The sequence below is a fragment of the Phascolarctos cinereus genome, unplaced genomic scaffold (genome assembly GCF_003287225.1).
Source record: "Phascolarctos cinereus isolate Bilbo 61053 unplaced genomic scaffold, phaCin_HiC Scaffold_726;HRSCAF=1367, whole genome shotgun sequence".
NCBI classification, from domain to species: Eukaryota; Metazoa; Chordata; class Mammalia; order Diprotodontia; family Phascolarctidae; genus Phascolarctos; species Phascolarctos cinereus.
In genome coordinates this window covers 102,767,309-102,836,257 of record NW_027556098.1, presented here as the reverse complement: position 1 = coordinate 102,836,257, position 68,949 = coordinate 102,767,309, and the positions used below count along the sequence as shown (strand labels likewise).

The window sequence follows — 68,949 nt, the reverse complement described above, 5'->3', positions numbered from 1 at the left end:
GAATGCCTGTGATCAGAGAAATGTTATAAAAAGCATGACAGAAAGAAATGTTTTGGTGAAGCATTGTCTGTTTTTAATTTGTTTAGGTACACCCATAACCATGAAGGCTTGTAAAATATGATTGATTACATGTTTAATCGTTCCACTTGTTTGTAAAGTGGCAAAAATAAAAGAAGAAAAAATATCAACTATAACATGAATATAAGAAAGCTTTTCTAAAGAAGGCACATGAGTTATATTCATTTGCTAAATATGTTTGGGAGAAAAGCCTCTGGGATTAATGGCAAAAGAAAGAGGGCTAATAAAAGTGATACATTTGAAACAGCCTTTTTTTAAAAAAAATATTTTTTATACTATGTTTCTAATACTGCAGGAGTTGATGTATTCAAAAATAGTCACAAAATATTATCCTTCCTACAATTAAGGTTGCTGCATTGGTACAGTATAGTTAATAAAAGGCTCAATAAAAGCTTAATAAAAAGTTAAGTGTTAGCATTTTGGTGAAACTGGGAATGAGAATTAGTAACTTGTATGGTAGGGGTTAAAAGTGTTGGATAGAATTGTAGTTGAGAATCAATATGGTATTACTTTCAGTAAGAGGTCTGGACAAATTAAAATGTGCTCTTATGTTGGTAATATAGATGGGGTGATAACATGGATGAAGTAAGGTTTGAAGTCATTGAAAAGGAGTATATAAGTGTGCATTAGTATATATTTTAACTTTGTAGTCTCTATATTTTGAGAGACATAGACAGAGTATTTGCTATCAGAAACAACACTAATAGGCTCAGTAAAATCCTGAAGTAATAATATAAGAGCTGCTAATTCAGCCTTTTGTGCAGAACAGTAAGGTGTTTGAGTTGGCAAGATATAATATCCTTCCATATCTGTACTTGACCCATCAGTGAACGCAGTCAATGCTGAAGGAAAGGGGTTAGATCTAAAAATCTTTGGAAATACCCATGAACAATTAATAAAAAAGGTTAATATCTTGAGAGATGGTAAGTGATCATCAATACGATCAGAAAAAATAGTAATAGCAATTTGCCAATCCTCTGAAGAGGAAACAAGAGTGTCTATTTGTTTTTCATTATAAGGTTGATGAATAACTGAAAGTAATTTCCTGTAAGTTGAAGATATCTTTTATGAAGTTTTATTATTAGATAAGCTACCATTGTAGGATAAGGAGTTATAAAATTGGGGGATTGATGAGGGAGGTGAATCCATTCTAAGACTCCAGAAGATTGAAATAAAACTCCTGTAAAGGACACTGGAGTACTAAGAATAGCATACCTCTTTTTAAAGAAATACAGGTAAGTTGAGTTTCAGAAATTTTCTGTTCGACTAATTGAAGTTCCTTTTTTGCTTCAGGAGTTAATGTCCTAGGGGAATTTAGATCAGGATCTCCTCTAAGTGTAAAAAAGAGATTAGCCAATTGTTCTGTAGTAATTTGGAGTGCTAGTCAAAGCCAATTAATATCCCCTAAGAGTTTTTGAAAATCATTAAGTGTTTTTAAAGAATTAAGGCGCAAGTGTACTTTTTGTCGCTTCACTGTTGTTTCAGTGACAATATGACCTAGGTAGGAAAATGGAGATATTTCTTGAACTTTTACTGGGGCTATAATAAGCCCATATTCCTGTAAAACTAATTAAAGTTGAGGTAATAAATGTGTGAGTTCATTTTTAGTGGAACAGCTACAAAATATGCCGTCCAGGTAGTGTATTATTTTTGTGTTGGGAAATTTTTTCCTATTGGTTGTATAGCTTTATGAACAAAATTTTGGCACGTGGTGGGAAACATCCCTTCTTAAAGGAACACAATAGGGAAATTTCAAATACTGATTTAATGGAGACAACTATACCCAAATTCAAACTCAAAATAAAATTAGTTATAGTCCTAAGAGTCTCTTACCTCAAACAGCAAATTTCACTAATCACACCTTAAAGCCAGATACAATTAATTTTATTCTCATGGAGTTGTAATAAGTAATAAAGATTTAGTAGGACTCACATATATAAGAGATTTCACTTAACATCCTTTTTTCTCAAATTTAAACTTGTCCTGGCATGAAAGCCAATTATTAGAAATCATTTCTATCTATTGTACATAAAGTTGCAACTTCTCAGTAAGCCAAATTAATTGTTTAGGAACTCTATAATGCAGACAAGTTCTTTTCTCAGGGCAGAATGACCTTGCCCAAACAGATGGTTGCTAGGAGTCTTTGGCAAGCTTACAAAATAAAGGGAATTGTCTTGTGTCCCTCCTTTTCACTCATAAGTAATTAAAAATTCTAGGTTTTAACATTAAAACAGCAACTCCAAATAACTTAATTAACAATCTGGTAATTTTCATAAGTGATAGTCAAATTGTTTTAACTATAAGTTAAAACTATAAGTTTTTTAATTACAGGTAAAGAGGGAAATACCTGATTTTCTAATTGACAGTCATAAAACATTATAAGACAAGATTAGCAGGGCTTGATAAAATAATTTAACTGGTTTTACAAAATTATCCCACTATCCTTCAGTTTCTTTTATTTCACATTTTAATAACATCCAAATTATGAAAAACTGCTTGACATAAGAATACAAAAGTTTACTAACTGGAAAAAATACTAGATTTTTAAAACTTGAAACAAACACATTACCAATTAGAATGAACTAAAGTATCTTTTTGTTGTGTTCCAATACATAAAAACTTTCTTTTTAATCTGAGGAGAAAAAATTCACACTCCTTTCCTCTATCTCTTTCTTTCTCCCGCACCCCAGCACCAGCCAAGTTGGGTGCCACAACCTGGCCAAAGCTGAGGGGAAGAAAAAATTTTCCAACAACTTATCTTTCTTATCTCTCACTTCACACTCAAAAACTTTGCCAGAGCTTAGAATGTAAAGTGAGAGAAAAAAAATTTTCCAGCAGTTCTTTAAAAGTTCCCAAATCTTTTACTCCCAAACTCTCTTTTCACACTGTTCATGCAAACAGATTATGCTTTTCTTTCTACCCTTACTTCTCTCATTCATGCATGCTTAAACTTTCTTGTCTTTTACCAGTCTTATAATAAAGTATTTTTCTCTCCTTCTCCCTCCCATCCACCCGCTCCTGTGAGGTGGCTGGCATTAGGGAGGGAGAAAGGGAGAAAGAAAACGGCATTCCCTGAAATGCTATTCTTGCTACTTAATTGCAAAGGTTATCAGATTACACATGTGGACACATCAATCATACCACACAGACAAACACAGAACAAATACAGAAAAAAATATGACAGGGAAAATCCAAAAGCTCAGAGGGGTTTGCTAGAAATTCCTTGTACAAATCAAATAATATTCATTTTTATTTTTATTTTTTCTTTTCATGGTTTTCAGATGTTATGAAAAAACAGGCAAAATCTTCCTTAAGATCTTGGAGAATGAATTTTCTCCAGGGAGAACATACTTTAACCAAATGAGAGGAAAGAAAGCTTGAAGGTGTTGCTCTCTATTTTAAAATTGAATCTGACTCATTTTAAAGGAAGCAGAGAAATCCCCGAATAAGCCTAGTGTTGTATTTCTTTCAACATGACTAAATCCCCTTACCTCTTCCCGTAGTTGTAGTGGAGCTCCAATTTGGTAAGGTGCCGCTGTGTCTCTCTTAACTTCTTCTACTCCCTCAGGGTCTAAAACTTTCCCATCCAAGGATTGCGAGCCAACTGCCAGCAGCCGGCTTGATGTGTGACAGAGTGGTGAAGAAAAAAGGGGAAGGGCAACTGGAGAAAGAAAAGTCGGGCTAGGCGAGTCTGAGACTGGTTTATTTTCAGAGGTTACAAGATTATATAGAAAACAGCTTTGTACCATGATAAATTATCTACAAGTGCTAATTGATAACATAAACAATCTAAGCAGCTAAAGATCCTCATTATCTCGTGAGAAAGTAGTTTCAATGCCAAATTTCATATCTCTTGTTTTCCTGCCCAGTTCTTAGTATTGTCTACCCGAGTCAGGCACCTAGTCTCAAGGCTGGGCATGAGTAAGAACTTAGAATCAACAAACCATAACAAACAGAACTAGGGCAAGAGTCATGGGAGTGTTTATCCCAAGGCAAGCCTCTATACATACTGACCCCTAAAGTCTATAAGGACTTAGAGATTTTCCATAAGGACTCAGCCTCCCACAGGTAGGAGTCTGTTTCCAGTGTGGAGAATGTATTGTCCCAAGCTTCAGGGGTTTTGTGCAGCTGTTTTCAGAGATACTTCTAGGGAGCTGTAAATTTTCAGTTCTTCCAAGGTGTTATGCTCAAGGGCAAGGTGTTTACTCCTTTCTTGGCCTGTGCTCTGGTCTATGAGCACTCTTTTCTGTCTTGAAACTGTGAGGAGGATTTCCTCTTTATAGCTACTACAAGCTCCATGACACCAGCACTCCTTCTTGCCCCAGGACTGCCACTCAGAACTGTGACCCAGATCCAGGCATGGGCAGCAAGAGAATCCTGCACCAGCAGAGAGATCCCTGCAATCCCCCTTTGATCAGCCACTGGATTCCCCCTCAGTCTGTGGGCTGGAAGCTCAGGAAACAGCCACCACCCTGGGGCCAAGCTCAGGGAATGGGGCTGGGACCCCACCTTGCTCCTCTCTCACCACCACAGAAACAGACTCTTCCCACTGATCTTCTAAGTTATCTTTGGTATTCATGGGTTAAGAAGTCTGGAAACCACCACAGCTGCCCTCAATTCAGTCCTCTGAGGCCTGCTCCAGGTTTGCTGCAGCCTGTATACCTAAGCCAAACTGTGTTCCTCTCCCAGCCTGGTGCGATATACCTTTCACATCAACCATCCAGGTTATCTTGGGCTGGAAATTTGTTTCACTCTGTCTTTTTGTAGATTCTGCCACTTGAATTTGTTTACAGCCATTTTTTTAATAGGTATTTGGAGGGGTTTGGGGAGAGCTCAAGCAAGTCACTGCTTTTACTCCACCATCTTGGCTCCACCCCCCAGTAGTTGGAATCTTCAGCATTTAACTGTAAGCTTACTCTGTCCCTCCTGTTATGTGTATCTCCAGGATTAGAGGAGAAATTTGGTGAAGGAAGAGGAAGGACTTGTCAAGCTCCTGCTGCCTTCCTGAGGTTCCCATAGAAGTTGCTTGCCATTCCCATCCCTGCCTTGGCTAGACTACTTTATCTGTGGTCTCTATTGTCTCACCTTCTCAGAGAATGGGCTGATGTTTCCGTCTATGAGATTAATGATTTGACCCCCATAGGAAAACTCTCTTGTTTTCCTATACCTACTTTTTTTTCATTCAAAGTCATGTACAAGAGGCTGAGGATCAAAGTACAAAGAATGAAACAATCCTTTCTTTCAAGGAACCTATATTTTGTGAACTTCTTGACCCACCTTTCTTTCTTTGTCTCTAATTTGGTGTTTCATGACATAGTGAATCACAAATGTCTCTCTGGGGTGTGGCTCATAGCATGCTTACACCTGGCCTTAGAGCAAGGTCCCTAGGGGTTCTTAATCTGGGATCCATAAACCCCACAAAAATTTATAACTATATTTCAACATGTAAGATGTGTGTATGCCGTGTTGTTCAAATAGATTACATGTGGTCATGCGGATCTGCCTAGAAGAAGCTCACAGAGAAGCATGGATATTTCTAGAGTTCTCTCTGCAGATCCTTCTTCAAGGAAAACTTTGATTGCCTACCATGAGGGAAAACAAGAGACTGCTGCTGGAGGCTGGCACTCTGCTCTCCTCAGAGAAAGGGGGTATTGGGCTAGAATTATATCTCTCTGCCCTACCACATGTTCTCTATTCTAGGGGAAATAACTTTAAAGTTCAAGTTATGCTCCTGATCACTATCTTTTACTGAAGAAAGAATGCCCTAAGACTTGACTTCTTCCCTACCAAATGCCAGTTACACAAAGACCATACATAGTGAGTAGAAAATAGACCCATTTATCCAAGCTGATAGGAAACAGAAATCAGAGAAGCTACACAGATGATAATACACCAGACAATACCCAGAATGAATGAACTTTCTGGGAGCAAGGTATCTTAACTCAAGTAAGAGACTCCCAGATCTCACCCAAGGGGAAATTCCCCAAAGCTTCTGGTGTGGTAAACTCAGGATAGGGACATGATTGAGGTATTGGCTCCTCTACCTGTTAGCTTCTTCCCAGAGTCTTTCTCTCCCTTTAGGGACCTCTCCCTAAAGAGAATCTTTTCTCTCAAATTGAGAGGCTAGAAGACTAAGATCTCTCCTCTCTCAAGTTCTGGTCAATTTTTCCTGTCACATAGCCTCAGGATATTGAATAATCAATCTCCACTAATAAGGAGAATCTTAGGCAAATAGGTTCTGAGCCCCTGGTTACAAATAGAATTGTTTTCCTTTGTGATCCTATCTATTTTATGCACTTATAATAATTATTCTGAGGAGTCTATAGACTTCACTAGACTGCCAAAAAGGGTCCTTGATTGAAAAAAGGTGAAGAACATCTGTTTTGAAGCTAAGTCATAGAATCACAGTTGGTAGGGTCCTCTGGATGGTTGATGGGAAAGGTCTATTGATCAGGCTGGGAGAGAAATGCAGTTTATTGTGGTCGTGTACACAAAGACCAGACGAATCTAGAGCAGGCCTCAGAAGACTGAATCACAGGCAGCTGTGGTGGTTTCCAGATTTCTCAACCCACAAACACCAAAGACAACTTAGAAGGTCAGTAGGAAAAGTCTGTGACTGTGGTAAAAGAGAAGCTCAGTCCCCCCAGTCCTGGCACAGCCCCTGGGCAGCAGCTGCTTTCAGAGCTTCTGGCCAACAGACTGAGGGGGAATCTCTTTGCTGGTGCTGAGGCAGGAATCTCTTGCTTTGCCTGTGCTTGGATCTGGGTCACAGTCCTGGGTGGTGATCCTGGGGCAAGGAGAAGTGTTGGCATGGTGGAGCTTGTGTCTTGGTGCAGAGGAATCCTCCTCACAGTTCCAAGGCAGAAAAGAGTGCTTGTGGTCACTCATAGACCAGAGCAGAGGCCAAGAAAGGAGTAAACACCTCACCCTTGATCATACCATCTTGGAAGAACTGAAAACTTACAGGTCCCTAGAAGTATCTCTGAAAACAGCTACACAAAATCCCTGAAGCTTGAGACAGTACATTCTCCACACTGGAAGTAGACCCTTACCTTAACAAAGAGTTTAAAACTCAAGTAATTGGCTGAGATCATGGGCAAACAGCACAAAAAAAGGCAGACCATGGAATCTTTCTTTGGTGACAAAGAAGATCAAAACATACAACCAGAAGAAGACAACAAAGTCAAAGCTCCCCACATCCAAAGCTTCCAAGAAAAATATGAATCAATTCCAGGCCATGGAAGAGCTCAAAAAGGATTTTGAGAAGCAAGTAAGAGAAGTAGAGGAAAAACTGGGAAGAGAAATGAGAGTGATGCAAGAAAATCATGAAAAACTAGTCAACAGCTTGCTAAAGGAGACCCAAAAAAAACCACTGAAGAAAATAATGCCTTAAAAAATAGCCTAATCCAAATGGCAGAAGAGGTCCAAAAAGCCAATGAGGAGAAGAATGCCTTCAAAAGCAGAATTGGCCAAATGGAAAAAGAAGTCCAAAAGTTCACTGAAGAAAATACTTCCTTAAAAATTAGAATGGAACAATTGGAAGCTAGTGAGTTTATGAGAAATCAAGATGTAGAACAAAACCTAAAGAGTAAATAAATAGAAGACAATGTGAAATATCTCATTGGAAAAACAACTGACCTGGAAAATAGATCCAGGAGAGAGAATTTAAAAATTATTGGACTATCTGAAAGCCATGACTAAAAAAAAAGGGCCTAGATGTCATCTTTCAAGAAATTATCAAGGAAAACTGCCATGATATTCTAGAACTGGAGGGTAAAATAGAAATTGAAAGAATCCACTAATCACCTCCTGAAAGAGGTCCCCAAAGAAAAACTCTTTAGGAATATTGTAGCCAAATTCCAGAGTTCCCAGGTCAAGGAGAAAATATTGCAAGCAGCCAGAAACACACAATTCAAATATTGTAGAAACACAATCAGGATAACATAGGACTTAGCAGCTTCTACATTAAGGGACCAGAGGTCTTGGAATATGATATTCTGGAGGGCAAAGGAGATAGGATTACAGCCAAGAATCACCTACCCAGCAAAACTGAGTATAATCCTTCAAGGGGAAAATGGACATTCAGTGAAATACAGGACTTTCAAACATTCTTGATGAAAAGGCCAGAGCTGAACAGAAAATTTGGCTTTCAAATACAAGATTCAAGAGAAGCATGAAGAGGTAAACAGGAAAGAGAAATCATGAGGGACTTATTAAGGTTGAACTGTTTAAGTTCCTACATGGAAAGATGATATTTATAACTCATGAGACCTTTGCCACTATTAGAGTAGTTGGAGGGAAAAAAATTATATGTATAGATAGATTGAAAGAGGGCACAGGGTGAGTTGAAGATGAATGGGTGATAACTGGAGAATAAAATTCAGGGGTAAGAGAGGATTATACTGGGAGAAGGGGAAAGGGAGAGGTAGAATGAGGTAAATGATCTCACATAAAACAGACAAGAAAAGACTTTTACAGTGGAGGGGAAGTGGGGGAAGGTGAGAGGGAATGAGTGAATCTTATTCTCATAGGATTTGGCTTAAGGAGGGAATAACATACACACTCAGTTGGATATGGAAAGCTATCTTACCCTACAGGAAAATAGGGGGGAAGGGGATAAGAGAGTGGGGGGGGATGAAAGAGGGGAGGGCAGATTCGGGGAGAAGGCAATGAGAAGCAAACACTTCTGAGGAGGGACAGGGTTAAAAGAGAGAATGAATAAATGGGGGCCAGGATAGGATGAAGGGAAATATACTTAGTTTTTCACAACATGACTACTATGGAAGTGTTTTGCATGATTACACAAGTATAACCTGTATTGAGTTGCTTAACTTCTCAATGAGGGTGGGTGGGGAGGGAGGGAGGGAGCAAATTTGGAACCCAAAGTTTTAAAAACAAATGTTAAAAAATTGTTTTCACATGCAACTGGGAAATAAGATATACAGGCAATGGGGTATAGAAATCTATCCTGCCCTACATGAAAATAGAAGAGTAAGTAAATAAGAGAAGAGGGGTGAGATAAAAGGGAGGGCAGATTAGGGGAAAGGGTGTTCAGAATGCATGCTGTCTTGGGGTGGGGGAGGGAGTAGATGTGGAGAAAATTTGGAACTCAAAATCTTGTGGAAGTGAATGTTGAAAACTAAAAATAAATTAACGAATCTAAAAAAAAAAAGAAAACCGCAGTCAACATTATCTATGTTTTATTATATCTTCATTTATTTTGTTAAATATTTCTGAATTATATGTGTATGTTTCTCAATTTAATGCCTTGCTGCAGCAATGGGTTAATTGGACACCTTTGCTCTAAATATAGCCCTCTCAATAAGTCGTCATAAGGCCTTTGCTTGAAGACTTCAGTGAGAGAACCTACCAACTCTAACTGATATCTCTTTTTGTGTTTTGTTTTAATGGTTACTGTAGGTAGTATGGAGAAAAAACTATCAGACTGTGTGTTTGGCCAAACTACCTCCCATTGTGCTATAGATTGAATAATAAAACATGACTCAGCTACCTCCATCCTTCTGAGGCAATGACTCTTTACTCCTCCCTCACTCTTGAGCTATCTTCAACCCACAAATGTTGCACCCAATATTCAACATGAACATTCCAGGCCAGCTTTCCTATATGGACAGACTATATGCCATTGGTCTATTCAAGCAGCACAGAATGCTGCTGATTGGCTATATAATCTAAACAGGCTTGGAAAAGCTGTCTAAATTGTACCTTAGGAAGCTGAGGCTGCTACCAGCCAGAACAATCTTCCTTAGCATGCTAATAAAGATTTCTCTTTTCAATTTTGCCCCTCAAGTTGTTTGATTACCAGTCAGGGGATCCTGCTGATGGGTGAAATTTTCCCTGGGCTAAGAACCCAGGCTGAGAAAAGTCCTACAAAAGTAGCTTTTCCTTTGGCCTGTATTAATCCACTTTGCAGTCTCAAGGAACAGAAACACAGCTGTATTTTCCCTTAGTTCCCTCCCTCTGTGATTACCCCCATTTATCCAGTATATATATTGTTTGTGCTTTACTATTGTTTGCATGTTTTCTCCCTCAATATACCGTGGGCTCCTTGAGATCACGGACTGTTTTTATTTTGGGGGTGGGGCATTTCTTTGCATCCCCAGTGCTTAGCACAATGCTTGACACCTAGCAGACACTTAAATGCTAGTTAACCGACTGACTCTAAACTAACAACAAGGCTTATTAATAGCATATAAGCCACCAGTGGATACTTACTTGTACAAAAAGAATACAGGGGGACCTCTCATCTATCTGTGGGTCTCAATGTTAGTCTGATTACAGGAAATGAGGCCTCACACCAGCATGATACAGGAAATTGCCAATCCATACTATAAAACATTCAACCTGACCCTAAGCTGTTAGTGTTGTGTGGATTTATGCTGAGGTCTAAAATAGTTTTTTTTTTAAAAATAGTATTTTATCCCCCCCTCCCAATTACAGGTCAAAACAATTTTAAACATTCATTTCTTAAAATTTTGAGTTCCAAATTCTTTCCCTCCTTTCTCCTTCCCGTCCCTTAATCCTCCCTGAAAAGGTAAGCAATCTGACATAGGTTATACATGTGCAATTATGTAAAACACTTCCGTAGTAGTCATTTTGTGAAAGAAAACTCAAACAAAAACAACAAAAAGAACGAAAGTGAAAAATAATATGATTTGGTCTGCATTCATCATCCAATATTTCTGTTGTTGTATACCTGTTTCTGTTTACTTCATTTTGCATCTTTTCAAATAGAAAGAGGGCTGCTAAAAACTACATAAAATCCCTGCTAGTCTATGCTGACCAAGTTTTTAAATCTTTCCAGGTTTTTCTGAAATCATCTTGCTCATAATTTCTTACAGCACAATAGTATTCCATCACAATCATATACCACAACTTGTTCAGCCATTCCCCAACTAATAGACATCCCCTCAATTTCTCCTCCTCCTCCTCCTTCTTCATGCTCAGGGTTAAGTGACTTGCCCAGGGTTACATAGCTAGTAAGTGTCTGAGGCTGAATTTCAACTCAGACCCTCCTGACTTCAGGGCTAGTATTCTATCCACTTCACCACCTAATTGCCCCTTGCATCCACTCAATTCCCAATTCTTTTCCACCACAAAAAAGAGCTAATAAAACATTTTTCTACAAATAGGTCCTTTTGATAAAAGTTTTTAGAGCCTTTTTGCACAATGCTTGGCACACAGAAGATGCTTAATAAATGTTAATCGAATTGAATCAGATAAGACCACAAGTACTTCTGAACCCACCACCCATGGATAGGATAGGTAAGGATAAACATCAGATGGCAGGGTTTCCTTTTTGTCAGAGCTTACACTCAAGTATTCATCAATCATTCTAGCTGATTGTGTCTAGTGTACTCCTCCTCTTCCATCCAGGGCAGGAATTCTTAAGTGTGTGTGTGTGTGTGGTGTGTGTGTGTGTGTGTGTGTGTGCCAAACACCCCTTTGGCAGTTTGGTGGAGCCTCTGGACCCCTTCTCAGAAGAATATTTATGAATAATTGAAGGAAATATTAAATTTCAGTTAGAGATTAGTGAAAATAAATTAAATTACAGGTTAAGAACACCTGCTTTAGGGGATGGGGTCTAGTTTCACCAGCCTATATTTGCATTTTTGTAACTTTCACCAATTTTTCTCTGTTCTTCCCTCAGGGGCCTACTAGAAATTTAAGTCTTTTTTCACATGAAAGCCTTTCAAATACTTGAAGACAGCTATCATGCCCCTTTTTAAGTTTTCTCTCCTCTAAGCTAAACATCTTTAGCTCTTTCAAGAAACAAAGGTCATAGGAGGTCTAGGATTTGCAGCTGGAAGGGATCTGAGAGAATATTAATCCAACCTCCAAGTTTGTAGCTAAGGAATCTGAGGCACAGTCAGGTGAAATGATTGCTCAGGGTCGCATAACTAAACTAAGTCTCAGACCAAGATTTTCCAACTCAAAATCCAGTATTCCTCCCATCACACTATGAGTTAAATGAAGTAAATCCACTTATTGAAAACCATATTGTTTTCATGAGACTAGGCAAGAATCTTTAGTTTCTAAACTGAGCTCTGTGATAAAAGGTAATTTTTGCTTAAAGCCAAGGGCAGAAACTGGAAGCTGTGGTTGCCAAGTCTGACCACTAATTCCCTTGTCTATGTCTCTCCCTTCAGAAATTTTCCTTTCTGGGTTTTGATGTTTTTGGCTTGTATTTATATTTCCTGCAGGGGAAGTGATGTTCAGAGTTAGTGACTTTCCTAAGAGAAACACATTTTTTATGTCATCTGGTGGAAACAGGTATCTCCATGTGCACCGATGTATCAATTTTTCCCTCTATGCCCCATTTACCTGAAGGATACACTGTGGAATCTTCAGCCCATGGACCTAGCAGTTCAGCCCTGGATGAGGAGCAGACCCATCTGTACTCCATTAACTTTAATATCACCACAGCTGGTAATGTATTTCCTGATGCAGCAGCTAAAGCTGAAAGATGGAAGCATAAGGTCATTGGAACAAAAAAAAAACTGGCTGAACTCAAAAGCGAGATAGGTTGTCTAAGGACCCACATCATTGAGTGTTGTGTGTGTGTGTGTAACAGATACAAATATCAAAACATCCCTTTGTATGACGTTTTGTCTTATGTCAAATCCATTCCTGTGGCACACACATATTGCTTCATGAGACAGGGTGAAATTCAGGACAGCAGTGGTTCTTTGTGAGTCAGATGCATTTAGATGTTGAGGGGAGAACAAGGGTTATTGGTCTATTAAGATGATCAGGTCATGCAGGGTTAGCCTCCCCTCAAATCCTTCTTGCTCTAAAGCAGGGGTTTTTTTAAAACTTTTTTTTTGAGGGGGTCATTAACCCTTTCGGCAGTCCAAGGGGACCTATGGATCCTTTCAAAATATTTTTAGATATTTCAAATAAAATACATAGTTACACAGGAAACTATTTATTCTGATCGGTCATCAAAATGAAAAAACAATCATAGACCTCCCAGATTAAACACCCCATTAGAGTCTAAAGAGAAGGATACTATGAGTTAGACACACTTTTCAACGGAAGTTCTCTTCTAGAAATTAAAAATACTTTCTTTTTTAACTGAGGAGATAGTGAAGGCTAAAGTCACCCCCTAATCTCTGCTACCAAGGGCCCTGGTTTTAGATAACATATTCCCTGCATCTTGGGGAGAAACCAATGTTACCTCCTCACTCTAGAGGTACTAGATGAGATACTTAGGTTGATTTCTGAAGCTGGCTCTAATGGTTTTAGTATGATACACGCTCTATACATGATTGTCTTTTATCACCAGATTAGGGATAGGGAACAGAGACTAGACCTGTAATTTTATCAGTACAGGGAAATTCCAGGTGAGGGACCTCCCTTTAGCAAAGCAGGGTGCCATCTTCTTTGCAACTTATAATTTAAGAGAGCTGCCTAGAGCACTGAGAGGTGAATGTGAAGGGTCCAGGATTACTTAGAAAGACAGTATGTGTCTTGGGCAGAATTTGAACCCAGGTCTTCCTGGCTTTGAGGCTGATTCTTCCTACACAAAAGTGCACTGAGGTAGAATAGCTAATTCTGGGATTTAGTCTCATATTTATCTATCTCAGAGTATTAATGTTTCTTGTTACAAATGGGAAATATTAGAAATAGAAGTGTTAATTATTAGGAATCACCTTAAAATAAGGTAACTATGGATGAAATTGGCATGTGGATATTTTTTAAATGATTTTTTAATTATTTTTATGTCTACTTGACTCTTCAGTGTCTGTACAGGTAGACCAAGACTGTCTTCTCCTGCTATACTTACTCAATGAAGAATCTTATAATGGCAATATGGAAAACATTTCCCAAAGACAAAATTCTCTGTCTCATGGCCTACAGATTAGATAAGAATGAAACCAAGGAAATAAACTGCTCTAATGAGAGGATAACCTGGGAATCTAGACCTGATCAGAATCTTGCCCTTCAGATAGACCAAGTGACCATTGAAGATGATGGTTATTACACGTGCATTGTTGTAACACCTGATGGGAATTTCCAGTCTGGCCATCAGCTCAGTGTATTAGGTAAGGAACAGTTTCTGTTAGTCTGTTATTGATAAATAGATCCAGGAAAAAAATGACAAGTAGCCATTTCAATCTACCACCCCTCTCTTATGCTAAGAAAAAAAAATATATATATATATATATATTCCATCTCATCCTCTGCAGTGCCTCCTGAGATATCCTTGTCTGTGGATGGGAACAGGACTGCCACTTGTGAAGCTTCTGCTGGGAAGCTGGCTGCCCAGATCTCTTGGGTCCCAGAGGGATATTGCTTCAGTGTGAATGAAACTCATGGCAGCAGGACAGTGACTGTGAAAAGTATATGTCACTGGAATGGACTCAATGAAACTAAGGTGACCTGCTCCATTTCCCATTTGACTGGGAACAAGTCCGTCCATAGAACTTCTACCCAGTTGTAAGTAGCTCTTCTCTCTTATAGTTCTTGCTTTGATCCTCAATATTTTATCCCAGAAGGAAGACAATAAGGAAAAGCCTTGGGCAGATCAGAGAATTTAATAACTTGTCATTCCATGATTATCCTAAAACACACATAAGAAACTCTAAGACATTTTGCCTATGTCTGAAATATGAAATGACTCTCCTCCCTCCCTCTACTCCAGTCTGTTTTAAGAGAATGTTCTGATTTCTCCACCCACCCCCAGCCCTAGTGGAGCACTGGTTAAATGCTATACATTTTCTGTCTTATTTTCACATTTTTTTTCTTCATGGAAATATTTGTAATTGTGCTTTAAGGGAAATTTTACCATAAGAGCCTAAAAATTATGAATAATAATAATCACTAGCATTTATATAGCACTCACTATAGGCCAGAATTATTATCTCATTTGATTCTTACAACCATCCTGAAGGTAGGTGCTATTATTATCTCTATTATTATTCCTTTCATCTCTGATCACCTTATATGTTTCTTGGATCTCTTATATGAATGATATTATCTAAAATAAGAGGAACATCCTATATACTAGAATTGTGACTGTATCAGGAGACATTAAAAACATCCTTGTGTTCATATTTCAAGGTATCAACCATTTCACAACATTGTCACTCTACATCAGCCTCTGTGTTCTCTTGAGCATAATGACCATCATGGGATTCATCCTTATTTGGAAGGCTTTTTGCCACAGGTTGGTTGTTTAATATGGATTATGGGCCCCCAAATGATCTATTACTCTGGAAAATTAATAGTTGTCAAGTCTGTCATCTAGAGGAGGTTAGGTTTTCCCAAGTCCTGGTGACATAGACCTACTGGTGGAAACCCACTTGCCTGCTTTTCCAGATTGACCATATGACTCCTGTTCATAGTGAACCATTTATTGATTGGAATACAAACAGCTGAGTTTCTCAATTCTCCCCTCATTTTGAGATTTCATTAACTCTTATTTACTTTAGTTAGGCAAAGGAAAAGGAATGTTGGAGCTTTACAATAATTGTTGTTGTTGTTCAGTTGTTCAGTTTTGTCTGGCTTTGTGACCCCATGGACTTGGGTTTTCTTGGCAAAGTTACTGGACTGCTTTGCCACTTTGTTCTCCAGTGTGTCCCATTTTACAGATGAGGAACTGAGGCCAAATAGAGGTGAAATGTTTCAGTGGTGTGATCGTTTTTACTTTCTGCATAGGGAACATTTTAAAAAAACTTTCTTCTGCAAGGACAACATCCAGAGACAATGGAAGAAATGAGTAATCATAAAATCTTGGGAGGGACATTTTTTAGAGGTCACCTGGATCGGCCTCCCACCCAAAGCCACAATCTTCCTCCAAGCATCCCTGGCAGATAGTGTTCTAGCCTCTTCTCGAGCACTTCCAGTGACATGGAGCTCATTATTTTTGAAATTTAGCATGCTGGGCACTCCCCTCAGAACAGCTACCCCAAGTTTGATGCACCCAGAACATCTGCATTTGTTCAAAATGACAGCTTGCAAGCATCTACTGATTTGTTTAATTTTTCTCTCTAATCAGTCACAGGACACAATATTTCAAATCAAAAGCATTTAATAAAATAACATAGTAAGAAGACTTACAGTAGAACCTTTTCTTCATAAGTCTAGAGTGCATTTTCCCCAAAATATACATGTCATCAGTGGGGATAATGAGCATGCATAAAGATCATATGATGTGTGAAAAAAGAATATTTCTCTCATATTTCACAACTAATTATTGTATTAGGACCAAAGTTTTTCCTCTTTTCTACTTCCTTATTCAGAAACCAATCAGTGTGGGAAATCTCTCTTAGAAATTTACCCAGGCCAAGATCTAATCAGACAGCAAAAAAATTCTAATTTTAGGCCAATGGGTGCATTCCTGCTCATTGTGTTTGCTCAGACAAGTCTGGGGAAAGGTTGAGATTTCCTATTATCAAGACAGGTGATATGGAAATTGTGTCTCTTTGACTAAGAATTGAGTGACTTAAATTGAGTGACATACCCCAAGAGAGCCCACCTTCCATTGTGTTAATCAATTAGAGTTGAGTAGGCACCCCTCGGGAACACCTCCTCTTCTGAGGGCATATAAACTGTGACCCCACTAGCATTAGGAGTCTTTGGTCTGAGAGAGATGGCCAAATGACCATCCTTTTATTAATAACCTGCTGGCCTTATTAATAAAATGATTAAATTACCCAGAAACTATGTCCCTCAAACCTTTTTAAACATCACACATGTATGAAGGGTCCACACATGAGGAATATGTATGGAGGAACAATTCATACTCCCAATGCTACAGGATTCCTAATGTCTTTGAGTGATATCACCATTCTGCTTTTACTGTGCCTGGTCTCATCTGTCTCTTGGGCCTTGCCACTACCTTCTGGGCTCATTTTTTTCAGGTCTAGCCAAGACATCTCAGATTTAGTCTTGTAGGTCATAGTGTCTAGAACCCTGACATAAAGGCCCAAAGGCCCTACCCTGTGCAAACTAGTTAGTTTTTCCTTAACAGATATTGAAACCATCCTTGGGCCAGGGGATTAACACTCAAACCATACATGTAGCTTCCTGGTGTCTTAAGAACAAAAGCCAATACACAAGAAGTCAGGAGCTCCTCACCCAGGCTTCTGATCAGTAGACCAGCATGGGAGAGTAAGGGAAGCTGTCCTTCTTTAGCTGAGGAAATCTCCTTTTGCTAACTCTTAGATGATTTACAAGTGTCTTATTTTGTTCCAATCTGCCCCTTAAAAGTTGACCAGAAAGTTGACCAGATTCAGGCCTAACCTACAGTAGGTGGACTGATAGGTCTTCAGTGTTGACTACCCAACTAACAAAAATCAGGCAGCATGTTGCCAGGCTAAAATTACATCTTTCCTTTTCCTTTTTTAATCTCTGGGATCTCCAAGCTGTCTATTAAAAATAACTTTCTAGTTTAGACTAAGATGCTCAGACGTTCCCAAGGTAATCGCTGGTTTAGCATCCAAAGGAATTTTAATCAGGATAAAAGGTAGGCTAAAGAATCCAGGTCGCTGGTCTCTACTCATATAGTCTACATTCCTGTATTTATCAGACATGTCTTCCACTGGCAAAGCCCTATTGTGTTAATGCTATTATTTTTGTCAAAACAATAAAAAACCTCATGCTGCTCATTCCATTTTTGAATGGTAAAAAGTTCTTGCTTTTATTTCACTGCTTTCCTGAATGTAGAGTGTTACCCTCTATTATTATCATCACGACTATCTGCAATACCAATGAAGAAATGGGTTTTGTATTCTCCCCTCTTTAAATCACTTTTCATTGTCTTTTTTTTTTTTGGCAGAAACTGTGAGTCCCAAAGGACAAGGTCTACTCCAAATGTTAATATGGTAAGATAAAGAGAGGGATGATTGTTGTCAAAATCAGAGTGTGTGCCTTCTAGGTTTTTGTCAATTTGGGCTGTGATTTAGTGTTTGTGCAACATTATTGCCCTGGCTGACACTGCCTGAAGGCCAGTCCCTCCTGCAGGATTCTCCAATACCCCTGACCCCCAAGGGGATTCAGGGTCACCCAGTCTCTGTTATTGGTTCCAGCAGATTGTACTCCCTCAATTTTAGAGGGTTCCCTGCTTTCCAGTTCCATTTATCTTGGCAGCTAGTTGGAACAATAGATAGAGCACTGGGCCTGGAGTCAGGAAGAACTGAGTTTAAATCCAACCTCAGCCAATTAATAGCTGTATGACACTGGGCAAGTCATTAAAACTATTTGCGTCAACTTCCTCAAGTGTTAAATGAAGATAATAAGTAGGTGCTATATAAAAGCAAGATATTATTTAACCATTTAATTTAAGTCACATTAGCTTTTACAATGGAATATTTACTTCATTGGTATAATAAGAACAAATATACAAACATCCCTCCAACACATGGGAGGCATAATTCCCTTCCTACACTGCCTCTGTCTCTGGGGAGGGCAGGAGGTCAGTTCATGGTATAACTCAGTTCCTACGCAGCGTTGTCTCAAAAAATTCCAAATGTAAAACCCTTCTTGGGTTTGAATACTAGGATCTCTGGTTTCTCAGGGCTTCTGAATGTCCTGATAGCATCATGTAACTTGGAGTCTTGTTTCCAAGGTTGTTATGATTTGGATCTGGGATCTCCATGTCTTAGAACTGAAAAGAACAAATAAAAGACCATACCAAAACCCCAAGCCCATTTCTTTTTTTAAAATTTTATTGATTTATTTTGATTTTTCAATAATCACTTCCATATGCTTTTGAGTTAAAAATTTTTCTTCCCCTTCCTCCCTACCACCCTCCCCAAGACAATGCACAATCTGATATAGGCTATACATTTACATTCCTATTAAACATTTTTTCACATTAGTGGTGTTATAAGTAAAAATTAAAACCAATAGGAGGAACTATCAGAAAGAGGAAACAAAACTCAACTGAAGAGAAAAAAATAGCAATTCAACTTTCATAGTTCTTTCTTTGGATGTGGATAGCATTTTCCATCAAGAGGCCTCTGGAGATTTCTTGGATCCTTGTATTGCTGGGAAGGGTTAAGTTTATCAATATTAGTCATCACACAACATGACTGTTACTGTGTATAATGTTCTCTTGGTTCTGCTCATTTCACTCAGCATCAGACCAAACAACTCTTTCCAGGTTTTTCTGAAGTCAGCCTGTTCATCATTTCTTATAGCACAAGAGTATTCCATCACATTCATATACCACAACTTGCTCAGCCATTCCCCGATTTATGGGCATCCTCTCAATTTCCAATTCTTTGCCACCACAAAAAGAGCTGCCAAGTCCATTTCTTAAGGCCACAGGGGTTAAAAGGGTGGAAGGAAAGGTTGGGGAAAGTAATCCTTTGCTTCACTCAGCTCAATTCAGGCTGCTTGTGCTGTGAGTGAACAGGACTTTCACCTCACCTTGAACACTGTCAGAAAGAGAGAAATTCTCACAGTCTGGTAGTTTTAAAGACACAGCTTATTCCAACTACATGGTCAATAGGGAGAGGCTGTTGCCATCCACATGGTAGGAGAACAAATAAGGTCATCTTCTAGAAGCATATCCATGGTGTCTCCCAGTGGGTACCTCCATGTTAGGCAGAGGGTTATGCAGTGTGGGCATTAACAAAGTAATGTACTGTTATGCTTATTTCTTATGGGGTTAAGTTGCACGAGGCCAATATTTTGCCAGATGATAATAAGCCTGAGTCCTTTATTCAAGACTGAAGCTTGGGATCTACAGTGTCCATAAGGGGCAGCAACACTGACAAAACACTTTCCCTCTCAGATAGAGCTACATTTGCCTAAAATGCAAGGTTCTCTTTGTACAAAATCATACCTATGTAACTTTTGGCTGACCAGTCTTACATTTGTCTACATAGCAATTATTTGAAGAAAGGGAAACTTGAGAGAGGGAGGTCACTGATCAGTCATTGGAAAGGGGGGCTTTGAATATTTGATATGATTTCTTGTTTCTCATGATCATGTTTTTTCCTTTGATTTACCTGGATGGAAGGAAGAGGAACCTTATGCAAATTACATGAAGATTGTATACTGTGGAAATGAAAGTAAAAATTGACTTTGAGGATACCACATGAAGACCTGAATCCTGATCACTCTTTCTTTAATCCTGTCAGCTAACTGAACAAGGATTTGGGGAGGAAAGAGTGGTATTGACAGTAATATTTCCAAATTGTCCAGAATTCTCCTTCCTACCTCCTTGCACCTCCCTAAGCAGAGTGATGTAATTTTGAATTCATTCCACTGTGCATTATTTGCTTCATGGACTCTGAGTGGTAGAGAATTTGTGATAATTAACTGGCATCTTTCTTGAGTATCTAAAGTGGAACCCTAAAGCTTATAGTATTAATCAGTGTTTGTTGTGCATTTAATCATTTAACATTCTGCTTGTGCTCTGGCTAACCAATATGTACAGTAATTAAATTTTGATAGCTCATATCTTAGGGTTTGGGGGCTAGCTTTTTTTTTCTCTTCCCTACTTATTTATTCTATCTTTTTTTTTTTAACTGGGATAATTGACTTTTTTGTCCCATGTAGTTTCATTTATGGTTTCTTGAAATAGAGCCTTATAAAACCAGGCTTTGATAAAACCCATTGGGATTCAAATGGAACTACTTGACCATGCCTTAAACCTAAATCACTCTGGCTCTCACTGATTGGCCAATAACAGGTCACAGCTTAAGCTTCACTTAGTCATTGTTTGCATTCTGATGGCTAAGAGCAAGCTAAATAGCAACTGTTTCTGCTCTGGCCAGAAACACTGAGGGTCTTCTCCTTTCAAGTTTTTTTTTTCTTGAGTAGGTAAACTAGGTCATCTTTTGCCTCATTTCTTACCTAGCCTTAAATCACTAAATGGGTGTTACCTCAGGCAAACTGAGACCTTGCAAAGATCTTAGCTTAAAAATGTCAAGGTCTCCCACTGTAACTGAGGTCATCTCCAGTCCTCCTGACCTATGTTTTGCTACTGGATGCTGGAGGAGAAAGTGAGGCTGATGACTTTGCACAGCCCTGCTTCACTTAAATTCAATTCACTCAAAAGTCATGAAATCACCTTCCCTGATATCATAGTCCTCTTCAAGAATGAAGGACAAACAATAACAATAACAATGACAGATCATAGTTATCTTTCCTTGTTTTGACCATGCTAGGCAGGAACACCTCAGAAAGCAATTTTATCAGTTTTTGAGGGTGGCCAAAGCATTTTGTACTTTGAGATACATTAGAATACAAAAGTCATCTGCAACCATTCACAAGTCTGCCTAGGGTACAAACAACTATAAAGATCTTTTTTTTTTTTAGCATCTTTGTGGAATTATATCAGAGAAGTCATGGGTCATGTTTACTGTAAATATTTTTTCCTTTTAGACTAAATACATGTTTGAACTCTTCCACTGAATAGTTCAAGGATTATTCATATTTTCTTTCTATGTCTAGTATGTATATATGTATATCGTTCATTCTTTCTAGGGTTTTCATCTTCTGCTATTCTGAGGAAGGTTTTTTTTTTTCTCTTCAAAATGACCTTCCTAAGGATTCTGTCAGGTTTGGTTGCAATATTATCAGTTTCTCCTGTGGGAATACCTTTTTACCAACATTTAGTTTTTGAACTGTGGGCTATAATTATGCTGGGGTAGCTGGAGTTTTTCCCCAGGGCACCAAATTTTAGAAGGTGCTGACAACACTTGTCTCTATCAGCATATAGAAATGACTTAGCTTAATATCTAGTAAATAAACACAATCATTTTTAAAAGGAAAGGAGCTAGACAGTAAGAGAAATTGATGTTATACTATTATGTTAACTAATTATTAATTTGTGATCCACCCTTTTCTGCCTATTTCTGTTAAGACCCAATTCCTGAAAAGGTCAATCAGGGTGTGGCTGAGTGATGAGATTACTTCAAACCCTGAATGCCACCCCCCACACACACACATGCTTGTTAACAAGAGAACCTTTTATCTTCCAGTCCTGTGATCTTCAGGATCAGTTGGCCAGACCCATAGGCACTACCCAAGAATTAGTATAAATGAACATCTTCTCTGCCTGATCCTTCAAGGATCTTTCGAATGCTAGCTATAGGGTTTAGCTCCCTGGAAGGACTTGCCAGGACCCCAATTCTGTAGGGTCTTCTCTATTACCAGATTAGTGGCTACTAAAATCCAGTTGTGTATTCCTCTTTCAAAGGGAATAGAGTCATTGTCAAATCAGGCAAATTGGTGTTCATTAGGAGGCAGATCTGTACAGGTGTGGGTCTCTTGGGCCATCAGAAGAGGCAGTTATAAGGTTTGGACTAGAAGCCTCAGCTTCTGGTGAGATTACCATTAATACAATTTTAATTTATTTTCAGGGCCACATTTTCTACCTCCTACCTCTTCCCCCCCCTTTTTTTTGGCTAGGCATTGGGGTTAAGTGACTTGCCCAGGGTCACACAGCTAGGAAGTGTTATGTGTCTGAGGCCACATTTGAACTCAGGTCCTCCTGAATTCAGGGCTGGTGCTCTATCCACTATGCCACCTAGCTGCCCCTCTTTTTTTTTTTAGGCAATTGGGGTTAAGTGACTTGCCCAGGGTCACACAGCTAGTAAGTGTCAAGTGTTTGGTCTGAGGCCGGATTTGAACTCAGGTCCTCCTGACTTCAGGGCTGATGCTCAATCCACTGTGCCACCTAGCTTCCCCAATCTTGATTCTGTTTTTTTTAACTAGGCAACGGGGTTAAGTGACTTGCCCAGGGTCACACAGCTAGTAAGTGTTATGTGGCAGCTATTGAGACAGCAAGAAAAACAAAACCTGTGTTGCAAAATGTATTGTCAAGCAAGATAAATTCCCATTTTACCACCCATTTGTAAGAGGCATTAACACAGGAGAGACCTGATAAAGTGTGATTTTGATGCACCACATCCATTTAGCAAAAAAGGCCTCTTGTGTTCTGCCCATCTTGTTAGAAGGACCAGCTTGCATCAACCAACTCATAATAGATAGCTCTGGAGAAAAGGCAATTTTCTGACCCATCATCTGTTCAGTAGCAACTATGGTTCACATACAGGCAAGCAACTGATTTTCAAGAGTGCTGTAATAAGTAGCTGCTTTGGGGAGCTTGGAGCTCCAGAAACTTGTTGGTTGTTTATTCTGGCTACTTCATGGTACCCACTAAAGGCTCCACTCAACCTTGTCTTTATGGACAGAGACTTTCAGAAACATTGGCCTTGCAGGATCATAAGGGCCCAAGAGGAGAGACTGTTGGACAGTCTGCTTTATATTTTCCAGGGTTGTAGTCTGTTCTGTCTGCCTCTCCCTTTAAAAGGAGCAGACAAAAGTGTGACTCGGTAAATGGGCTCCATCAGGTTACCCAAGTGGGGGACGTGGGCTCTCTAAAACCTGCAGCTCTACTTGATCTCAACTCCACAGATCAAGATGTGCCTCTCGGGGATAAGCTTATCTCTAAAACTCAGCACCTTCCCACCTCCCACACCATTCTGATTGGAGGACTGGAGAGAAGAGCATTTAACTCCACCCAAAGCCTTCCTTTATAGAGGGCAGAACCTGGACTTTGCAGCCCACTACATTTTTCCATCTGCAGCTCAACCTCTGCTGGTCTCAGATCCATGGAATGAGATGCCCTTGTGTTGAGTACTCCCTTGAGTCCTTCTCCCCTTCTCTCCCTTTCCAGTTTCCTTTTTTGTGTTGTCTTCTCCCAATAGAATGTAAGCTCCCTGAGGATAGGGATTGTCTTTCTTTTTCTTATTTGCATCCCCAGCATTTTGCACAGTGCCTGGCACATAGTAGGTACTTAATAAATGTTAATTGTGTTGTGTTGTATTGTATTCTCTTGGGTTCCTTCTTAGATTGTGAGGAAATCAGTATCATATTCTGGACTATGCCCGAATCCATATTTGACTGAGTGAGCTGGACACTAAATTTTCTTAGGGCTAATTTCCCACCCCTTATCTTTCACATAGGCCTTTGTGTAGGCTTTGAGAGAAATGATTATTTCTCTCTCTAATTAATAATAAATTATTGTATTAGGACCAGGATTTTTTTCAGAAGCTTGGAGGTTGTTTAGTCTCTGAATGACATTGCTGATAATGAGATTTAATTAACTTTCTTAACAATTTTAAGTCACCCCAACCAGGTGGGGAAGCCCATTGTGTTCTACTCAGGTCTGGGTGAAGGTAAATTCTTTGATTAAATTGCCCAAGGCTGGGGGTAATTTAGAAGTAAATGACTAGCTCCTAGCACCTCATTTAGGTCTACCTCTCTATTATAATAATCATTCTCTCTCATTACTTATTAACCAATCAAAGTTGACTACCACCCTCAGGAACACCCACCCTCCCAAGGGCATATAAGGGTTGAGTGGTTTCCATGAGGGGTCTTTGGCATTTGAGACTGTCACTGACCCCTTTCATTAATTATATACTAGCATTATTAATAAAATGATTAATTACTCAGAAATAATGTCTCTTGAATTTTTTAGACACCATAGCTTCTACTACTCTGACCTCATCTGGCACAGTCAAGATAATTTCATCAAAGTAGTATGCAGTCAATGTAGTGATATACATCAATATGCTCAGGAAGGAAGGCTTCTTTCAGGTCTTTGACCACTATGATGTGGCAGTATGAGGGAGAGTTAAGGTAGCTCTGGGGGAAGGACAGTAAAGGTATACTGGACTCCTTCCCAGGTGAAAGCAAGCTATTTCTGACTAGTCTCATCCAATACTCTTCTCATAACATTAAACTGAGTGATTTGCTCAGGTTTAGACAGTTAAAGTCAGAAGCAAGATTCAAACTCAGGTATCTCCTAACTTAAGGATAGGAACTTTTGGTGTCAAACTCAAATAGAAATGGATCCCTCTGGGCTGCATATTAACTTAGAAAACCACAAATTATCATTATCAAGGTTGTGTTTTTATTTATTTTTAAAAAATTTCTTGATTACATTTTAATCTGATTGTAGTTGGATTTGTTGCAGGCAGTGTGTTTGATACCTTTGTTCAATTGATTGGGAACCTAGATGACAGAGTAAAGGTAGGATATCACCTGAACCCTCCCAAATGCCCCTTCAAACAACTTTAAAATAATACCTCCAAACAAATTCTGGAGTGTCAGAACTGACAAAAGGATGGAATGAAACAATTTTCCAGCCTAGGACAACTTAGAAGGTCAGAAGGAAAGGTCTGGCTCACTGATGTGAGAGTGGAGCACAGTCCAGCATAGGCAGCCTCAGTGCAGGCCATGCCCAGCAAAGCAGCAGCAGGCCTTGGGGAAAACTGAGTTAGCTGCTGTGGCTTCCAGATGGAAGGAAGTTGGGCAACTGATCAGAAAGAGACTGTGGGGGACCCTTTGCTGGCACTGGGTTCAGGACTCTGTTGCATTGCTCACACATGGTTCTGGGTTGCAGTGCCAGGGCGAGGAGGAGCACTACCAGCAGCAGGGACCCTGGTCATAGTTCCAGAATGGAAGAGAGTGCTTGTGCATGCTCACAGACCAGTGGATAGGCTAGAAGAACAATGACTACAGCCATCATCAGATCAGACTACCTTGGAACAACTGAAAACTTACAGACCCCCAGAACTAGCTCTAAAAACAATAGCATGAAAAATCTGAAGTTTGGTATAGTGCCCCCTTCACCAGAGGAACAGAACCCATCTTTAACATAAAGTTAAAAGTTAAGAAATATGCTTGGAAAATGAACAAACAACAACAACAAAAGAACCTGACCGTAGAAAGTTGCTATGGTGACTGGGAAGATCAAAACACAAACTCAGACCCTGAAATCAAAGCAGCTACATGCAAAGCCTCAAAGAAAAATGTGAATTGGTCTATGGTTGCAAAAATAATCCTTAGAAGAGCTCCAAAAGGATTTTAAAAATTAAACAAGAGAGGCAGACTAAAAAATTGTGAAAAGAAATGAGAATGATTCAAGAAAATTATGGAAAAAGAAGATACCTCTGCTCTACACAGCGCTGCCTCTCAGTTCAGAGCATTTTTTAAAAAAAGATCTAATTTATTTAGTTTGTGAGACGATATAACAAAGTATCTAGTTTCCCTTCCCATCTGAATGAACGCATCCTTTCTGTACTTTGTGAGATTAATATATTCGGAGTCAGCTTGGTTCAATTAGCAGGAAACAACACCATTATCTCTATTTGATTATGTCAAAGAACAACATAAGAAACAAAAATGTTCAAGTTATGACCAATTAAAATTTCTAAATGAATGATATAGTATAGTCAAATCAATTCACTAAATACTTATTAACATCTAGGATATAAAGACAAAAATGAAACACTTCTTGCTGACAAGAAGTCTAAATTCTGTTGGCTGGATACAACATATAAAAGAAATAAATACAAAGTAATTTTAGAAGAGTGAGAGAACACAAAAGATTCTGTTTCAAACTCGCAATTGTTGCTGCCCACATCCAGAGAAAGAACTATGGAGTCTGAATGCAGATCAAAGCATACTATTTTCACTTTTTTTTTGTTTTTTCCTTCTCATGATTTTTCCCTTTTGTTCTGATTCTTCTTTCACAACATGACTAATATGGAAATATATTCAATATGATCATACATGTATAGCCTATATCAGATTGCTTACCATCTTTGGGAGGGAAGTGTGAAGAGGGGAATGGGGAGGGAGGGAGAGAAGAAAAAAATTTGGAACTCAAAATCTTATAAAAGTTAATGTTGAAAACTATCTTTACATGTAAAAAAATTTCATTATTAATTATTATTTAAATTATTAAATTATTATTAAATTAATTTAGTTATTAATTAAACAATAAAATATTAAGGGGGAAAAAACAAAGTTGCATTTGTAAACCTACATTATTAAAGAAAAATTCAGTCCAGATATTTATTGCACAATTTAACTGATCACCACAGAACAGATGAAACAGAAAATGAACAGGAAGCCTAAGCCAATCTCTTCCTTGTATCTTCAGCACATGACTTAATCTACTACACTTATTGTTCTAATGAGTCGCTAAATGAAATCTCTAACCCAAGTTGCAAATCGGGCAGGAAACAAAGAGAAGTGAATGAAGAAGGATATATTGATCCAGAGGAAGAAAGTCTATAGAAATACAGAACTCAGGTATAGAATTGTGAGAAGACTGGCCCTCTTCGAGAGCAAAGGATGAGCAATAATCTGGGAAGACGAGATTACTGAGAAACTCACCCCGATCTGTAACTAAGTGAACTTAGAGTGGAAAACGTAAGAGTGTAGATAACTTAGGTAGGAAAGACGATCCAAATGACCTCTTTTGGAAAGGCTTCTACTTTTAGGGTACTGACCATCATTGGGATCATACTAGCTGATAAGTCCAATGTAAGGGCATAAGCCCTGATATTCATTATAATATCAATTATTCTTTGTATATGAAATTGACACTACTTAACCCTCTCAAAGTGTACTTGGAATTGTAATTCTAATTGTAGTGACGGACCTGAACCAATGTTTTCACATCTCTCTTGGTCTACCTTTTGACAAATGGCACTCCTTTATAACAAAACTTGCCAGGATTAAAGGTGCAGTCTGTAGAACAGAGCAAAACTATGTAGCCCTCTATTATTCCCATTATTAAGATGAGTAAACTGAGATGCAATAATGCCGAAGTGGCAAAAGTGATGAAAATGCTCCCCTTTGCCCCAAGAATCCTTGGTTTATGTTTTTCAGCATTATTTTATGCTTGGATACATTTGAGCTGGTTTTTGAAAGATGAGCAAGATTTTCAAATCAGAGGTGGGGGCATAGAGAATATTCTAGTCATTAGGAATGTGGTGAGCAAAAGAAAGAAATGGAAAAGCACATGAAGGAAGGGAAGGACTAGCTTGTCTTAAGCATAGTACATATGTAGAGTAGATTTATGATGAAAGGATGGAAAGGAAAAGAGATACCAGGTCGTGGAGGCTCAGGAATATGGAGTCTATTGCAAAAGCAATAGAGATTCTTAAAAGGGATTTGAGCAGGAAAGTGCCATGACCAGCTGTGTAATTTTTGTCTTTATAGCATCACCAGCAGTTAGCACACTGCCTTAGTCATAGTAGGTATTGAATAACTTTGTTCACATAAACTGATTTGACAGAGTCCTAGAGATCTGTCAGGAATATCTTCAGGAAATAGTCTTGGAAGATCATATTATGGATATATCTTTTTGCTTATCCTGAAGCACAAAACCATCATAGATGGATTTCTCAGTGGTATAATATACAACAGTAGTATAACACAAAGTATAATAGACCTTAGGAGTTGCTTGATAACATAGTTGAAGTTACTAAGAGACACCCTTAAGCAATATACAATGTATAGGCTCACCTTCATGGCATAGGTGAAACATCAAGACACAGTGACCCCCATAGAGCAGAGATCATTCAGGGACTTTGGTATTTACTGAACTGGCCTTTGGCTTCTCTGAAAGGAAGATTTTTACCTGGACCTTTCACCTTTCCTTTCTCCTTTTCTTTCCCCTTTCCTTATTCTTTTCCCCTGCTCGGCCCCTCCTCTCCCCTCTCCTCCCTCCCTCCCCTCCCCTCCCCTCCCCTCCCCTTCTCCCCCCTTCCCCTTCTCCCCTCTCCTCCTCTTGCCCTCTCCTCTCCTCTCCCCTCCCCTCCCCTCCCTTTCCTTTATGCCCATGAGATCCAGATGTGTTGCATTTTCCACATGATTTTCTCACTTGTTTCAGACCTTTGACTTTTGACATTCCACAGACCCCTAGGAAGTAACCTGGCTTCATTTTTTTCAATTTACACTTGCTCGTCTCCAAACTTGGACCCCACCTTCTCTGACCTGGGGAATTAACTAATCATGTGCTGGTTCTGCCTCAGTTGGGATGCAACAGTGTGAAAGACTAGAGTGAAGTTTGGGGAATATAAGGTTCAATAGGTAGGAGATGTTGGCTTTTCCATTTCCCTCAATCCTTTTCTCTCTTTGCTTTCATTATCTTCTCTCCTCTTTTACTTCAACCATTTGAATGTAAGGGATATCCACAAATAAGGTGTTTATCACTCAAGAAGAACTTGCACATCTATCCCTAATCTCTCTGCTTAGTTCTAGTTCCATATTTTCAAGTATTTCCTACATATTTTCATTTAGTTGTGCCACCATTAACTTCAAACTCAACATGTCTAGAAATGCACTCATCATTTTCCATCCCAAACTCACTTCCCTTCCTCACTTCTCTGTTTTTGCAAATAATTCTATTAGTCACTCAGGCTCAAAAGTTTTAGTAATCTCTCTAGCCCTCTATATCCAGTCTAAGTCAATTAATTTTTTAAAATGAGATTTTATTTAATAAATTTAAATAAAAATAAATAAAAAAATTTAAAAGATAAGTTTTTATTGCTGTCTTCTGTATTTTATATTGTAATAGTTATCCCTAGTATTCTTCCCCCTCCCTCACTCAGAGTCATTCCATGTAACAAATATTATTTTTAAGAGAGAAAAAATCAGCACCAGCAATCGATACATTGAAAAAGTCCAAAAACACATGTGCGATGTGCAAGACCTTTGAACCTTCTATCTTCATGAAGGAGTGGATTAGGGGTGTGGGTTGTCCTTTCATATCTCTTCATTCAAGTCTTGTATCTTTGTAATTTTGTTACATATACTTTTGATTTTTTGATGTGCAGGGGTTCTTTTCATTAATATTAGTAATTAGTGTGTATATTGTTTTCTTCACTCTGCTTACTTCATTCTACAGAAGTTCTTATAGATCTTTCTATACTTCTCTGAATTTATTACATTACGAATTTTTTCCAGTACAGGGACATTCCACTATACTCACATACCACAATTTGTTTAGCCATTTTCCAATTGATGGGTGTCTGTTTTATTTCTAATTCTTAGCTATCACAAAAAGTGCTGATATAAATATTTTGGAGTATATGGGGACTTTTTTCTTATGAATAGTTTATTTGGTTTATAAGACTAGCAAACAAGTCTCCGGTTCAAAGGGTATGGATATTTTAGTCACTTTATTTATGTAATTCCAAATTGCTCTCCAAAATGGTTATACCATTTCACAGCTCCACTAACAATATACTAGTGTGCCTATCATTCCACAACCCCACCAACATGAACTATTTGTGATTTTTTTTTTTTGCCCAATTTGCTCTGGTCAGGCAAAACCTCAGGGTTTTTTTGATTTGCCTTTCGTTTATTATTTGTAATTCGGAGCATTCTTTCATGTGGCTGTGAATACTTTGCAATTCATTTCCTTTGATAATTTGTCTATTGGAGAATGACTAATGGCTTTTGGTATGTATACGTATATGTACATACATATATACACATACATATAGAAATTGTTTATATATCTTGGGTATATAAGCTTTATCAGAGAAATTTGGTGCAAACAGTTTTTCCATTTGACCTCTTCCCTTCTTATTATAGGTTCATTAATTTTGTCTGTGCAGAAGCTTTCAGTTTCATGTAATCAAAGTTATCTATTTAATCTTTTGTCATTGTCTCTATTTTTTGTTTGGTTAAGACTCCACCTCCTACCCTGTGAGAATTATATAATCTGGTGGGTACAGAATAGTCTTGTATTGTTTTGTTTGTTTGTTTAATAGTTTTTAAAAATTATTTATTTTATTTTTAATTTATGGAATAAAAACAAGCATTTCCATAACATAGTACAATAAAAAATGATTGCATATAAAATTGCAAATCTATTATGTACAACTTGCTAAATATATAATAAAGTTATCATATAAATTTCATTTTTTTATTCTCTCCCCCCGAGGGGGAGGCTACCTTTTTATATGTGTTTATATGTGGTGTGTGTGTGTGTGTGTGTGTGTGTGTGTGTGTGTGAATGTGCATGTGCACGTGTGTATAAAATCATTCTATATACACTTCTATTTGTCAGTTCTTTCTCTGGATAAAGACAGTATCTTCCTTCATATGTCCTTTGTAATTAATTTGGGTGTTTAAAGTAGTAAAAATGACTTATTTGCTCAAAGTTGTTCTTTAAACAATATTGCTGTTACTGTATATAATGTTCTCTTGATTTGCTCTTCATAATTTCGTGCTACCTATGTTTTTCTAAGATCATGAAGCTCATCATTTCATTTCTTTTTTTTTTGAACTTATCATTTCTTATAGCACAGTAGTATTCCATCACAATCACATACCACAACTTGTTCAGCCATTCCCCAGTTGATGGGCATCCCCACAATTTTTTATTCTTTGCCAGAGCAGAGAAAGCTGCTACAAATATTTTAGAATATATAGGTTCTTTGCCTTTTCCCTAACCTTCTTTGGAAATAGACCTAGTAGTGCTATTGCTGGGTCAAAGGGTATAGGCAGTTTAATAACTCTTTGTGCATAATTCCAGATGCTCTCCAAATGGTTGGATGAATTCACAATTCCACCAACAATAAATTGGAGTCCCAATTTTTCCACATTCCCTCCAACATTTGTTGCTTTCTCCTTCAGTCATTTTAGCTAATCTGATAGGCATAAAATGGTATCTCACAGTTGTTTTAATTTGCAGATTTAGAGCATTTTTTCATATGACTACAAATTGTTTTGATTTCTTCTTTGGAAAACTGCCTCTTCATATCCTTTGGCCATTAATCAATTGGGGAATGATTCATATTCTTATGTATTTTACAAAATTCTTTATATAATTAAGACAGAAGACCTTTATTTGAAAAACTGTCTATAAAATTTCTCCCCTAATTTTCTGCTTTCCTTGTGATCTTGGCTATATTTTTTATTTGTATAAAACTTTTAAAATTTAATTTAATAGAAATTATCCATTTTGCAACACACTCTACTCTCTATCTCTTGTTTTAACAATACAAAATCCTCCTTCTGTCTTCCATTTATAAGATAATTTCCCTCATTCTTCCTCTCCCTTCCTCCTTCTTCAGATTCACCTGTCTTTCTCACTCTTCTATTCTTCTTTTGAAATTAACCCAATATAATAGAATCACATTCATACTCTCTAAGTAGACCCCCTCTAACAGCCCTAGTGATGATATGATTCTGAGAGGTTGCAGGTATCATCTTCTCATATAGGAATGTAAACAGTTTGACCTTGTTAAATCTCTTATGATTTGTCATGCATATTTATCTTTTTATGCTTCTCTTAACTCTTGTGTTTAAACTCCAAATTTTCTTTTAACCTATGTTCTTTTCATCAGTAATGCTTGAAAGGTCTCTATTTCAGCAAATATCAATCCCCCCTCTCAATAGCATTATTCTCATTTTTGCTGAATACATTATTTTTTGTTGTAATCCTAGCTCTTTGCCTTCTAAAATATCACATTTCAAGATCTCCACTCCTTTAACATGGTAGCTGCTAAATCGTGTGTCATCCCGATTTGGTTCCATGGTATTTGAATCCTTTACTTATGGTTACTTTCAGTTATTTTCTCCTTGACCTGAGAGCTCTCGATTTTGAATGGAATATTCCCAGGAGTTTTCATTTTGGGATTTCTTTCAGGAAATGACTGGTGGGTTCTTTCAATGGACCCTTTGCCCTTTGGTTCTAAGACATCTGGGTAGTTTTCCTTTATAATTTCTCAAAAAATTGTGTCAAGGCTCTTTTTTTTTTTTGGAGGGGGTTGTTGTTGCTGTTGTTCCTGACTTTCAAGAAGTCTAATGACATTTAAATTATTACCTTGATTGATTTTCCATGTCAGTTGTTTTCCCTATATTTCACATTTTCTTTATTTTTTCAGTCTTTGGACTTTGTTTTATTGTTTCTTGGTGTTCTATAGAGTCATAAGCTTTTACTCAGCCAATTCTAATTTTTAGAATTTTTTTTTCTTCAGTGAAGTTTTATACCTTATTTACCATTTGCTTACTTCTATCAGGGAGAACTCTTTCACAGGAGGATTAACAAGGCATAGACATGTCTTTGTACTTTGATAGCTCCTCAGTACGTAATTACCTGGCCTTTCTGTTATGGGAAAATCATTTGATGGGGTATTAACTTCCCCTCCCCCACAACTCATTTTGAGATTTATGTGAAGTGATCATTTCATGAGTATTTAAGTTCATAGAGCTGAGAGGTAGACAGAAGCAAGGTGTTGTTGCCTTGGCATAGCCTTAAACTGGGAGAAATAGCTTTGGACTGCCTCGCTTTTCTCTCACTGCAGTCCCCCCCGCCCCCTGGCATTTATATAAATGAATTGAATTTTAAAGTAAAGAGGGAGACTGAGGGCACATTTTGTGGACTTTGAGATGTTTCCTAAGATATGTTTTCATGAGAGTAATTGGCAGCTATATTTCAAAAATAGTCTAAAAGTTATAAAACTTTTTTTTACTCAAGAATGATGTATCAATGAGTATTTTCCACCTTTTTTTTGGTCACTAGTTTTTTTAAAATACATTTCTTGAAATGAATTGAATTTAAAATCAAAAGAGGCAATTGAGGGCACATTTTGTGGACTTGAGATGTTTCTTAGAGCTGTATCTCATTTCATTACATCATTGGCAGCTACATTCTAAAAATAGTTTGAAGATTATGAAAACAAGTTTTTTTTAATTGAAAAAGATGTTTCAATGCGTATTTCTCCCCTTTCAGAATATAAAAGCACACAAGCAGCAACTCAAGTTCCACCAAGCAACGAGTCAACTGGACAGGTGTCACAGCAATGCCCCACCAATGGTAATGTTGTTTACTCAGTAATTATGGTTGTGAGGGGCACACATGGATAATGTAGGCCTCCAACATGGCAGGGCCCCTTATCCCTTCTCTTTTCAAGAAGTCCACATGCTGCTGCTCTCCTGGGCACGGTGTCTGTGCTGGAGGATAGGGCACTCACTTTGTCTTCCTGTTATTCCTTTTCCCAGCTCAACTCTCAGCTACCCAGGCTACTTTTCCTTGAAGATGCTTCCTGCCCTTCTCTTTTCCATGCTTGTATCTGCTGGATATGGTGTCTCCTATTGGGCAATTAGCTCTGATGCAAGACTCCATGGCTTGGAAGTTTGGGTTGGTGGGGGGAGGATTTCTCTCTCCTCCAATTCCTTCTTTCTCCTTCCACCTCTTCTTCCTCTTTCTCTCCCCGGCATGGCGAATCTGATGGTCAGCTGCCCTTTTCACTTTATCAAAGAGAACTCCTAGAGGAAGGTTAATAGTATCTGAACATGGCTTTGCACTTCCTTTAATGCCTTCACACCTCATTACCTGATTTATCAACTGTGCTGGGGGAATAATTTGGAAAAGTCTCAACTCATCTCTCTCCCACAACTTAATCTGAGATTTTCTTCAGTGTTCATTCCATGAATATGTAAGTTCACAGAGCTGGGAGTCAGATCAGGAGAAAATACCACTTCAAATGGGAGGTGGTAGGAGGAGCTGCTCCAGAAAAGTCTTTATGATTCTCTTGTTTTTATGTCCTGTTACCAAATCAGTGTCTGTACAGGTGAATGCCATGACCAACCTCTCCTGCTTTACTCACTCAATAAAGGATCTTATAATGACAACATGGGAAATACTCCTCAGAGACAAAACTCCTTGTATCATAGCTTACAGAGAAGACAAGAATGAAACCAAGGAAACCAACTGCTCTGGTGAAGGAATAACCTGGGAATCTAGACCAGAGTGGAACCACACACTTCGGATAGGCCCAGTGACCATTGATAATGATGGATCTTATAAATGTGTTTTTGTAACCACTGCTGGGAATTTCCAAACTGTCTATCACCTCAGTGTATTAGGTAAGGAACAGCTTCTGTCAGGTTATTATGGGTAACCAGATCCAGGACTGGAAAACAGGTAACTTGCTCAGAACCACCAACTCCCTCTAAATCTCTCTCTCCACCTTCTGTAGTGCCCCCTGCAGTAACCCTGTCTGAAGAGGGGGATGGTACTGTTGTGTGCAAGGCTGTTGCTGGGAAGCCAGCTGCCCAGATCTTCTGGGTCCCAAAGGGAGATTGCTTCACTGTGAATGAAACTCATCATAATAGGACAGTGACTGTGAAAAGTACCTGTACCTGGAAGGGCTTCAATGAGTCTAGTGCCACCTGCTTCATTTCCCATGTGACTGGGAGCAGGAATATGTCCATAGAACATCAACCTCATAGTAAGTAGCATTTCTCTCTCTTATACTTGTGTTTGGTTCACTATTCACTCTTCCAGAGAATATTATGAGAGAAAAGTGGTGTTCTAAGAGGCATAAGAATGTTACATTTAAAGCTGCCTCAAAATCAAATGAGAAATGACTAAACACAGAATGAAGATATTCTTGTACATATTTTGGAATGAATCTTTCCTTCATTCCTCTGCCAGTGATGATTGGTTTTATCCCTATTCATCCTCCTTTGACAGGTAATTTAAAAGGAACTCTTTTAACCAGGGTGAGGGAAAAACATATCTGCTTGATCTGACTAAGGAAGTATTAAACTGAAGGTGACATGTTGAACTGCCCACTTAAAACTGCTAAGCCAGATAGAGAACCAGCAGGTGTGACATTATGGGTATAGCAGAGGAGATGCTGAATGATGCACAGGAGATAATAACCAGGGAAATGGGCAAAAACCATATTTGTGACCTCATGCTAATGTCTTGGATAGTGTAATCAATAGAGACCTCCATTAAAGCAGGTAAATATGAACTTATGGTATCATTAAGATGTTTTGGGTTGTGACTCATGAATGGATTAGATCAATGAAGTACACACACCCACACACACAAATATATATATTAAAATAAGTCATCAAATAATCATGTAGTAAATGTTTACTATGTGTGAGACACTAGGAGCTTGAGATATAAAGAGAAAAGTGAAACTTTCCCTGCCCTCAAAGAGTTTACATTCTAATGGGAGACAAAATGCATATATGTATACATACCTGTGTATATATGTAGGTGTATATATACAAAACCTGTATAAAGCAAATATTAGACAACATTGGAGGGGAAGATATTAGCAAACTAGGGGAGGGGAAGGGAACACTGGGAAAGGCCTCTTGCAGAAGGTTGAAGTTGAGCAGAGTTCTGAATGAAGCCATGGATTCCAAGTGGCAGAGGTGAAGAGGGAGAACATTCTAGAAATGGGGTAAAACCAATGCAAAGGCAGGGGAGGGGAGATGAAGTCTCATGGGTGAAGAGCAACAGCTAGTTAGCTAAGTATGGCTGGGCTATGAGTGTATAGATGGGAGCAATATAAAAGAAGGATAGATAGACAGGATGGGGCTACGTCATGAAAGCTTTAAATGACAAACAAAGGAATTTACATTTGACCCTAGAGGAAATAAGGAACCAGTGGATCTTATTGGAGGAGCTAACATGGTCAGATCTTCACTGGAGGAAAAGAATTTTTGTACCTGTATAGAGGATGGGTAGGAGTAGGGAGAGGCTTGAGTCAGTGAGACCAATAAAGAGACTATTTCAGTAGTCGAAATAAGAGGTTATGATGGTGGGTGGGGTGGTGGCTGTGTGAGTGGAAAGAAGCATGCAAGAGAGGTTGTGTAGATAGGAACAAGATATGACAATAAACTGGCTATGTGAAGGGAATGAGAGTGAGCATTTGAAGATGACATTAGATGGAAGGCATTCTCAACTAAGAAGATAGGTATCTCTCTGGATGACAATATTTGGGTAAAGATCAACAGAGAGGAATAAACAAAATTAGTATCGTGGAAGGAGTATACTATGACCACCTAGTCAGATATAGGAAATGACTGATCAGTTCCTTGTATAGGTCAGTATCACAGAGTACAGAGCCAGAGTCTTCAATGTAGACATCTTATGGAGTTCCTTTCTTGCTAAAAACAAATCATCCAGTAGATGCTTAAATTATTCTGCTGATAATTTCATCTTTCAGAAGGTAGAGAGATCAACAAAGGGAACAATTATCTGGTTCAGACCAATGTGGAAGAAGTGTTTGATATAGTAGACATGCCAGAAACTAAGAGCTGTTCGATTTGTTTCCCAGAGTCTGCTTTTCTTCACAGCTTGATACTCAATTACTTAGGTCACTTTTCCTTGAAATGCTTCCTGTCTCTCCCCTTTCCAAATCTGGGTCTCTTGGGTGTGGTGTCACCTGATGGTAATTAGCTCTGTAGCAAAACTCCATAGCCTGGAATGTAGGGTTGAGAGGAGGAATTTCCCTTCCTCGTTTTTCCACCCCTTCCTCCTCTCTTTCTCCTGACAAGGCTAATTTTCATCTAACAAATGACCACCTGTCCTTCTAATTCTAACAGGAAGAACACCTTTATAGGAAGGTTAATAGCACCTGGACATATTTTTGCACTTCCTTTAATGCCTTAACACCTCATTACCTGGTTGATGTACTGCTAGGTAGAAAAATCATTTGGTAGAGTATCAACTTCTCCCTCTCCCACTGATACACTTTGAGATTTTTTTTTAAAATGAATGTAGAAGTTCACAAAGCTGGGAGTTATGTTTCTTTTTTGTTTTTATGTCTACTTACTGACTCAGTGTGTGTACAGGTGGATACCAACACTATCCTCTCCTGCCTTACTCCTCCGATAAAGGATCTTGCAATGGCAACATGGAACATATTCCTCAGGACAAAACTTCCAACATCTTTTCTCAGGAAGGAAGTATTTATGAAAACCAAAAAGTAAAATAAGCAATATAGAAATCATAATTTGAAAATATTCTAAAGAAATTTAATTCAGGATGAGAAGTGGGAACAGAAATGGCAATATTTTATAGGTATTCTCCAAATCCATCCATCCAATACCTAGATAATTACATTATTTCATCCTATGATATTATCTTTTTTTTCTTTAAATCACATTGAAGGAGAAAGTGAAGCCAAGATGATGGCGTAGCAACCCAGTCAAACTCTCCCAATATTCTCTTGCACACAACTTTAAAATAATGTATCAAATCAAATTCTAGAGCAGTATAGTCAGGGTGAGACATTTCTTTTCAGCCCAAGATAATTTAGGAGGTCTGAAAGAGAGGTCTATGATACCAGGGGCTGGCCTGGTGCATACACAGCAGCAACACCAGTGGTAGTCCTTGAAGGTGGCTGTGACAGCAGATTCAGGAGCTCTCAGCCCACAATAAGGGGACCACAAGCTGGCACTGAGAGCAGACCAGGCATTGTTTGATAACTCCATTGAGCATACACAGTTCTGGGTTGCATTTCCAGGGCAGAGAAGAGTGACTGTGGCTGCAGAGGAGCAGGGTCCCTTCCTGGGTACAGACCAGAGCACAGACCAAGAAAATATTGACCACACCTCACCCTGAATTACACCAATTTGGAAGCACTGAATACTTACAGATTCCTAGAAATAGATCTGAAAGCAACAGGAAGAAAAAGCCTGAAGTTTGGGAGAGTACCTCCCCATGCCCAAGTGAGCAAAGCCCAATTTTAACATAAAATTCAGAGTCAAGAGGTAGACTCAAAAAATGACCAGGCAACAACAACAACAACAAGAGAAGCTGATCATAAAAATCTACCATGGTGACCAGGAAAATCAAGACAGAAACTCAGAAGGCAACAATGTGCAAATAACTAAAAGCAAAGTCTCAAAGAAAAATGCAGGTTGGACACAAGCCCAACAAGAATTCCTGGAAGAGCCAAAGCAATAGATAAGATTATTACAAGGAAGCCTGGAAAAAGAAATGAGAGTGATGCAAGACAATTATGAAAAGAGAATTACCACTAAAGAGGCATAAAAAAATACTGAAGAAAATGACATCTTTTTTTTAATATAAATTTATTTATTTTTAGTTTCAACCTTCACTTCCACAAGTTTTTGAGTTCCAAATTTCTCACCCCTCCCCCCACCCCAAGATGGCATGCATTCTGAATACCCCTTCCCCTAGTCTGCCTTCTCTCTCTCTCTCCCCCTCCCTTCTCTTATCCCTTCCCCTTCTATTTTCCTGTAGAGCAGGATAGACTTCTGTACCCCATTTCCTGTATTTTTTATTTCCCAGTCACATGTGAAAACATTTTTTTTAAAACATGTGTTTTTAAAACTTTGAGTTCCAAATTTTCTCCTTCCTCCCTCCCCACCCACCCTCATTGAAAAGGCAAGCAACTCAATATAGGTTGTACATGTGCAGTTATGCAAAACACTTCCTTAGTAGACATGTTGTGAAAAACTAACTTTATTTCCCTTAATCCTATCCTGCCCTCCCACTTATTCTATTCTTTCTTTTGACCCTGTCCCTCCTCGGAAGTATTTGCTTCTGATTACCCTTTCCCAATCTGTCCTCCTCTCTATCATCCCCCTGCTCTTTTGTCCCCTTCTCCCCCTATTTTCCTGTAGGGTAAGACAGATTTCCATACCCAATTGAATGTGTATGTTATTCTCCTTAAGCCAAATATGAGAATAAGATTCCTCATTCCCTCTCACCTTCCCCTGCTTCCCCTCCACTGTGAGAGACTTTTCTGATTTTTTTTTGTGAGATAATTTACCCCATTCTACCTCTCTCTTTCTTCTTTGAGTATCATCCTCTCTCATCCCTTAATTTTATTCTCCAGATATGACCCCTTAATCTTCAACTCACCCTGTGCCCTCTATCTATCTATCTATCTATACATACATATAATTTTTTTCCTTCAACTACCCTAATACTGACAAAGTTCTCATGAGTTACAAATATCATCTTTCCATGCAGGAATGTAAACAGTTCAATCTTAATAAGTCTCTTATGATTTCTCTTTCCTGTTTACCTCTTCATGTTCCACTGGAGTCCTGTATTTGAAAGTCAAATTTTCTATTTAGCTCTGGTCTTTTCATCAGGAATGCTTGAAAGTCCTCTATTTCACTGAATGACCATTTTTTCCCTGAAGGATTATACTCAGTTTTGCTGGGTAGGTGATTCTTGGTTGTAATCCTATCTCCTTTGCCCTCCAGAATATTATATTCCATGCCCTGTGGTCCTTTAATGTAGAAGCTGCTAAATCTTGTGTTATCCTGATTGTGTTTCCACAGTACTTGAATTGTTTCCTTCTGGCAGCTTGTAATATTTTCTCCTTGACCTGGGAACTCTGGAATTTGGCTACAATATTCCTAGGAGTTTTCCTTTGGGGATCTCTTTCAGGAGGAGATCTGTGGATTCTTTCAATTTCTATTTTGCCCTCTGGTTCTAATAATCAGGGCAGTTTTCCTTGATAATTTCTTGAAAGATGATGTCTAGGCTCTTTTTTTGATCATGGCTTTCAGATAGTCCAATAATTTTTAAATTCTCTCTCCTGGATCTATTTTCCAGGTCAGTTGTTTTTCCAATGAGATATTTCACATTGTTTTCTAATTTTTCATTCTTTTGGATTTGTTTTACAGTGTCTGGATTTCTCGTAAAGTCACTAGCTTCCAATTGCTCTGTTCTAATTTTTAAGGAAGTATTTTCTTCAGTAATCTTTTGGACTTCCTTTTCCATTTGGCCAATTTTTCTTTTAGGGCATTTTTCTCCTCATTGGCTTTTTGGACCTCTTTTGCCATTTGGGTTAGGCTATTTTTTAAGGTGTTATTTTCTTCAGTATTTTTAGCAAGCTGTTGACTTGTTTTTCATGATTTTCTTGCATCACTCTCATTTCTCTTCCCAGTTTTTCCTCTACTTCCCTTACTTGCTTCTCAAAATCCCTTTTGAGCTCTTCCAAGGCCTGGGACTGATTCATATTTTTCTTGGAGGCTTTGGATGTAGGAGCTTTGACTTTGTTGTCTTCTTCTGGTTATGTATTTTGATCTTCTTTTTCACCAAAGTAAGATAATATAGTCTGACTCTTTTTGTGCTGCTTGCTCATGATCCCGGCCAATTACTTGAGTTTTAAACTCTTTGTTAAGGTAAGAGTCTGCTTCCAATGTGGAGAGTGTACTGTCCCAAGCTTCGGGGGGTTTGTACAGCTGTTTTCAGAGATACTTGTAGGGACCTGTAAATTTTCAGTTCTTCCAAGGTGGTATGATAAGGGGCGAGGTGTTTACTCCTTTCCTGGCCTGTGACCACAAGTATTCCTTTCTGTCCTGTAACTGTGAGGAGGGTTCCTCTTCACAGCCACTACAAGCTCCACCATGCCAGCATTCCTCCTCACCCCAGCACCGCTGCCCAGAACTGTGACCCAGATCCACACACAGGCAAAGCAAGAGATTCCTGCCTCAGCACTGGCTAAGAGATCCCTGCAATCCCTCTCTGATCAGCCACTGGATTCCCCCTCAGTCTGTGGGCTGGAAGCTCGGGAAGCAGCTGCCTCCCCCAGGGCCACGCTCTTGGGGAATGGAGCTGAAACCCCACCTTCCTCTCTGAGCACTGACAGAAACAGACTTTTCCCAGTGACCTTCTAAGTTGTCTTTGTCATTCATGGATTGAGGAAACCTCCACAGCTGCCCGAGATTCAGTCCTTTGAGGCCTGCTCCAGGTTTGCTGAGGCCTGTGTGCCCATGCTGTGCTGCGCTCCTAGCCTGGCTCAATACACCTTTCTGATCAATCATCCAGGTTGTCTTGGGCTGGAAATTTGTTTCACTCTGTCTTTTTGTGGGTTCTGCTGCTTCAGAATTTGTTTAGAACCATTTTTTGTAAGTATTTGGAGGGGTTTGGGGAAGAGCTCAAGCAAGTCACTGCTTTCACTCCGCCATCTTGGCTCCACTGCCCGAAAATAACATCTTAAAAAACAGAATTGGCCTAGTGGTAAGAGATAAAAAAATTAAATGAAGAAAAGAACTCTTTAAAAAGCGGAATTGGTCAAATGGGAAAAGATGTGCAAAAACATGCTGAAGAAACTAATTTCTAAAAAAAAAATTAGAATTGGGCAAGTGGAAGCTAAGGTGGTCATGAGACATCAAGAAATAATAAAATAGTCTGAAGAAGGAAAAAAATAGAAGAAAATGTGAAATATCACATCAGAAAAACGAGTGATCTGGAAAAGAGATTGAGGAGAAATAATTTTAAGAATTTTGGACTACCTGAAAGCCACAATAAAAAAAAGAGTCTAGATATCATATTTCTTTTTAAAAATGTTTATTTAATTTTTAATTTATGGAACAAAATAAGCATTTCTATAACAAAATACAACAAAAAAGATGATTGTACATGAAACTGCAACTGTATTATGGACAACTTGCTATTCCTTTTAAGTATATAATGAAATTATCATGCAAATTTCTTTGTTTCCCTTTTTTTCTCTCCCCTCTCCAAGATGGCTACCATTAGAAACAAATGTGTGTGTTCTTCATATGTCCTTTGTAGTTAATTTGTGTATTTATAATAGTCAAAATGACTTATCTGATCAAAGTTGTTCTTAAAACAATATTGCTATTACTATATACATTTCCTTGTTTCTGCTTATTTCATTCTTCATTATTTCATGCAAGCCTATCCATGTTTTTCTAAGATCATTAAGCTCATGATTTCTTATAACCCAGTAGTATTCCATCACAATTATAAACCACAACTTGTTCAGCCATTCCCCAACTGATAGGCATCCCCACAATTTCCAGTTCTTTGCCACCACAAGAAGAGCTGGTATAAATATTTTAGAACATATAGGTTCTTTTCCTTTTCCCTAATCGTCTTTAAAAACAGACCTACCAGTCTATTTGCTGGGTCAAAAGTATAAGCTAGGGGGAACCTGTGGCCTTTAGGCCACATGTGGCCCTTTAGGTCCTCAAGTGGGGCCCTTTAACTGAATCCAAACTTCACAGAATAAATCCCTTTAATAAAAGGATTTGTTCTGTAAAACTTGGGCTCAGTCAAAAGGCCACATCCAAGGACCTAGAAAGCCATCTGTGGCCTTGAGGCCACAGGTTCCCCACCCCTGGTGTAGGCAGTTTAATAACCTTTTAGGCAGCAGATTGCTCTCCAAAATGGTTGGATGAGTTCACAATTCCACCAACAATGAATTAGTGTCCCAATTTTTCCTACATCCCCTCCAACATTTGTTGTTTTTCCTTTCAATCATTTTAGCTAATATGATAGGTATAAAATGATAACTTAAGTATATTTTAATTTACATTTCTCTAATCAATAATGATTTAGAGCTTTTTTCATATGACTATAATTTTTTAAAAAATGTCTTCATTGGAAAACCACCTGTTCATATCCTTTAACCATTAATCAATTGCAGAATGACTCATTCTTAGAGATTTTGCAAAGTTCTTTATATATTTGAGATATGAAACTTTTATCTGAGAAGCTGTCTATAGAAATTTCCCAATTTTCTTCTTTCCTTTTCATCTTGTTTTATTTGTACAAAACCCTTTTAATTTAACGTAATTGAAATTATCCATTTTATACCCCTTTGCTCTCTGTCTCTTGTTTATTCATAAATTGTTTGCCTATCCATATCTGATAATTAATTTTTTTCATATTCTTCAAATTTTCTTGTAATATCTCTCTTTATGTCTAGGTCATGTATCCATTTTGACCTCATCTTGATAAATGGTATAAGATACTAGTCTAGACATCATATTTTAAAAAATAATCAAGGAAAACTACTGCAATATCTTACAATCAGAGGGTAAAATAGACATTGAAAGAATTCACCAATCACCTCCTGAAAGAGATCCCCAAGTGAAAACTCCTAGGAATATTATAGCCAAATTCCAGAGCTTGTAGGTCAAAGACAAAATATTTCAAGCACCTGGAAAGAAATCATTTAAATATCATAGAGTCACAGTCAGGATTACACAAGATTTAACAGCTTCCACATTAAAGAAGGAGAGGTCTTGGGATATGATATTCTGGAAGGCAAAGGAGCTATGATTACAACCAAGAATAACCTACACAGCAAAATTGAGTATAATCTTCCAGAAGGAAAAAAATGCATATTTAATGAAACAGAAGAAGAAGCTAGCTAGGCACAGTGTTTAGAGTGCCAGACGTAGAGTCTGGAACACCTGAGTTGAAATCTGGTCTCAGAAACTTAGCTGTGTGACCCTGGGCAACTCACTTAGCCCTGTTTGCCTCAGTTTCTCATGTATAAAATGATCTGGAGAAAGAAATGCAAATCATTCTAGTATCTCTGCCAAAAAAGCCTCAAATGAGGTCATGATGAGTTAGACATGATTGAAAAATGACTCAATCAATGAAATGGAGGACTTTTTAGCATTCCCTGTGAAAAGACTAGAGAAGAATAGAAAATTTGACATTCAAACACAAAACTCAAGAGAAACATAAAAAGGTGTTCATGAAAAAGAAATCATAAAAAAAGAAAAAGAAATCATAAGGGACTTAATAAATTAAAATATTTACATTCCTACATGGAAAGATGATATATGTAACACCTCCAAACTTTATCATTATTAGGGCAGCTAGAGGGAGTCTACCATAGATAGAGAGCAAAGGTGTGAGTCAATTATGTTGGGATGATCTCAAAAAATAGAGAAATGAGAAAGCAGAATGTACTGAAAGAAGGAGCGAGGGAGAGGAAGAATAAGGGAAATTACCTTACATAAAAGATGCATACAAGGAAAAGCTTTTACAATAGAAGGGAAAATGGGAGTGATGGTAGGCAATGCTTGAAGCTCACTGTCATTTGAACTGGTTAAAAGAGGAAAGAATACACACACACACACACACACACACACACACACACACACACTCAATTGAGTATAAAAAATATCTATCTTTCCCAACAGGGAAGTAGGAGAGGAAGGGGATAAAAGTAAGAAGGATGGTGATAAAAGGGAGGATGAATTAAAGGAGGCAGTGGTCAGAAACACAACAGACTTTTGAGGAGGGACAAGATTGTACCCATTGTACACAATAATAGCAATATTGTAATGATGATCAACTGTGAAGAACCTAACTACTCTGATCAGTGCAATGATCTAAGACAGTTCTAAAGGATTCATGATGGAAAATGCTGTCCACCTGCAGAGGGAGGATTGATGAACTCTGAGCACAAATTGAAGTATATTTTTTTCACTTTCCTTATTTTTTTGCCTTTTTTTCTTTTGCAACATAGCTAATATGGAAATATGTTTTGCATGATTTTACAAGTATAATTAATATCATTGCTGCTTGTTTTCTCAAGGGGTTTGGGGAGGGACTGGAGAGATAGAGAGAATTTGGAACTCAACAATTTTTTTTAAATGAATGTCAGATAATAATTTTTAAAAAGAACAATAACATTTTTAGAGCTGGATGGTGCCCTATAGCTTCACCTGTACCAGACTGAAAATCTTTCTTTTTTAAATTTTATTTTGAACTTGACAAATATCAAATAAAATGAAAATTTCCTTATGCATAGAACAGAAAAAGATTATACATGAAACTGTAGATCTCTATTTTCTACAGTTTGCTTTTCATTTAAGGTATATTATAATTTCAGCCTGTAGTTTTCAAAGCTTTCCTGTTTGTCTATGATTCTTTTGGGCCTTCCTTTTGTTTTCTTCTCTGCATTAGAAAAAAAAAAGATGTCTGTGATGTATTTTTTAATTTCCCCCCCTACTTTATTCTTATATTCCTTTGCTCTCCCACCCTCTCCCTTTGGGGAAAAAAAAGAAAAGGAAAAACCTTGTAACCCATATACATAGTCAAACAAAACAAAGTTTTACACTGTCTGAGAATGTACATTTATTTTGTATCTTTATCATCTTTTATAAAGAGTTATGCAGCATGCTTTATTATCAGTCTTCTAGAGATCATAGTTGATCATATAATAGTCAAACAAAATAAATTCCTACACTGTCTGAAAATGTACACTTATTCTGTATCTTTAGTCTATCATCTTCCATAAAGAGTTATGCGGTATGCTTTATTATCAGTCTTCTACAGTCATAGTTGATCATTGAATTAATCAGAGTTGTCAGGTCTTTCAGAAATTTTTTTTTTTACATTGTTATTGCATGAATGGTCCTACTGGTTCTGTTCACTACTGTGTATCAGTTCAAATAGGTCTTCCCAGATTTGTCAGAAATCATTCATTTTCTCATCTCTTATGCAGCAATAATATTCCATTATAGTAATATGCAATAATTTGTTCAGCCATTCCCCAAGAAAACGGTGGCCCCTTAGTTTCTAGTTTTTGCTACTACAAAATATAACTACATATTTTTGTAAACATGGGTCTTTTTGGTGTATAGTCCTAGTAGTAGTAACAAATATAAAATCATCTGGCATTCAAATCCCTTCATAACCTTCCCCTGCCCATAGCTTTCTAAGTCTCTTTATACCTTATATTGCCACCCTTCCTCCATCATGTACTCAGAAATCTGGTCATCCTGTCCTCCTTGTTCCTTGTACAAGTCATTCCTTCTCTGAACTTTTTTACTTTGCCCCCATGCCTGGAATTCTCTCCCTCCTCAACTTCTGGCTTCCCTGGTTTCCTTCAATTTCCAGATATAGCCTCACCTTCCACAAGAAGCTTTTTCCAATCCCTTTTAATTCTTCCCTCCGGGAATATCTCCAATTCATTCTGCCCATGAATTATTTGTTCGTAGTTGTTTGCATGCTGTCTCTTCCGTTAGATTATAAACTCTTTGAGGGCAAGGATTGTCCTTTTACCTTCCTTCGTAATTCCCTGGCTTGGCACAGTGGCTTATGCAAAGACTTATCTCTGCATATGCTCAACTTAGACACCAGGTTTCCCATAAAACTTCCCACCCCTCCTGACTAGAAGTAATCCCACCTCTCCTTACTGATACTCTTTGATTTGATCTCTCCTATGCATTTAATATGGGCAGCTAGGTGATACAGTGGATAGAGCACCGGGCTTGGAATTGGGAAGACTCATCTCCTTGAGTTCAAATATGGCCTCAGTTACTTACTAGCTGTGTCAGCCTCGGCAAGTCACTTAACTGTTTGCCTCAGTTTCCTCACCTGTAAAATGAGCTGTAGATGGAAATGGCAGACCACTTCAGTATCTTTGCCAAGAAAATCCCAAATGGGTGTCACAAAGAGTTGGAGCTGACTCAAAAGATGGAGCAACAACAATGCATTTAATTACATCCTAATTTGTGTTATGCTTCTTAAATTTTTTTTCTATGGCTATCTCATTTTACCTATTAGACTGTAAGCTCCGTGAGATCAAGACATTTGTTGTTTTTCCCTTTTTGCTCTTACAGTAACTAGCTCAATGCATTTAATTTGTCAGGTCCTTAATAAATGTTTATTTCATTGAACTGAAATCAAGAAAGTCATAGAATAATGGAGTCAAGGATTATAGACTAGTAGCTAGAAGAGACCTTAAAGGCTGATGAATCTAGTCCTTACCAAAAAGGATACCGAGACAGTAAGAAGTTAAATGATTTGCCTAGGGTCACAGAGCTATTAAATCTGAGGCAGGATTTGAACTCAGACCTTCATGACTCCAAGTCCCCTGCAGTATCCACTCTACTTTACCACCTCTCTAGTACTTAATAGCTTCAATTTATCTTTATGCCACAAGAATCTCTCTCTCTACCACCCCCTACATTTGCAACAATATTGGAAATAAGCTATGATTTAATTTGTACCATTAAAGAAACCAAGACATACAGAAATCAAATAATATATCCAAGGTAGTGACAGGACTAAGTTCTTTACTCTTTAGGAAATGTAAGGAGATATATGATAGATAACATTGTTCATCTTTTCTGTATGCAGATGTTGGAGGCTTCCCAACCCTATTGCAGGAAAATAGCAGCAACACTAGTGAGACAGAAAAGTCATTTAGGTTTAAACAATCCTTTTATAAATAGATGAAAATTATAAAAAAAAATTACAGACTGGAATTTGTTAACTTGGTGATGATGTACTCAAAGTACCCTTTTCTGTGTTCAAAGGTTCCAGAGAATTAGGAGTTTCATTGATCCTTGGGACTATGGAATTTTCCATTTTGGGGGGTGTTCTGAGCTTTGGAGAATGTCTTAAGGAAGATCAGTGGTGGCAGGTAACAATTCATTGATTAAAATTTATAATGCTCAAAGCACTTTTACAACACACACACAAAATCCTCTTAAGGTACTTAAATTTATTACTTACTAGAAGAGGTTGTCAAAATATTTTTTCGTCTTTTGAAAGCTTTATTGAAAACTGAAGGCGAGACACTGAGGGGGTTAGGGTGTAGGTGGTATCTCTCACTCAGAGTCTGTTTCCTGAAGCAGATGCGTTAAAAATAGAATTCTGGATAAAGGAATAGGGATGGAGAAGCAGGTGTGAAGTGGGATGTTTTATTATTATTATCACCATTATTATAATTAACAATAATAATAATAGCCAACATTTATATAGTGCTTACTCTGTTTCAGGAACTATGCTAAGACTTTACAATTATTATCTCATTTTATCCTCACATCAACCCTGGAAGGTAGGTGTTATAATTGTCTCCATTTTACAGGTGAGGAAACTGAGGCAAACAGAGGTTAAGTCACTTGTCCAGGGTCACATAGCTAATAAATGTCTGGGGCTGTATTTGAACTTGTCTTCCTGACCCCAGGGCAGCTAGGTGGCACAGTGGGTAGAGTGCCAGGTCTGGAGTTAGGAAGACTCACCTTCCTGAGTTCAGATTCAGCCTCAGATACTTCCTAGCTGTGTAACCCTGGGCAAGTCATTTAACTCTGTTTGTCTCAGCTCCTCATCTGTAAAAATGAGCTGGAGAAGTAAACTGCAAACCACTCCAGTATCTTTGCCAAGAAAATCCCAATTGGGGTCATGAAGAGTTACACATGACTAAAAGTACAACTTCCTCACTTCAGTCCCAGAACTCTATCTACTGCACCATCTAATTGCCTATATAATAATAAAGATAAAATATAAAATTAGGTCTGATAAAATATAAAATTAGGACCAAAGGAACAGAATAAAGGGACTGAGAAGTGCTCTTGTACAAAGTCAAAGATAAGAAAATCAGAGTGAGAACTGAGTGAGAATAGAGAATGATGGTAGCTACCCCTCTCTTTTATTCTGTAACGCCTGCCTACCTTACCTCAACATGTTTTTGAAGAAGCATTATATCAGAATACATACTAATTGTAGTCAAACCTATGTGTATCTTAAGAGAAGGCTCTTGATATGCTGAACTTAACCCAGAGCCAGAAAAACAGTGCACATTTGGAGGTGCTGACCCATTTGGGAATGGCCAGGCCTTCACCTTCTTTCAATTACTTATGAAGTGAGGATAGGACACCAAGCTACATCCTGAGCATAGTAAACTACCTACCATTGCTTTACCAATTCTGGACTAGCAGCACACACTTCCCACTTTCAGACTTCCACAAGATGCCGGGATCGGTGCCTCTTAACTTTTCCACAGTGATAGAACCGTTCAGTTTAAACAAAACTTTGGCAGAATTCTTGCAGTAAAATTCTCTAAAATCCGTATTTGTAATGCCTATTAACAAATGACATAAGATTCATTAAATAAACAGGGGAAATAAGCAGACAATGTATCCAGTGTTCTCCAGCCTTCCTAGCCAGTGAGGTAGAACAACTATTTTGAATTATCATCAGTGGCTTGATGCTGAAGGACAGTTTAACCTTCTAAGGTCACTGGTGAAAAGAGAAAGAAGGAGCTGGCAGCCTCATCAGCCTAAGCAAGGTGTGTTGGAGTCAGGCTTCCAATCTTTACTAGACCAGAGGCAAAGCCTTAAAATAAGCCTTATTTTTCCCATCTGCAAAATGTCAAGAAGAATACCTGTTTACTTTCACTATTACTTTTTAGAGCATCAGGAAGAAATGATTAGTAAATGTTTTGCAAACCTCAATGAACCCCATAAATGCCAGCAATTTTTATGTGCTCCCTAATGGGAATTGGCAGTATAAAATTCCTCTACTCTAGAGATAAGGTTGAATTTCTCCTCTTCATTGTATGGAAGAATTGATTTCATCAGGGCTAAATATTAGTTTCACCTTACCTGAGTGAATGTTTTTCTTTCTTTGCAGGTGCTCAAAGCCTACCGACATCTGAGTCAAGGTCATGCATCCAAGAGCACTTTTCTTCTCTTTTCTCTTCTTTTCTTTCTTTTTTTCCCCCCTTCTGGCTGCCACTTCCACCTGAGGAATAGGAACTCCTCAGTCCAAATAACTGCAATTTTGCTTGGATCGGTACCTCTTAAACATTCCCACAGTGATAGGGCCATTCAGTTGAAACAAAACTTTGGCAGAATCCTTGCAGTAAAATCCTCTAAAATAATTATTTGTAATGCCTATTAACAAATGACATAAGAGTCATAAAAAAAACCAAAAGAAAATTTAATGTGTGTCAGGGTTCGTTGTAGCACACAATTTTTTTTGCTTAGCTTACATTTTATTCAAATAAAATTAAAAATTATCATAACTTTATATCAACATGCAAAGAAGTATTAAATGTTCATTAAAATATCAATTTGCAAAGATTTTTTACTGGTAAAATTATTACAGTTTTAATATTTATAATTAATAATGATGATAACAACAACATTAATAACAACAATAATAAATGTTTAGAGGCAGCATGGCAAAGTGCTGACCTCAGAATCAGGAAGAATACAGTTCAAGGTATGTTTCTCACATCAACTAGCTATGTGGACAAATCACTTAGCAATTTAGTGCTTTGGTAATTAAGGCATAAATCACAGAGTAGGTGCTATCTGTGTTGAGGGAGTTTTCCTAAGAAGGAATTCTCTATACCACTAAAATTAATTATTGTTGTAGCAACTTGACAAATTGTCCATAAGGCCTAATGTCAACAGAGACCAAAATGGAAGCTTTAACCTGCTCCATTCTTCTGACTGGCTGGAACCAGTTTGACCCTCATTAGGCAGCTGTGGGCCCTCAGACCACAGGAGCTCCCCGTATTGGTGCTGGATATTGTGCAGACACAATCAGCTTTAGCCCTACTACAGCTCAGAACTCCTGAAAATTCAAGAACAATTTAAGCATTTTGCAGCCTTAGCCTCCCTGGCAGCAAGGACAACAGGTTAAAAGTAGGCTATCATTAACTTCTGCACAAAGATTGTGTAACCTTGAGTTTATACTCTTAAGGTTCAAAGGCAGCAAGCAGTACAGAGACACTACCCAGGTCATGAGACTATGATCAGTGATAAGTGGGTGGGGCAGATGATACTTTAAAAAATTTTTTCTTTATTAATTTATTTTTGGTTTTCAACATTCACTTCCACAAGATTTTGAGTTCCAAATTTTCTCCCTTCCTCCCTCCTCATCCACCCTGATTGAGAAGGAAAGCAACTCAATACAGTTATACATGTGTAGTCATGCAAAACACTTCCATAGTAGTCATGTTGTGAAAAACCAAGTATATTTCCCTTAATTCTATCCTGTCTCCCCCCACATTTATTCTACTCTCTTTTGACCCTGTCCCTCCTCAGAAGTGTTTGCTTCTGATTATCCCCTCCCCCAATCTGCCCTCCCCTCTGTCATCCCCCTGCTCTCTTGTTCCCTCCCCCACCCCTGCTTTCCTGCAGGATAAGATAGGTTTCTATACTCATATGAGTGTGTATGTTATTCCCTCCTTAAGCCAAATCCTATGAGAAAAAGATTCACTCATTCCCTCTCACCTTCCCCCACTTCCCCTCCACTGTAAAAGCCTTTCTTGATAGTTTTATGTGAGATAATTTACCACATTCTACCTCTCCCTTTCTCCTTCCCCCAGTATAATCCTCTCTCACCCTTTAATTTTATTCTCCAGATATCACCCCTTCATCTTCAATTCACCCTGTGCCCTCTATTTATCTATCTATCTATCTATATACATACATATAATTTTTTTTCCCCTCCAACTACCCTAATACTGACAAAGGTCTTGTCTTTCCATGCAGGAATGTAAACAGTTCAACCTTAATAAGTCTCTTATGATTTTTCTTTCGAGTTTATCTCTTCATGTTTCACTTGAGCCTTGTATTTGAAAGTCAAATTTTCTATTCAGCTCTGGTCTTTTCATCAAGAATGCCTGAAAGACCTCTATTTCACTAAATGTCCATTTTCCCCCTGAAGGATTATACTCAGTTTTGCTGGGTAGGTGATTCTTGATTGTAATCCTATCTCCTTTGCTCTCCGGAATATTATATTCCAAGCCCTCTGGTCCCTTAATGTAGAAGCTGCTAAATCCTGTGCTATCTTGATTGTATTTCCGCAATACTTGAATTGTTTCTTTCTGGCTGCTTGCAATATTTTCTCCTTGACCTGGGAACTCTGGAATTTGGCTACAATATTCCTGGGAGTTTTCCTTTGGGGATCTCTTTCAGGAGGAGATCTGTGGATTCTTTCTATTTCTATTTTACCCTCTGGTTCTAGAATATCATGGCAGTTTTCCTTGATAATTTCTTGAAAGATGATGTCTAGGCTCTTTTTTTGATCATGGCTTTCAGATAGTCAATAATTTTTAAATTCTCTCTCCTGGATCTATTTTCCAGGTCAGTTGTTTTTCCAATGAGATATTTCACATTGTCTTCTATTTTTTCACTCTTTTGGCTTTGTTTTACATCTTGATTTTTCATAAAGTCACTAGCTTCCAATTGTTCCTTTCTAATTTTTAAGGAAGTATTTTCTTCAGTAAGCTTTTGGACTTCCTTTTCCATTTGACCAATCCTTCTTTTGAAGGCATTCTTCTCCTCATTGGCTTTTTGGACCTCTTTTGCCATTTGGATTAGGCTATTTTTTGAGGTGTTATTTTCTTCAGTATTTTTTTGGGTCTCCTTTAGCAAGCTGTTGACTTGTTTTTCATGATTTTCTTGCATCACTCTCATTTCTCTTCCCAGTTTTTCCTCTACTTCTCTTACTTGTTTCTCAAAATCCTTTTTGGGCTTTTCAATGGCCTGGGACCAATTCATATTTTTCTTGGAGGCTTTGGATGTAGGAGCTTTGACTTCATTGTTTTCTTCTGGTTGTATGTTTCGATCTTCTCTGTCACCAAAGAAAGATTCTATGGTCTGACTCTTTTTGTGCCTTTGTTTGCTCATGATCCCAGCCAATTACTTGAGTTTTAAACTCTTTGTTAAGGTAAGAGTCTGCTTCCAGTGTGGAGAATATACTGTCCCAAGCTTTAGGGGTTTCGAGCAGCTGTTTTCAGAGATACTTCTAGGAACCTGTAAATTTTCAGTTCTTCCAAGGTGGTATGATCAAAGGTGAGGTGTTTACTCCTTTCCTGGCCTGTGCTCTGGTCTATGAGTGATCACAAGTACCCTTTTCTGCCTTGCAACTATGAGGAGGATTCCTTCTGTACCACCACTATAAGCTCCACCACGCCAGTACTCCTCCCTACCCCAGAACTGCCACCCAGAACTATGAGCCAAATCCAAGCACAGGCAAAGCAAGAGAATCCTTTCTTGGCAGCAGCAAAGAGATCCCTGCAATCCCCTTCTGATCAGCCACTTGATTCCCCCTCAGTCTGTGGCCTGGAAGCTCCGGAAGCAGCTGCCATCCTGGGGCCACACACTGGCTCTGCGGGCTGGGACAGAGTTTCTCTCTCACCATAGTCACAGACTTTTCCTACTGACCTTCTAAGTTGTCTTTGGCATTTGTGGTTTAAGAAGTCTGGAAACTGCCGCAGCTGTCCATGATTTAGTCCTCTGAGGCCTGCTCCAGGTTCGCTGAGGCCTGTTTTGCCTGCTCGTGGCCAGCCGGGCACAATGTACCTTTCCTGATCAACCACTCAGGTTATCTTAGGCTGGAAATTCGTTTCACTCTGTCTTTTTGTGGGTTCTGTTGCTTCAGAATTAGTTTAGAGCCATTTTTTACAGGTATTTGGAGGGGTTTGGGGGAGAGCTTAAGCAAGTCACTGCTTTTACTCTGCATCTTGGCTCCACTCCTCCCCCCCCCCCCACTTTAGCACATATTGAGAAATACTAGCCTGGGTGAGTCTAGATTAGCTGGTTTACAGACACAGAGAAAGTGAAATGGAATTAGGATTCTTATTCTTTTCAGGAGGGTTTAGACTTTTCAATCCTTTTGATTTACATTGTATTTTTTCATAGACTTTGTGATATAACAAAACTGGAAGCCAAATAAGGTATTGATAGAGCATTATGAAGAAGCTATTTGAAATTAGATGTTGGCTTCAAGATGGCAAGAATCCGATAGCGTGTTGCTCTTAGACAAATGTGGCTTTTACGTAAAGGCATAGAAATAGCTTCTTCTGTTCATATCTGGTTTTTGGGGGAAATAAACTTTAGCCACACAAGTCTGAGCCTGGCTGAGTCCCACACTGACATTTACCCACACTCAGGCCCTAAGCCTTGTGTTCTGCAACATGTGGTCTGCTGTTAATCACATTCTAGCTCGGAAGTAGGGATGCTGACAGTTCAAAGACAGGAGTTGCAGATGGAAACCTCTTCATCTCTCCAAACAGAATTTCATGATTTTGACCTACACAATTTCCATCACAAACTCATAGACACAGACCTTTAGAATATACACATATATCTTTAGCTCATGACTCTGGTATCTGTCCTTTCAAGTCTATTCGTGTAATTCAGGGGCTCACTAATTTTTGTCTGTTTGAAGAACCCTAGGATAGAGACTTGAAGCTCAGCTTCTTTGCTTCCTAAGAGAAAGGGGGAAAGCAGAAGTCTCAGTCTCTGGGAAGGGGCTGTTGACAGAGGGAGAGAGAAAGGAGCTTCCGAAGTCTATTATTGCTGCAACAGGTGTTGCAACAGCTGCCTCCATCACAAACTCTGGCCCAACCTCTTCAACTACAGGATGAAGATGTTGGACAGAGGAACTGGGGACCATCTACAGCTACTGCCACTGCTTCTGGCAAAATTGTCACAGCCGTGTTGAGGGGGGCAAGCTAAAACATTCAGAAGCTACCCTGGGCTGATGGAGACTGTAGCTATCACGTTTGCTGACGATAAGGGTGGTGGTAGTACTCCTTTTCTTCCTACTCATCCATCTTCTCTGTTCCCTCAGACAGAATGTGAATCCATTCCAAAGCTTATTTTTATTTCTATTTTTTTTCATCACAGTTCATCTAGTCTCTAAAAACCAGTATTAAGATAAAATTGTGGTTAACCCAAGAACATTTTGGTTTGTATGTATTTCATTTGCTCAAAGGCAACTGAGAGGGAAGTTATGCTTGGCTGGGGAGGAGAAGAGAGAGATACAGAGAGAAAGACAGACAGTGAGAACCACATCCAGACAGACAGCGACACAGACAGATAGAACCAGAGAGATACATACATAAAGAAAAAGAGAAAAGAGACAGAGACATACACAGACATACAGACACACACACACATTCTCTTTCCAGTTTGCTATGATGTCTGGCTGTGGGCTTGAACAAACCATAGCTCTGTATTGAAAGCACATTATAAAACTCTCTAAGTGTATACATTAAAAAGGAATCAGGACTGTTTATGGATTCTGCTGGGCAAAGTATGAGCTAATGGTGGTATTAGAGGAAAGAAGCTTGGTAAGAAGGGAGCTAGAGATTTTCCCTTAGAGGAAATTGCCTCAATGACCTTGGCTATAGCTCCTCTTGTCCCATTTCCAGAGGCAGGATCAAAGAAAGTCTTCCTGCTTTGGATGGAGACCAGAGTATCAATGGGAAGAAGAGAGAGAGAGAGAGAGAGAGAGAGAGAGAGAGAGAGAGAGAGAGAGAGAGAGAGAGAGAGTATGGATCCTGACTTCTGCCAAGAAAACATATGGGCATTTTTTTCCTTCTTTCTTATTTGGGGCCAGAGTTGACCATTATATGTGGGGAGGGAAGAAAGGAATAAACATTTACAAAGCACCTACTTTGTCTCAGGCACTGTGCTTAGCACTTTTATAAATAGCATCTCATCTGATACATAACCATGTATAAGGTAGTGAATTTTACAGTTTAGGAAACTGAGGCAACAGAGGTTAAGTGACCTGCCCAGGGTCACACAACTAGTAAGTGTCTGAAGTCAGATTTGAACTCAGGTCTTCTAGATTCAGTGCTCTATCCATTGAGTCACCTAGCTGCCTCTATTGTGTGCTTATTCTAAAATATCTTTATATGTATAGGTTTTCCTTATCCCTGATTAGACTCTAAGTTTCCCAAGGTCAGGGAAAGTATATTGTATTTATGTGTCACCTAAATCATCTAGTATCTGAGAAGCCATAATACGGTTTGTCCAACCCTGGAGTATAGCCCATAGAAAATTTTTGCTAAAAAGATTGGCGGTTCAGAGCCTAGAAGAAGATCTGAGTTCAAATCCTGTCTCAGATTCATACTAGCTATATGAATCTGGACAAATCATTTAATGTCTATCAACTTCAGTGTTCTCATCTGTAAAATGGGGAAAATAATAGCACCTAACTCATAGGGTTGTTGTGAGGGGCAAATGAGATAAAATATGCAAAATACTTTGTAAGTATTAAAATACTGTGTACATGTTAGCTCTTATTATAATTATTATTATTAATTTACATTGTAAGGACAACATTAGCCTCCTTTCAATATAGAGGAAGTTGGGGCTCAGGGTCTTGCTCTCAATTACTTCTAGAAAATATCAGTCAGGAAGACTTAGAACCTGCACCTCTGACTCTAGGCCTAGTGCTCTTTCCATATGTAGCAAATCTGTCCCCCACATATAACATGAGGGCGCCATGTGGCCCAAAAGGAGGCAGACTAGCCTCTTCTCTCCCCCCCCCCTTCTCCAATGGACACTTTAATTCCTGTAAGGGGGGGAAGCAGGAAGTTGAGACCAGATGATTGGCTACTCCGCTCTCCCCAGAGGTCAGGGCACCAAGTCAGTATTATATTGATCAGCACCCTTAAATATTATTAGTCTAGGGGATGTCATTTTCAGGTTCAGGCTAAACTTCTGATAGCTGTTTAATTAATGGGGGAAGTAGGACTCCAAGCTTTATACACAAGGCTTGACTCCTTTCCCATCAAATGGCAGTTCCACAATGAATACACAGAATAAATAGCAAAGAAACCCATTTATCTAAGTTCATAGCAAATCAGAAATCAGAGAAAATATACATGGAAGAATATATACCAGACAATAAAGAAGGAAGGAGCTCTCCCACTGAAAGTAAGGTAATGCATCTCAACCAAGAGGGAGTCCTAGATCTCACCAAAGAGGAAACTCCTCAAAGTCTTTAGTGTAGCAAGCTGGGGGCAGGGACATGATGGAGACTGCCAGCTCCTCTCACATGAGCTTTTCCCCAGAGTCTTATTCTCCTTCCAACAGCCTCAAGTTGGTTTTGGAATCATCCATCTTGCCTCTAGAGGCTGGAAGCCACAAGCATTGCAAATAGAGCCCAAAGAGACTGAAGAGGCTTGAAAACACTGAAGATACTAGAAGAACCTGGAACTCCCCTCTCCTTTGCTCACCAACTCCATTTTACCCCTCACACAGGTGCGGGGCATTGCTCTCCACCAATGAGAAGAGGGTCTCATGCCAATGGGCTTAGAGATTCCTGTCCTGGGCCAAATCTTTTTGTAGTTCCTTGCAAAGATCAGCTGGTGCAAGTTCAAAACCTGTAACTATATAGTATAAACATAAGCATCAGTGCTTTGAACGTCTTCATAGGTATTAACTAATTAGCTAGTAAACATGAACCAGTGGGCCAGTAGGGTCTAGCCTTCTGCTATTCTGGATACACAGACAGATTCTTTTTGTTGCTGATCAGTCATTTTCAGTCTCGTCGGGCTCTTTGTTACCTCATTTGAGGTTTTCTTGGCAAAGATCCTGGAGTGATTTGCCATTTTCTTCTCCAGCTCATTTTACAGATGAGGAAACAGAGGCAAGCAAGGTTAAATGATTTTCTCAGGTCACTGGACAATGTTTAAAGCCATTCAACTGGTCAGGTGAGCAACAAAATGGAGGGGTGGTTAAATTGAATAATTCAATTCAGAAACAAATTCAGTAAGTTATCAGGAGAAAGACTTTTTTTTAAGATAGGATTTTTATTTTTATTTATTTTTTAGACAATTGGGGTTAAGTGACTTGCCCAGGGTCACACAGCTAGTAAGTGTTGAGTGTTTGCTCTGAGATCAGATTTGAACTCAGATTCTCCTGACTGCAGGGCCCGTGCTCTATCCGCTGTGCCACTTAGCTGCCCCAAGGCTTGAAAATACAAAGGAAATACATTCAAGTAACACAAGACTATTCAGCTCCCACTAGAAAAAGAATGAGGGATGTTTAATGTTTTCCTAAGAACACTGGAACTCAAGGTACATCCCAGGGTGACCTATCCTGTAAATCTGAGCTTAACCATAGAGGAAAAAATTGGATGTTCATTATAAAGAAGATTTTGAAACATTTTAAGAAAGAAGACTGGAATTGAAGAGAGCAGAGCCACGGAAATAACACACACAGTGACTACAACGGTATAAATGGAAAGAACGACACACAAAAAATCAAAATACATGTAACAAAATTATAAAAGATCAAACAGGACTGCAATGAAGAGATATGAGAAAACATTCCCCAACCCACCTCTTTGTGGAGTTGGGAGGTTCGTAAGGGTGGCACATTTCACATATTTTCTGAATTTTTAAATGTATCAGATCAGTTTGCTAATTTTTTTCCCCTCTAAAAAAAATTGGAGAGAGAAGAGAAGGGATACATGGGATACCATGTTGATGTAAGAAACAAAATATCCATAAAAACTTATTTTTAAAAAAGTCACTTGACTTTCAGACATCTAATTTCTTGAAACTTAGGGGAAAAAAATAGAACTGAGACAAAATCCAACTAAATAATACCTTATAGTTCTTTTTTCCCCCTTTCCATCACTCAACAAGCATTTCTTAAGAGCTTCCCTCACTAACCAGAAAGGCATTCTTTTAGGTTATTGATAGGCATACATACTGGTATTCAAAATGTCTGTGCTGGCTAATATACACATTGCTACCACTGATGCCCACAATGTTCTTGATATCACTTCATTTTGTAAGGGAATAAATGTAGTTGGGGTTCCTGGGACTGATGTCCTGAGAAGGCAAGGTCCATCCATATTGCAACCTTATTGTGTAATCCTCTCTGCCCTTGGCTGCAGGCTCTTCTTGGTGCCTGATCTGCAGGGCCTGTCTGGTCCTAGCTCTGATCCAGACACAGTGCAAGCAGTTCTTTGAGTAGTCAGGGTTGGAGCTACCGGGGTTCCAGGCACCAGGCTCCAGCCCTTTTATTACCCTACTGCTATTATTGCCTATCCAACCCTATGCTTCTAAATCAGCAAGATCTTCCTTCCCTTGCCTGAAAAGGATCAGTGTTCAGGACGTATCCTCAAATTGTGCACTTGTGTGTGAATAAAGTTCATTAAATGAAGAACTGCTTTGGTATTACCATTAAAATCAATATTTTAAATAGCTAATGGGGCACTTCATTATTATTATCAATAAAATATTCATGGAGTCCCTCCACATATGAATTTTTGATAATGTGCCCATTTTCTACTATGAAATCCCATCCCCCCACCAAAAACATGGCTACCTCTGATTATTAAAATATTCTGTTCAAAGCAGATGCTTGATAAAAGCTTGTTGATTGACTGACTAAATACCTCCAGGGTTATGCAGAAAATAGAGTAGATTTTTTGTCTCCTCATGCTCACCTGGGGACATGTTACTAGTTTTACGTCATGACTGGGGAACCAGAGAAGATAAAGAATTTCATCTTCCAATACTGCCTATCTTTTTGGAATGGCTATCCTAGGGTTATTTAGCTCACATTTATAGCCACCAATCAATTGGCAACCTTTGATTAAGTACCTTCTACTTTTCAGGCACTATGCTAGGAGCTGAGGATACAAAGATGAGAAGCTTTCTTTATGAAGCTCTTTGGTTTATCAAGGACTTTCTGGTATAGTAGATAGAGAGCAGCTCTCAAATCCAAGACCTGGTTCAAGTCCTGCCTCTGAAACATAACGAATGAATGACCCTAGGCAAATCACTTAACACTCCTGAGTATACCCAAACCAGATTAAAAATGTAATTGGAAAAAGCTTAACAAAATAAATAAAAGCATAATAAAATACAGATAATGTAAATTTGTGGTTTTCTAACTCAATATGCTGCCTACTGAGAAGAATTTCTATCTGAGTTTGGCACCACTGTTCTAGGCAACTCTAGCAGTTGCAGAGAAGGTGCCTCCCTGCATGCACTGTGAGGGAGGTTCCTTACCTGAGAGATTCCTATATTAATGAAATCACAAGTTTATTCCCTATACCATATTTCCCCATAATAATCTTTGGAGCCTAGATAGTAGTACTATTAACCTCTTTTTCAGTATAAGAACATATACTTCAATATAGTTCAGCATAAGAACTCAATAAGTGGATTGCCCAAAGTCACTTAACTACTATCAGAGACTGTATAGAACCCTAGAGTCCTGACTCCATATCTAGTGCTTTTTCCACCATCCCATACTGCCTCTTAAGGTCCTTTGTTCATTAAAGATCCCAGGAACTAGCTTCTATTGATCTTACAAGGATACTACACACCTCTGCCAAGGAAAAGTCTGTGTTATATGCAGTTGTTACTTTGGGGATTGTTGCTTTCCTGCCCAACACAATAAGGCAAGGCAGCGGACAGAACACTGGAGTAGGTGTCAGAGGACTTGCATTCTAGACTTGATTCTGCTGCTTAACATCTGTGTGACCACAGCCAAGTCCCTTTGTTTTTGGGGACCTAAGTCTCTGCATCTCTGAAATGACAGAATTTGATTCTAACAGTTTCAAAACTCATTATCCTATGATGAGATTGAGTTCACTTCAGTAAGTCCTGGAGCTCTTGAATTTTGAACCAGGTCTACCAGGTCATAGCTATATGACTCTGAGTAAGTTATTTGAGTTCTTTCAGCCTCCATTTCCCATATTGGCTTGAGGCCAGAGATTGCTTGGGAGTCTTGGAAAGTGTCTAGGAGAGATCTTGACACTAGGAATATTGAAGAGGTAAAACTATTGCTACTGGTATTTAGGGGTGAAGTGAATATTGCAGATAAATAGAGGAATTGAAATTTGTGTATCAGTCTGTTCTTCTTTACTTCCTTTCCTGAAAATGGGTTCATATTCCTGGAAGTGATTCCTCTCCTTTGCATGCCACTGCTTCCTCCTCCTGGCTGAAGGACATGATTTGGCTTGAAAGTGTTAGCATAGGGTTGACAAAAATATCCCTTGGTGGGGAGAAAAGGTTCATTTTCTTTCTCTTTGTAAAAAAAAAGTCAAGAGTTGTTAAGGATCCAAATTTTTGGGGAAAATGATTAGGACTTTAAGGACAGAAAAATTAAAAGCCACTAGGTGGTGCTTCAACCCAACTCTGTCTATTTACATTATGCAAAGTGGCAAAACTGGGGAAAAAGAGAAATTCAGTATTTTTTGACCTCCTACGTAACTATTCACTTGTATGTTGCAAGACTCAAGGCTGTTTGCATAGCTTTTGGGGGATCACTTACAAAAGAAATGGACACACTGATTCCAATGGGGAGAAACATCTTTTTACTCCAAGGTTGAGTTTTGTCTTGCCTTCCAACTGGATCTTAAGAACAGTCTTTTTTTCCCCTTCTTTTTACAATGTTTCTGCGAAGTGACTAGGTTAAGGAAGGTATATTCCTCTGTATTATAAATTAGAGAAATTTGACCATACCCCAGGTAGTCAGAATGAGGCCTCAGAATCTGCAGAAGTCTGCAATCTGGTGTTTTTAATTAGATCTCTGTTTCTTAGACTTTGGGGTCAAGTGTCTCTGGGTGCTGTGGGATCTCTGAGGATATCACTAAGTTCCAGGCATTTGTATACTCTTTGTATCCTACACCGATGGTCTTTTCCATGTTCTCGGTCCTTGCCCCTGTAGCCTTCTCTTTGGTCATTTTAGATCTCCTGTGAAGTTGGGGCCACAGAAAGGAAGCTGCTAGGTGGTGATAAGGCAAACTAAGTGAATTCTGGGGTTGGTGTGGGGCTTTTTTTGGGTGGAAAGTTTGTTTGGGGGGTTTGAGGAAAGGAGAAAGAATCATAGAAACCTCTGAGAAGGCCATAAGATGAAAAAGTGGGGGGAAACCACTAAGCTGAACTTCAAGTTTGGTTATTGGTTTTTAAGAGCAATATGATGAACAATTCATCCTGAAAGGAGGGGGAAAAATTATAAGAGGTCATAGATTTCAGTGCTGTTAGGGACTTTAGCAGCCATCTAGTCCAACCCTATCATCTAAAAGACTTGTCTAAGGTCACACAGGTAGTAAGTAACAGTGTTAGGATTTGAACTCTGATCTTCACGACTCTAATTTCAGAATGCTCTCCACTGTACCATACCAGCTGCTAGCTGCTTCTAAAACCCTTCTTATTGCCTTCTCTGCAGGCCTGACTAGGGCAGCTAGGTGGTGCAGTGGATAGAGCACTGGGCTTGGAGTCTGGAACACTCACCTAGATGAGTTCAAATCTAGTTTCAGATACTTAACTAGCTGTCTGACCCTGGGCAAGTCACTTAACTCTGTTTGCCTTGGTTTCCTCAACTATAAAATGAGCCGGAGAAGGAAAATGGCAAACCATTCCAGTATCTTTAAAAAACAAACAAAACCAACATAGCTTCTTCTCAATCCATTAATTACATCTTTCTCTTTGTCACCATAGATGATAAGGCCAGAAATTGGGCCCAATTCAATTCATCTCTTTTAGGTTCCATTCAACAAGTGTTTGCTGGGCACGTTCTACGCAGTCAATGTACTAAGCACAGACGAAACAGAAAAGATAAATAAAATAGCTGCCTTTAAAAATTCGTTGCCCTTAAATTTTTTACAATGTGGTAATGGAGGTAAACCCTATGCACAGATGCTGTAGTACAAGATAGAACTTGGTAAGATCATTGGAGAGATTAAAGAAAAAAGAAACACCAAGCTTGATGCTTGGAGGTTTCAGAGAAGGAGAGAGCATGTTAGTTGAGGGGAGCTAGAGCAGGATTAGAGAGAATTTCATGGAAAAATGTTATGTTTTGAGGGGAAAAAAAGAAAAAGATCATTTCTAGGAAGATGAATTAGAACCCAGCAACATGCATCTGACAGCTGACTTATATTACATTGCCTCTGGTTGAAAAAATAAAACAGGTAAACATTTCACATTTAAAAAAAAGAAGAAGAATGTTATGTTTTGCTCTCTAGCAACTCTGGCATCAAACTACCAAAAATGGGCCCTCTCCAAATGGAAAACAAAGATCGTTGATTATGGGATGTGCATCCAGCTTCAGTCCTATGTTATTTAAGTCAAGCTGAGCACAAGCTTATGAATATTGGGCTTTAATCTTTTGGATACAGGCCTAGCAGCGGTATATCTGGGTCAAAGAGCATGTACTATTTAGTAAATTTCTGTGTACAATTTTGTGGTTTTCCAGGATGAGTTTCCCGTTCACAAGTCTACCAACAGCGAATTGACATGCCTGTTTTCCACAGCCCCTCCAACATTTGTAACTTTTGTCTTTTGTCATCTTTGCCAATCCAACGGGAATGATGTAGAATCTCAAAATTGCTTTTAGGTCCTGTGGGTACAAAAATATTTTTAACAAGTATAAATATTTGCTATATATTAAAAATTACCAATTTATAATAATGCATAACATTATATAATCAATAATAATAAACTATAATGGAATAAAAATAAAAATATATATCATATAATAAATAAACAAGTAATTATTTTATAACACATAATGTACAATCAATAACAAACCACTGAAATATAAATAATAGTTATAAATATTTACTATATAATATTAAATAGTTTATTATGATACACACTATATAACTAATAATACAATATAAATATGAGTGCATATTTTCTATATTATAATCAATTAATAAACAAAATAAAACAAAAATATTTAAAAGTCTTTTTATGGAGGCAAAAAAAAATGGAAGCTAAATAGGTGTCCATCTGTGGAGGACTGGCTGAACAAATTATTGCATATGACCATGATGGAATAGGATTGTGCTGTAGGAAGTAGATTATTTCCATGAGGCATGAAAAAACTTGTGTAAATACACATAGAGCAAAGTGAGAAGAACTAAAAGAATGATTTATAAAATCAATAAGATAAAAACAATTTTGAGCACTTTTATAAACTTACAAAGAATGAAATGAGCAGAACCTGCAGAACAATGTATACAATAACAACACTGTAAAGACAAGCACCTTTCAAAGCTGGAGAAACTACAATCAATGCAAGGACCATCCATGATTCTAGAGGACCAGTGATGAAACATGCTGCTCACCTTCTGACAAAGAAGGGATGGATTTCGGATGCAGAATGAGACATTTTGGAGCACAGTCAATGAGGGAATTGATTTTGCTTGGCTGTGCACATTTGTTGCAGTGAATTTGTTTTACTTATTATTATTATTATTAATTATCTTTCCAATAGGGTAGGAGATAGGTGAGAGATAAAATAGATCTATATGAATTACAAATAAAATTCAATTAAAAATTGAGCATTAACACAGATTTGAGACTTTTAGTTCTGTTCACATGTAGCTTCTCACACCTATATTTTCAGGGGTATGTGGCTGAAGCGGCCTGTATGTGTCACTATCTACAAATTTGCTGCCCTTGGGTTTGAATAAAATCAGTGATTGCCAAGGGGGGAAACTGAAAGTAGCACTTTCTCATAGGGTCATGAATTAAATCCATCACTGGCCTCTCATTTTATAGATGAAGAAACTGAGACACAGAGAAATTAAGTGACCTTCCCAGGGTCACACAGCTTTTAATTATCTGAGACAGGCCTTCTTGACTCCAACAACACCATGTAGCTGCTCCTTTATTTTCCATGCATAAACCAGTGAGGTTATTACAAGGATATTAGGTAGATGAGCGAGTATCTCTTCCAATAACATCACTCATGCATGCTAAGACTACACTCTCACTAAGAGAGTGGGGGAGAATCCAGTATAGGAGGTGCCTTAGTGTCCTATGAATAGGGCCTACCAGGCGTAGGCCAGATAGTGAAATAAAAAGTTTGTCTTTATCATTCTCTTTATTGTGCCTTCGGTATATCCATCTTCCTTTTTAAGCCCGGGACTATTCCACGCTTCTCCTGTTGCCTCTGCATGCATCACCGTCCCCCTCCTTGAGGAAGTGTCTCATGGCGTCAGACCTACCCCTTCCTCTTCATGGTGGTATGGAAAACACATGAGACTAGGTTAGGTGATATAGTGGCTGGAGTCCTGGACTTGGAATCAGGAAGACATGAATGAGTTTGAATCCTATCTCAGACTCCTATTAGCTGGGTTACTGACCCAGGACAAGTCACACACCCTCATCTGTAAAATAGGGATAATAATAGCACCTACCTCATAGGGTTGTGAGGATCAAACGAGATATAGGAAAAGTGCTTTGTAAATCTTAAAACACCATACAAATATTCTTCTTCTTCTTACTTTCTACCTAACTGAATTGGAAATAATGGACAAATCACTTAATCTCTTTGGGCCTCTTTATCTGTGAAAGAGATAAATGGTTCTTCCTTCATAACCTTACAGGGTTATTGTGAGAGGATCAAATAAGATAATGGGTATCTTGAAAGGGAAATTACTATGTGAATGTGAGACATACCAATCAATAAGCAAGAATTTACATTATTAAATATAGGTACTATGTTAGGGGATAGAAATACAAAGATAAAAAAGAGATACCCTCTGTCCTCAATAAGAATACATCATATAATACATGTAAATAAATAATGCATTTTGTATATAATATGTGCAATGTATTCTCATTGGCTTTGAGAATATGTATACATTTAGAATGAATATGAATTACATGAATAGCCTCTGCCTTCAATAAGAATGCATTGTATATAATGTGTGTGTATGTGAATATGATGCATTTTCATGTTCTCATGTGTTTTTCCTAGTTCCATGTGTTTTCTATACCACCATGAGGAAGTAGGGATATATGTATAATGAATGTATATGTGTATACATATATGTATGTGTGTATGTATATATGAATATAATTCTCATTGAGGCCAGATGGTATTCAATATTCTCATTATATATGTGTGTGTACATATGTGTATATATAAATACATAGACATATATAAATATATACACACACATTTTAACGTTTCAACAAGCATCCAATAATTCAACAAGCTTCTATCCAAGGCAGGGAGTACAAAGAGAAAAAAAACCACACCACTACAGAAAAAGTCCCCGTCCCCAAAGAATTTAACATTCTGCTTTTCAGACCCTCTTTCCCCTTCCCTTAGAGCTCTTTCTGCTCATCTGACAAAGCAACCCCAATGAAGAGAGCAGGACCATAGGACCATAGACTTAGGTTTGGAAAGGTACTTAAAAGCCACCCAGTCCAATTCTATGGTTTTCAGCATAGGAGAAGACTGAAATCCAGAGAGGATAAGTGACTTGCCCATGGTCACATAGGTAGAAAGGGACGGAAGTAGGCTTTGAGCTAGAATCCTTTGTTCCCAAATTCATTGTTCTTTCCAGGGTACCATGCTGCCTAATATCTAAAAAAGTTACTCTTATGCTTTAAGGTTTATATACATTGTATACATATAACATTAAGCTTTACATATTTGTATATGTGTGTGTGTATATATATATATACATATATATATATAAATATAAATTATATATAAATATATATAATTTGAGCCTTACAACCTAGCAAAGTAGGTTATATTGGTATTAATATCCCTGTTCTGTATTTTTTTTTTAAACTGAGCCCTTGGAGAGGTCTTCCAAAGTCACAATCAAGTATCAGAGCCAATATTGGAACTTAGATCTTCTGATTATAAGCTCAATGCTCTTTCAACCACACCATGCTGCATCGGATGATAATATGTAAACTTCCTCCCAAGTACCATGTGTTCATAGCAGATTTTCTATCTAGTCATATACCCACAGGGTTATGGGTGTGGATCATCTGGAAATATTTTTAAGTCAAGTGGCCTTCTAATGATTCTCAAATCACGCAACACAGGTAAAGATAAGTAGGAAGGCTTGGTGACAATTAATACAGGTACAGAAATTAATAGCATCTTCCCGTTGTTTAGGAATTATAATCCAAGAGGCTCAGAGCACCAAGTGAGCATCACTGTTGCCTGTGCCTAAGGTTGCCTATCACCCTCACCTTGACACCCATGAAGCAGGTCTCTTCACTTAGGTGTCTCTTCTTTCCTTTCTCACACAGGCCCCGCACACATATATCATGGTGCTTCCCAGGGACAGAGGACAGAGAGGGAGAGCTGACAAGGAACTGTGAAATGTTGCAAGAGCAGTTTTGTAGACCCAGAAAATTCTGATAAATTTATGAACTTATATGAACAGAACATCCAAATGTTATGAGTGATTCACTCATCATTCCTTTATGATTCCAAGAGCTGAAGAAGCCAAGAACATTGGTTACGAACAGCTGTTCAGTGGCCAAAGAGAGTTTCGCCTAGAGAGGTAATGTGAGCTAATCCATCATGATAGCCAGCGAGGAGCTAGTGAACTTGGCTTCTCTCAAGGCAAGATTGAACTCAAGGGTCATCTTTGACCTTCGACACAAGGTTCTTCTTGACCCTTCCCCTACCTCTCTTCCCACCCCAATCCAGTTTTTAGAACCCTCCCTCACTTCCTAAATTACTTTGTATTCATTTTTAATTTATTTATCTGTGTTCTCCCAAGTAGGTTGTAAGTTGCTTGAAGGGTTTTTATTTATATCCCTAGTGCTTAGCAGTGTCTCATATGTTTGTTGTTGTTCAGTCATTCCAGTCATGTCTGGCACTTCATGACCTCATTTGGGGTTTTCTTGGTAAAGATTCCTGAGTGCTTTGCCATTTCCTTCTCCAGCTTATTTTACAGATAAGGAAACTGAGGCAAACAGCGTTAAGTGACTTGTCCAGGGTCACACAACTAGTAAGTGTCTGAGGCAGGGTTTGAACTTAGGTCTTCCTGATTCCAGGCTCAGTACTCTACCCACTGTGCTACCTAGATGTCCGTGTCTGATATGTGGTAGACACTTATATCCTTGGTTGAATGAGCTCTAGTTCTCCTTCTGGTTTGCTAAATGGTGTTAATCAAGTCATGCCACTTTTTTCTTCCCTCTATGTTCTCAAATGGAAAATAAGGATTATAACCACTGATTTTTATCCATTGGAAAAGGGGTATTTTCAGGATGAATTAGATAATGTCTAGAAGACATTTCTGAGATTCATAACCCGAGGTACAATAGAAACATATTTACATTGATAGGTGGCACAGTGAATCAAGTGATGGGCCTAGGGTCAGGAAGACCTGAGTTCAAATCTGGCCTCAGATAACTTGCTAGCTATGTGACCCTAGGCAAGTCACTTAACATCTGTTTACCTCAATTTCCTCAACTATTAAATGGGGATAATAATAGCAATTGCCTCCCAGGCCTATTGTGAGGACCAAATGAGATGATATTTGTAAAGTGCATAGCACATAGTAGAGGTTGTATAAATTCTAGCTATTATTGTTGTTATTATTAACATAAAACTTTATTATTAGCCACTTCAATTGTTTCTCACCTTTCCCTCAAAAGCTACATGACCATACCAATGGAAAGTGAAGGACTTTTAGTGGAACCTTTCAGTTCATTTCTTACCTTCCTAATTGAAAATAAAGTTCTGTTCCATGTAAACCAGAATCACACAGAATCAGATCCTCTTGTTTGCTAATGCCTTCTGCACATTTTGAAGCTCATATTCATGGTGTCAGGGTCAGGAAGTTAGGATAGATAAGATATAGAATTATAGATTTTTAGAGTTGGAAAGGATCTGACAGGTCACCTAGTCCAACCTAAACCCAATTCTCTCTAAAATAGTAGTTCTCAAGATGTGGTCTGGGGATTCTTAGAAGTCCCCAATACTCTTTCAGGGGGTCCACAAGGTCAAAACCGTTTTCAAAATAATACTAAGATATTTTAATGCTTAATAAGGTAAGTATCCTTAGATATAACCCATACCAACAAAAGCTTTTTAGGGGGAGGATCCTCAATAATTTTAAGAGTGTAATGGGGTCCTGAGACCAAAAGTTTAAGAAGTTCTGATCTACAACATCCTTGCCAAGAGTCATTTTGTTTCCACTTCAAGAAATTTTATTATGGAGCCCCATCTCCCAAGGTAGTTCATTTCACCTTTGGACAG

At 38.4% G+C, this 68,949-nt stretch overlaps 2 protein-coding genes and 2 long non-coding RNA genes across 4 annotated transcripts in view; 2 read left to right on the top strand and 2 right to left on the bottom strand.

Moving 5' to 3' along the window:
- The window catches only part of LOC144454513 (uncharacterized), a 5,969-nt gene extending 2,035 nt beyond the window's left edge, over window positions 1-3,934 (bottom strand). The window contains exon 1 of the long non-coding RNA XR_013482954.1: window positions 3,570-3,934. This is a non-coding gene — a long non-coding RNA (uncharacterized LOC144454513). The remainder of the gene's footprint in view (window positions 1-3,569) is intronic.
- An 8,473-nt stretch (window positions 3,935-12,407) lies between these two features.
- LOC110222262 (cell surface glycoprotein CD200 receptor 1-like) lies at window positions 12,408-33,721 on the top strand. The gene is given in 7 exon segments (XM_078146139.1): window positions 12,408-12,542; window positions 13,856-14,144; window positions 14,289-14,514; window positions 14,516-14,538; window positions 15,163-15,268; window positions 17,882-17,927; window positions 33,617-33,721. Coding segments are annotated over 7 exon segments (930 nt in total).
- Window positions 33,722-34,409: 688 nt separating this feature from the next.
- Window positions 34,410-35,140, top strand: LOC110222261 (cell surface glycoprotein CD200 receptor 1-like). Its single transcript, XM_021007178.2, has 2 exons — window positions 34,410-34,752; window positions 34,866-35,140. The coding sequence occupies exons 1-2, from the start codon at window positions 34,410-34,412 to the stop codon at window positions 35,123-35,125; spliced, it is 603 nt and encodes a 200-aa protein (XP_020862837.2). The 3' UTR covers window positions 35,126-35,140.
- Window positions 35,141-45,704: 10,564 nt separating this feature from the next.
- LOC144454320 (uncharacterized) lies at window positions 45,705-50,209 on the bottom strand. Its single transcript, XR_013482702.1, has 3 exons — window positions 49,792-50,209; window positions 49,098-49,268; window positions 45,705-48,061 (listed from the first exon to the last, which is right to left on the bottom strand). It is a non-coding gene; the product is annotated as an uncharacterized LOC144454320 (long non-coding RNA).
- Between the last annotated feature and the right edge of the window lie 18,740 nt (window positions 50,210-68,949).

Bases quoted from the DNA above. Each gene is read 5' to 3' on its own strand.
- LOC110222261 (XM_021007178.2), top strand. From the start codon at position 34,410: ATGATTCTCTTGTTTTTATGTCCTGTTACCAAATCAGTGTCTGTACAG. The intron at 34,753-34,865 runs GTAAGGAACAGC...CACCTTCTGTAG, and splicing joins CTATCACCTCAGTGTATTAG to TGCCCCCTGCAGTAACCCTG.